The sequence below is a fragment of the Lathyrus oleraceus genome, chromosome 6 (assembly GCF_024323335.1).
Source record: "Lathyrus oleraceus cultivar Zhongwan6 chromosome 6, CAAS_Psat_ZW6_1.0, whole genome shotgun sequence".
Lineage (NCBI taxonomy): Eukaryota > Viridiplantae > Streptophyta > Magnoliopsida > Fabales > Fabaceae > Lathyrus > Lathyrus oleraceus.
The window spans coordinates 60252927-60325015 of record NC_066584.1 but is presented as its reverse complement, the minus strand read 5'-3'; the positions used below and the strand labels follow the sequence as shown (position 1 = coordinate 60325015).

The 72089-nt window shown below is 35.6% G+C and overlaps 1 protein-coding gene, 2 non-coding genes and 1 pseudogene across 3 annotated transcripts; 2 read left to right on the top strand and 2 right to left on the bottom strand.

The window, feature by feature from the left end:
• Positions 1-5455: 5455 nt before the first annotated feature.
• Positions 5456-5565, top strand: LOC127099454 (small nucleolar RNA R71). The gene has a single exon (XR_007793952.1). It is a non-coding gene; the product is annotated as a small nucleolar RNA R71 (small nucleolar RNA).
• A 10556-nt stretch (positions 5566-16121) lies between these two features.
• Positions 16122-24009, bottom strand: LOC127098422 (uncharacterized). Its single transcript, XM_051037015.1, has 8 exons — positions 22740-24009; positions 21723-22093; positions 19709-20809; positions 19445-19600; positions 18984-19338; positions 18475-18545; positions 18236-18358; positions 16122-16843 (listed from the first exon to the last, which is right to left on the bottom strand). The coding sequence occupies exons 1-8, from the start codon at positions 23776-23778 to the stop codon at positions 16499-16501; spliced, it is 3561 nt and encodes a 1186-aa protein (XP_050892972.1). The 5' UTR covers positions 23779-24009; the 3' UTR covers positions 16122-16498.
• Positions 24010-45113: 21104 nt separating this feature from the next.
• On the top strand, positions 45114-48676 carry LOC127094017 (uncharacterized; annotated as a pseudogene).
• Positions 48677-61469: 12793 nt separating this feature from the next.
• On the bottom strand, positions 61470-61576 carry LOC127099919 (small nucleolar RNA R71). The gene has a single exon (XR_007794381.1). It is a non-coding gene; the product is annotated as a small nucleolar RNA R71 (small nucleolar RNA).
• Positions 61577-72089: the final 10513 nt, after the last annotated feature.

Genomic DNA, 72089 nt, shown 5'->3' with positions numbered 1-72089 from the left:
CCAACTTCATGATTTTCATTACCATGCTTCTTGACCTCTAAATGGATTGAAATTTTGCATGAGCCTACTCTTGTATGTCTAGTTGACTTGTGAATTTTCTTGGATTTATTTGAACTATTTTCCTAATTGTTTGAGATTTTATCCCCTGCCTAGTCAATTGTTGACTTTGTGTGACACATGTTCCCACTTCATTTGTGAAATTCTCATACTTTATTAGATGGACATGAAATTTTGCATGAGATAACTAGACATCCTCATCTTTACCATGGTTTTGGTCCCATTCATTTATCATACACCATTCTTGACTTATGATTTTTCTAAGTTGATACATGTTTGGTTGACTTCTTTGAGTATGTTCAAAATTGCTTTGACTTTCTGATTTTCATTGACTGCCTTCCACTTGTCCAAATGGGATGAAATTTGACATGCTTACCATGCTATGTGTTAGGTTTGGTCATGATTTATTTGGTGATTTTTGGAAAATGTTTAGATTGGTTTTGAGTCAAGTCTTGCTGTTGACTTCTATGAGCTTCTGTTTGCCATGTTTTGACCTAATCTGTTCATGAAATGATGATAGTGATTGATATGGATGTGAACCCAATTGGTTGTGTTTACTAATTGTTTGAACATGATTTTGGATACTTACCCCCTGCTGTTTGGACTTTCTCATTCATTTTTGACCCTAGGCTTGCCCTAGTGGTCCTGTTACTCACCTTTGAGCTTGTGTTTTCAGGTTGACCATCAAATGACCAATGAGATCAATTTCTTTTGATTGAACTTGCTTTAATATCATTGTCTAACCTCTTGGTTTTGTAGGTGGCTTGACTCATATGATTTGAGTCTTGTGCCTTGCACCTCTGATTATCTGATTTGACTATTGATTCCTATTTCCTTTGTTTTAACTTGTAAACTGTGTACTGATCTGTTTGACCATTTCAGGTACCATTAGTTGCTTAAGTTCTTTGAACTTGCTTTGCTTTGCTATTTAGCAACTTGCTTGAGGTATAATTCCTTTTCTTCATGTAGTCTGGAAGACCTGGCCTGTTACTTGGCCAGGCAACTGTCTGAAGTCCTCCTTAAGAGGCAATGTTTGTGTATGTTTAAATTGTCCTTGTACAGAGTCAAAGACCTCCTAAGTGAAGAGGCAATTGGCAGAACCAAGGGATAAGCAACCTATCCCCTGCTATTCAGTGTGTCTTCTGTTTTGCTCACACCACTGTGTTGATGCATTGCAGATAAAAACCCAAGATCTTGTGCAATTGTACAGTTGAGTCAGTTTTAATGTGTAGAAGGGTTCCCACTTTCTGAACCCACACATTCTTGTCTTGAGCTCTCCCAAGCCAGGGATAAGAGCTGTGAGGTCCCATCCTCACTTCATCCTTTCATCTGCTTCACCTTAGCCCCTCAATGGCAAGGTTAAGAGCAACATTCACCCAGTTCCAGAGGTTTGTTTGTTGAGGTTGATATGACCCCTTGACTAAAACCTAACCCTTGTTTGAGCCACTTGTTTGTGTATAGCGTGTGCTATCTGTGCTTGTAGGATTGTTTGACTTGCTTCCTGTGCAAGATAGGATTGTTTGACTTGCTTCCTGTGCAAGTTAGGATTAGTTTAGACTTGCTTCCTGTGCAAGATAGGATTGTTTGACTTGCTTCCTGTGCAAGTTAGGATAGTTTGACTTGCTTCCTGTGCAAGTTAGGATTAGTTTAGACTTGCTTCCTGTGCAAGTTAAGTGTGCGTGGCTTGCTTCCTGTGTGAGCCATGCTTAGGATAGGTCGGCCCGCGTGCCATTTAGCTAGAAACCTTAACTTAGGGATGATTTTGCATGACAACATCTAGGCTCGAGTCGTAGTCTCCCTAGAGTTGTGTCTCCCTCTGTTATCTGGTTAGGCTAGTCCTTTATCCCTGCGTAGGGGAACTACATCGCCCTGATCTTCACACCAGATGAAGTATGTAGGCAGGAGATTGAGCTGATCTCTCCGGGCGCCCTCTTTCTTTTGTGTGTGTGTTGTTTGACCTTTGCTAGGCTCGAGTCCCCGTACTCCTTAGCATTTGCTGTCTGTCTGTTTGTTTTTGTTTGACAGTTATAGGCTGAGTCCCCGACTCCCTATCTATCTGTTGTGTTGTATAGGTTCGGATGCTGATGTAAGTCCAGTGATTGGCAGTCGGGCTCCACGTTTGCCTCTTTGCGTGTGTTTAGGTTCGGATGCTGACATAAGTCCAGTGATTGGCAGTCGGGCTCCACGTTTGCCTGTGTTTTGTTTTGTTTGCGTGCGTGTCAGCCGAGCTACGAATGCTCTGATTCTTCTCTCGTCCGAGAAGATACGTATGCATAGGATACGATATCCTAGCGAGCATGTTTCGTTTCCCCAGTCCGAACTACTTCGACTCTGATGTCTATGCCTGATAGACTAAGTAGGCCCAGGATGCGACATCCTGCCGAGTCAGTTTCAGTCAGTCTCTTTTGTCTCTTTCAGCCAGTGTGTGTGTGTATTTGAGCAGTGTTTTAGCAACCATTTTCCTTCCTTTTGTGCGTGGATCCCGTAGAGTACTACGGATGCGTAGGGGTGCTAATACCTTCCCTTCGCATAACCGACTCCCGAACCCATCCTCTTTGGTCGCGAGACCATGTTCTTTCCCAGGTTTACTCTGAGCGTTTCCTTTCCCTCTTTTGGGATAAATAACGCACGGTGGCGGCTCTGTTGTTCTTTCTTTTCCCGCCGGTTTTTCGCGCGATGCGACAATATGCCCGGAAATGGACTTAGGGTGGCGAATGGAGAAGGTTTAGTGAAGATGGTTTTGTGGTTATGGGCGATACAAGGCTAAAGGTGAGAGCTTTGTGGTGGAGATTAATGGAGTTTTTAGGGTGGTTTTGGAGAAAGGTATGAGAGAATAATGAATATGAATGAGAGATTTAGAAAGAGAAATAGTGGGGTAATAATGAATTAAAAATAAGTTTTGGGGAATTTAAAGGGAATTAAGTGGGTTATGATTGGTGCATTAAGAGGTGTGTGGGGTCCCAAGAATATTTGAAATTGGACAAGATTTGAGCATTCAAATGCCCATCTGCATGCCTGCTATGACACGTAACACGTGTTACGGCCGCCTGTAGCTGAGTGCTGGTTCCCAAGGTTTTTGTTGGTTGGATGTTGGATTTGATGGATGAGCCTTTTATGGAATTTTTGTGGTTTGTTGGCTCTTAGGGGTGTCTTACGGGTCCACAATTGATTTTTCTCAGCTTTTTCCAACAATTCGACACTTATTCGACTTTGTTCTTGCGAGCTTTTTATTCATTGAAAAAGAAACAGACAAAAAGAAACAAATTAGTGCAAAAAAGTGTGGGTTGCCTCCCACGAATCGCTTTGTTTAAGTTGGTTTAGCTCGACTGTATACACCCTTAACTCAAGAGGGTGCTTCCTTCAAATTGGAATCATTAATTCATCCCTTAGCCATTGAAGTTACCAAATTCACTATATATATCCATGCCATATAACCTTCTTCTTTTTTCTTCCTTCTATAAGGAGGCTCATACTTTTGGTCCAGTTTTTCACTGACCTTCTCTTTCACCTTCTTCTTCTCCTTAAAATAATTCTTAATTAGCCCTAGGTGGGCCTTGTTATCCTTGGACTTAGCACCTTCCTTAAAAGACATATATTTGCCTTGGTTAGTTGGGATAGATTTTTCCCTTAAGGCTTCTTCAACCCTTTTAGCTTGGGCAAACAACTTTCTCAACCTTAGTATTATCAAGTAAACTCCCCTCCAGCTTAGCGGTCAGAGGAGATTCTGATGGGTTCTCTTGCACATAATCGCTCAACAAATCAAGTAAACACAAAGAGTCTCAAGGAGGGGTTCTTCAATAATTTTGCTAAAATGAACTCAATCTTCTCATCACCTACTTCAAAGGTTGACTTCCCTTTGTTGACATCTATGATGGCCCCCGCCGTAGCTAGGAAGGATCTTCCTAAATTCATAGGGATTTGACAATCTTTATTGATGTCCATTATCACAAAGTCTATCGACATAAAATACTCACCCACTATTACTAAGAAATCTTCAAGAACACCTATAGGATACTTGGCCGATCTATCGGCAAGTTGCAAAGACACATTGGTAGGTTTCATATATCCCATATCTAACTTCGTACACACCGATAAAGGAATTAGGCTAACACTAGCTCCTAAATCTCATAGAGCTCTATCAAAGTCCATGGTACCTATATGACAATGGATGGAGAAGCTTCCCAAATCCTAGAGCTTAGGGATCACAATGTTTTGAATCATGACACTACTATCAAGGATCGTGTCCATGGTTTCATAGTTCTCTAGCTTTCTCTTATTGGAAAGGATCTCCTTTAAGAAGTTGGCATAGGAGGGAATTTGGGCTAGCACATCGGTGAAAGGCACATTAAGGTGGATCTTCTTGATAAGTTCCATAAACTTTTTAAATTGAGCCTCCACCTTGGCTTTCACAAGCCTTTGTAGGAGAGGAACAATGGGTTTATAGGGAGGAGGAGCGACATAGGATGCTTCCTTCTCAACCTCCTTTTTGGGTGGTGTTTCCATACTAACTTCAACTTCTATCTCTTTAGAACTAAAACTACCCACTTCTTTACCATTACGGGTTATCACAGTATTAAAATGTCCCTTGAGATTTTGTTTGGGCTGCCCCAAAAACGATCTGGAGGGAACGGAAGACGTGGCTTATTATTGCGCCACTTCGGAGATTTGAGTTTTCAACATCTTGGTGTGAGTGAAAATATTATCAATCTTAGTGGTCAGTTACCTAAGTGCCTCATTGGTGAAGAGGTTTTGATTTCTAAACTCATCATTTTGACGGGTTTAAGTCAAAACAAAAATTTTCATCATAAGTTCAAGTTTGGACTTCTTAAGCTCAAGTTGTGTAGACTTTTGGAAACCCGAAGGTCACATGGCGTGCTGGGAGTTGTTGTTCCTATAAGAGAATTTAGGGTGATCATGGCACCTTTGGTTGTAGGTGTTAGAGTAAGGTTTGTTCTTGTTGTTATTGTTCACAAAGTTGACATTCTCTTGGGTGGACCCTCCCGCGATGATCATTTTAAAATATCTATAGGTATGCCCATTAACTTCGTATATCTCATAATAGAGTGTGGAAGGGACTACTTAAGCAATAGGAGTTGGAGTAGTAGGTTTTGAAGGTGCAATTCTTAAGCAAACTATCTTTTGCTAAAGAGCATCCACCTTAGCATTCATGTGATCAAACGCATTAACCCCATACATACCATCGCTCTTAAGAGTAGACTTAGCGGCACTTTGTTGCATAATTCCCCATAAGTGGTGGTTTTTGGCCATATCTTCTATCAAATTTTAGGCTACATCTTGAGGATTATTCATTAGGACTCCGTCGGAAGCCCCATCAAGGTTCATCCTTGTGGATTAAAGGAGACTATTATAGAAAGTATGGATAATCATCTACTTCTCGAGCCCATGGAAAGGGAAAAGTCTTAGAAAATACTTATAACGCTCCCACGCATCAAACAAGTACTTTCCTTATTCTTGCCTAAAGTTATTGATCTCATTCCTAACTTGGTTCGTTTTACTTGGAGGAAATTATCACACTAGAAAGGCGGGTTTCAATTGGGTTCATGAAGTAATAGAATTGGCGGGAAAGGATTGGAGTCGAGCCCACGCACGGTCTCTTAGAGAAAAAGGAAATAGGTGAAGGTGGATGGAATTTTGATCGACACCATTTGCCTTAATGGTACCACAATTGTCAACAAAGTAGAAATATGACGGTTAGGATTTTCCGAAGGTAAACCAAAAAATTAGTTTTGTTGCATCATACTGATTAAGGAAGGTTTTAGTTCAAAATTATTAGCCGTGATCGGCGGGTGCACAATACTATAATTTGGTTCCTCTTCAGTGGGAATAGCATAATCCTTAAAAGGCTTAGTATCAATCGGTTTAGCCATAGCTTCTAATATAAGATTTCTCCGTCTCGAGTAAGATACGCTTGATTTTGTCAACAGGCTCAAATAAATGATCAACAGAATGAACTCTACACATACAAGAGTAGCGAGAACTATAGAAAACAAACACAATAAAAATTCAGAAAAATAAGCTATTGTATTACGATGATCAAACGGAAATTCTATATCAAGCGCAATTGGTCCCCCGCAACAACGCCAAAAACTTGACGCATTCGCAAGTGCACGGTTGTCGCGAAGAAACAAAACATATATCGAATCACATGGACCAATGTTTTAAGCATTAAATACTTATCCAATTGGTGTATATCTAGAGATATCAAAAACAGAGTTTTTAGTAAACAACTTGAATGAAAGAACAATTAAATAGAAACAGCAGAAAAATCACTCAAATACCATATTATGGCAAACAGAACTCGGGGTTACAATTCATATCTCTAACATTATCATATGATTCTTGTTACACCTATTGCGAGTCTTTTTCATAAATTATAGAAAATAGATAAAATTGGGCACTACCTTCTTTTGTCAGCATATTGCCCATATCATCGATGAATAATTTGTCGGCTTTTGATCATCTGGATTATTATTTGATGAGTCATTACTTTTTCCTAGCTTTAAGTTTTCTAAAATTTGTATGTCGTCTTTCGCATAGTCTGGATTAGGTTGTTTAAAAATCTATGCTCTGGTATCAACACATATCCTTTCAGACTACAATCGATGTCTGAGAACCACTTACTTTCGTAAAGAAATTGGAATGCATGCACTCAAATTATAAAATAAGTTTGATTAAAGTTCTCAAAATCAATAGTAACGGATCATACAATAGGTCGTGAAACAATCCTCATAACCATTAGTCCCTAAGAAACTACTCACTCATGGTGAGGATGAAAATAACAACGGAGGTGTTCATCTTCAAACTCATATCAATCACACAAAACAGATGAAAAATATAGAGAATGAAAATAAAACCTGGATTAAATTATAAACTTGTTCCACAAATTACTCCCTTGGAGGCTTGAGTTACAAAGAGAAAATAAAAACTGAAACTTTAGAAACTAAGAGAAAGAAAATAGAAAACTTGGATGCCCTAAAATCATAACAGGCTATGAGTTTTATATGGGAAAATAAAAATAATAAATATTCTTGGTTCAATGTAAAAACATCAGATTTGATTCATATCCAATCAAGCCTAAGATCCAGAACTAAGAGGAAATCTTCTCATTTAATGCACAAAACAACAAACTTGGCTTTTTCTCTCGCCTCCCTACTACGGCATGTAGCAACTACTACGGGAGGCCATAACAAGTCACTGCCTTGCTCTCTCAAAATTCTTCAAATGATGGGTCTTGGGTCCATGCTGCTACGGACAGAAGCAGCCTACAGGCCATAGCAACTGCTAGGGTGCCCGTAGCATACCTCTGACTTTGTCTTTGAGAATTTTCCAAAAGTGTCATTTTTGCTCCGTTTCTTTTGCCTTTGATCCCTTCTTTCTTGGATTCTCATTAGACCCTGAAATTCATAATAAAACACAAACCAAATCATAAAACGTGACAAATGAAAGGAAATCGAACAAAATGTGTTAAAATTCTAAATGAAAACTACTAGAAAGAACAATGCAAAGACCATTTATTACCTTACTTCAAGTTCACTTGATTTACCTTCTCCCTCAGGAAGTGAAATCTAGCCTCAATATGCTTACTCCTTCCATGCAGAACTGGATTCTTTGCAAGATTGATGGTTGACTAGTGGTCAATCTGCAGCACCAGAGGTTTCTTTACTTTGGCCTTCATCTCATCTAGCACAGACCTGATCCAGATTGTTTGACGAATATCATACAATCCTTCTATATACTCAACCCCACATGATGATAATTCCACCACATGTTGCCTTCTCGAGACCCATGAGATTAAGGCACCAAATACTCGAAAGAAATAACCAGTTGTGTTTCTTCGATCTTCCTTATCACAGATTCTTTGCTTTCAGAATCTCGTGGAAACGGAATTCCATATTTTATTGACACCTTTGGTTTATCCATGTTTCTGCTTACCAATATGACTGAAAAACCTATATCATGTCTACTATTGCACACATACCTCAGAGGTCCTACAATTTGTTTGAACAAAGTGACATCTACCTTGTCCTTCTCCCCATTTTCTCCAGTTTCAGATTAGGTTCAATGGGTGAGGATGCAGGATTCGAATCGTCCATCCTGAATCTATTGATTATTTCTTTGACATACTTCCTTTGAAATTCCATGCCTCAGAAATACAATAAGTTTCCCATATCCGACATTTTAATTCCCTCTCAACTAGCATTTTTAACTTTGACAAGTTCTCCATGTTATTTCCATTTACTAGAAAGTCATTGACATATAAGTAGATGATGGTTATATCTTATGCCATGACATGTACATAGATATCATACTCATACCTGCATTTGATGAATCCCAATTCGACTAAATATGATTCAATTTTCTTGTTCCATGCCCTAGGTGCCTATTAGAGACCATATAGGACTTTATGCAACTTCTACACTTTCCTTGCTTCCTCCTGTAACACAAACCCAGGAGGTTGTGTAACATACACATCTAGGGAACCATTCAAAAATATTGATTTCACATCTAAGTGAAATGTCAACCAGACTTGCTTGCATGTCAAGGCTACCACCAATCTAATATTATTCAATCTTGTTGTTGGTGCATATACTTTAGAGTAGTCGAGTCTTGATTTCTATATAAATCCTCGAGCTATTAATCTTGCTTTATGTCTTGCAATTGACCCATCAGGATTGTGCTTCAGCTTGAACACCCACTGTACTTTGATAGCTTTTGTGTGTTTTGAAAATTTGACTAGCTACCATGTATTGTTTCTTTCAATAGCTTGTAAATCTTCGACCATATCCGCCTTCCAGTGTTTATTCGTTAAGGCCTCACTATAGTTGATTGGTTCAGCACCTGCAAGTAAAGCAAAATGAACCAATTCTCTATCTGGTATGACTTCATCATCACCAACCACTTCAAACTCTTGAAGCCTTATTGGGAGAACTCTAGTTCTTTGAGGTCTTTGGCTTGTGCTAGCTACACCCTTTCTATTGTCTGCTTCGACTTCGACTATGACTTGGAATGTCATTAACTGGAATTTCTCTGTGCTCACTACTTTCTTCATCAAGGCCATAGCTCATCAGTGGCTTCTATTGCATCATCTGAATTCCAATCCCAAACAGAGTTCTCATCAATCACAATATCTTAAATCATCATAATCTTATCACTGATTTGATTAAATTGCGTGTATGTTCTAGTTTTATGATATCCTGCCGGAATCACGGGTTCACTTTTATCATCAAGTTCCCTTCTTCTTGCATCAGTAACATACTTGTAACAAATAGATCCAAACACCCTAAGATGACTCACTGATGGTTGTTTGCCACTTCATACTTATTCAGGAACCTTGTTCTTCAGTTTCTTTGTAGGGCATATGTTCAGAATATAAGCAGCAACAGTGGTTGCCTTACCCCATTAGGATTTTGGCAAGTTTTTTTTGCTTTAACATTCATCTAGCCATATCCAATATGGTAATGTTTCTTCTTTCTGTTATTCCATTATGTTTAAGCGTGTAAGGAGTTGTTACCTCATGAGGAATACCATGTTCTGCATAGAACTTTTCAAATATCTTGGATGTGTATTTGCCACCTCCATATGTTCGCGGGACCTTAATCTTCTTTTCACTCTCATTTTCGACAAGCATTTTGAATCTCTTAAAATTTTCAAATACTTTGTCTATGCACCTGATCATATAGATCCAAAGCTTTCAACTATACTCATCAACAAATGAGACAAAATACTCATTTCCATCAATGGTATGATCCTCGGACGGACCACATACATCTGAATGTACTACTTCTAGTATGCAGGAGGACCTCATTGGCATAGTCGAAACAAAAAACTTTATGGACTTCTTCCCTACTAAGCAACTTTCACAGAGTTTTTCGGGCATCACAAAACTTGGTATACCAGTTACCATTTCTTGAGTAAGCTGTTGATTGAGTGACCTAAATTCAAATGTCCAAACCTCATATTATAAAGCCAACTATGTTTGTGGTCGGAAACTGTTTTTAGGCATTGTACTTCAGTCGAACTGGTCATGGTCTTAAATGTCCTATTCTTTGACATAGGAGATTTTAAGACCAAATTATTCTGGATGTCGAACAATTCTAAGGCTCCATCTTTCATAACCACTGAGAAATCTTTTTTGACCAGTTGTCCAACACATAGCAGGTTGCATTTCATGTCGTGCATAGAGTACATCTTTGATCATAGATTTTTCTTCATTACTCCTTTGAATAACTATGTTGTCAGTATCATCTGCTTGCAACGAGCTATTATCTACAAGCCTGACCTTGTTCTTCTTAGACTCATCGAAACCTACCAACCTGACTCTTCAACTCGTCATGTGATTTGAGCAACCTGTGTCGAGGAACCACGTCTTGGATTCGACATGCTCATCTGCAACTACAACAATAAACACCATACCATCTGAATCATCTGAATCTTGATGTGCAAGGTTTTCTCCTTCATCATCCTTTCCTTTTATCGCTCCCTTATCTTTCTTGCACCAACAATTCTTGGTCAAGTGACCCCACTTTTCATAGTTATAGCATTACACACTTTTCTTCTCTTGTTTTTTTTTTCTGAGATGAGGTTCCTTCTACTTTTTTCGAGGATTCAGAAGCCATATCATCAACCTTATGCTTTTGAGGGTTTACCTAAGATTTCATGCTCTTAGTCCTGTCTCTTTTGTCCTTGAACTTATTGAAACCACCATTCTTCTTCCATGTCTGGGCTTGCAGTGCTTGTATCAAATCTTGAACTTTTTCCCTCTCGACAATCCTTATCTCTTATGCCTCCAACGAACCAACCAAATCTTCCAATTTTAAGGTTTCAAGATTGTTGGATTCTTGAATGGCTACAATAATGTGATCAAAATGGGAGGTCAACATACGCATTACCTTCTCAACTATCATCTTATTAATATGGATAAGATTATGCACCTTCGAGACATAGCCTACAATTTTTTCATCTTCTCTCATCTGAAGTAACTCATACTGCCTTCGCAGTGCCTGCAACTTGACATTTTTAACCTTCTCACCACCTTCGTAATACTTGACAAAAATATCACATGCCTCCTTTGCCGATTCTGCATGAGAAATCCGATCAAAATTCGCCGCATCTACTGAAGATTGAATACATAACACAACCTTGCAATCTTTCTTCTTGGCATCCTTGTGAACGATTCTCTGAGCATCGTTTGCATTGTAAGCAAGTTCAAGAGCGCCATTAGTCACCACTTCTAGGGTTTCATAAAAATCAAATAATTAGTGCATATGTTTTCTCCATCTGATTCATTCTTTGTCATGAAAAATTGGAAGAGAGTTGAAAATACCAATGTTACCATTCATCTTTGCAGCAAACACGATTCACGATCCCTGAAAACACGATCAACGACGTGTTCTTGAATTTTTTTATCAAGAAGAATGAACCAAAAGCTCTATACACCAATTTGTTAATGCTTATGCATTTGGGTGAGAAAGAAATTAGAGAGATAATAAAAAATAATTATATTTAATTGTTATATAACAATTATCTAAATATGTATTTATATACAATAAATTACTTGTAATTTAAATATATAGCACGACAAACTAAGTATCTTGTTAATCAAATAACTAACTTAGATTATATAAAAAAAAGGAGACTTGATTTATATTTCTATTTATGATATTTTATATCATATTCTGTGTACTTGTACTAGAATGTCTTTTTAATGATTTTGGTTTTTAAGACACGTGATGGTTTATACTAATTTGATGATTTATTAATGGTTTTGGTTATTAAGACAAGTCAGTGTTTATACAATTTGATTGAATTTGTAATTTGATCTAATATATAACATATGATTTAGATCGTTTGCTTACATTTCCACGCATGTCATAATCCATAATTAATTTTGAATATATTCATACTTTTCCTTAGTGGAAGGTAACAATAATAGTCACGTTGTTTTTAATCCCAAAATCCATACCTTCCAATGATGACGGTACAATCTCTTGTGCATCAAACACCATATCGATTTTGAATACATCAATAGTTTACACATAATTGCTCGCATAATTGAGGCATTTCCATATATATTTCACAAGACAACAAGCAATATTATAAACAAAATAAAAATACAAAACTTGTAAAAGTTTTTCAATATTATATTTGGTAATCTATTCTCAAATTTATTGGTCTTAATAAGAGAACCAAAAAATATTGTTTCGAGTTTACCGGTTTATAAATTTAAGTTTCAGTAATATAGGTTAAACTTCTTAGTAGATTTATAAAATTCTGAAAAACTTTTACATATTAAAAAATTTATTTGGGGTGGGATTGTGGTGAATCCCGAAAATGATAAAAGTGAATGTGAAATATAAAATGATAGAACGTTAAATAATTAAATGTGTAGAATTAAGATTTGTATGATAAATTTGAGTAATGTATTTTTAGTGACACTCACGCATAAAAAATATTTAAAAAATGTATATTAAGATGCACTTCTATATATAATATTCAAAAGTCGGTATACACCAATACGTAATAAATCATTATTATTTTATTATAAATTAGAATTGAAGTGTATTTCCGTAAAAATTATAGAAGTGTATCTCATAATGCGCTTAGAGTTATATTATCGCGTCAGACCTTTTCCGTTATTCGTTTTTATCAGAATTTATTCCGAATAAAAAAAACTCACGAGAAATCTCATTTTTATCATTTTGTAATCTTTCTCACAACTTTTATTGCATTACACCTAATCCAAGAGTTTTCTCAATCTCTACTCCACTCTATTGAATCCAAGAGCTTCTACTTCTCATATTTGATAAGTTTTTTCATTTCCTTCCTTTTTTGATTTGTGACGCACGGATTACTTAAATAGATTGTTTAAGGTACATTATGTTGTAGTCACACTCTTAATAGGTAGTTTATTGAGGTGTGCATTGACATTTTTTTATGTTTAAAGCATAGGGCATGTTGGATTTATGTGTTTTTTGTCATTTATGTGTTTCATGTTTTACAAAAGTACACTTTCATATTTTGTTTGAATTTGATTTTTCTAAGATACGGAAGTGTGCTTCCATATTTTGTCTGTATCTCCTTAGCTTGTTTGATTTTGCATGTCTGTCATTTGGGTTTGATTTTTCTTTGATTATGAAAAGATTTTTCTGGTTTAACTATAGGTAAAATGACTGACAACCAAGATAGATTGAGATACGATAGAGTGTCTTAGCATGCATTTGTTCGTAGGGAATGAGCTAGACCTCGCAACCACCAGTTGGTGCCATTTATTTCATGCAAAAGCGTCCACTTCCAGAATTCAAGTGTCTCTGGATTCGTCTACCCGAAGACACGTGTCACCTACTGCTACCCCCAAAAGCCTCTGAAGTCCATTTTTATCAGCCTGTTACTGATGTTGCAGTTCTTGATGTTGCTCTTGAGGTTTTTGGAGGAGGTCCCTATGACACTTCATTACTTCCTTTGTAAGTAAACTATGTTGCTAGGCACATGTAGGATGGAGAGGTAAAATAATTATGTATTTATTCTCTTGAACATATGTGTTAGATATTTGAACTTTCTAACGATTATGTATTTCTTTTTACAGTACCATGAGAATTTAAAATGCATCAACCATGGTAGAAAGATTGTGAAGTTGCAGCAGTCTGAAAAGCAATGGTTTCATGATGTCATGCAGTAATCAAGGTTGAAAGATTCATGCATGACTAGTTATAATGTTATTAACCATGGTATATTATCATCTTTTTATGCAGAGATGGAACTCAATGTCGTCATCTTTTCATATTCTAATTGTGAGGTTTCTATCATATTTGATGATGTGTCATCCCTGCTACATCTTCCGATCAGGGAAAGATTATTAAATCACTCCATAATCTCTAGACCTAATGCACTAGACATGATGGTGCAATACTTGGAAGTTGGATCGGGTGATGCCCAAAAGGAGATGGATGACACCAAAGAGTTTCATGCTAGATTTTCATTTCTAGAAGAGTTGTATAGATACCACATGGATGTGGATTGAGGTCATACGGCAAGTTCATATTTAAGGACAAAAGGGCTTATTATGTCGATGTCGTTTATCTTAGATACTTTATTGAATTTGAGCGGATTCATGAGTACAACTTGGGGCACTTATTTGGTTTACATGTACTCAATGTTAGGTGGTGCTTGACTTTGGAAGATTAGAAAGATGATAACAAACAACATGTTATTTACGGTAATATATTTGCACCTTGACTATTACTAATTTTTCATAACACTTGTGCTACACCGTTACTAATATTTTATCTAAACTATTTTCAGGCATGGATGTTCTCACTTTCCACGCATCTTCATCTGGTCATATGAGGATGAATACAATGAGGCTTGACCACATGCTTGCTCATTTGTCCTGCTAATCGGGAATTATGTGATTTAGCCATTCTAAGTGTTTCTTGACCGCATCAGAGCAAATGATATGCGCTACACACCGTAAGATGATCAAAGTCCGACAAGTCCCATGGATGACATAGCCTTCTACTTCAGATGGTTGACTTGTGGTCACACCTGATTTATCCACATCTACCTAAGCGATTCATGCGTCAATTCGGTTTTCAACAGGGTATTCCAAGAGACCCCAGCGTGTTTGTTCCTCATATTGTCGTCCTATTATTTGAAGACTATAAGTTGGCATGCACAAGGTAACTCGTGTGTTGTTCTAATGAATCAACTGTGTGCATCATTGTCATAACCAATGAATTTTACCCTTTGCAACGTGTTGTATACATTGTCTTGAAACGAAGTCGTGTAAACTGGATATAATGGAGTGTTATATCGACACTCGATGTTAACAATATTTTTTTTGAAATGATACTTTGATTGATCCTAGTTGCAACTTTAACATGGGGTTCACAGCTTCCCAATTTCTACATGAATCTCTTTGACTAATAGTTAACATATTTTTTAGTATCCAATGTGCAGAGTCAAACCTGAAAAACAGAAATAGAAAAAGAAGTTATAACTTGATCATTAGTATTGTACTATAATCAAAGTAACAATGATATACATGTTCATTGTCCTGTCACAAAGATCTTGCCTTGTACATTTGTGTAACGCTCATGAAATTTTCTAGATCTTTATCTTTCAAAGTAACAAATATGTATCTGGGAGCCATTTGTATTTTTTTCATGACAAATTGTGTTTCATCATGTTTTAAATGGTACATATGTCATGGCTATCTAAATTTGTAGCTAATTTATATTTGTGAAATCCACACTTAACCATCACTTTTCACCCGCCGTCACTTGCCACGGATCTCAGCATAAATGAACAGTTAACTTTTCACCCGCCGTCACTTGCCACGGATCTCAGCATAAATGAACAGTTAACTTTTATACAAGAAAAAACTCCAAAGGTATTCTTCTTTTTGTAGTTTCCTCCTCTCCCATAATCCATAATCAATTGATATTTCTTTCCTCTGATCCCATTTGCGGTATCAGAACGAACAATTACAACAATATTATAATGTTCTTGAATGGATTATGATCATCCATGTATTTTAAATAGATAGTAGATTCATTGATAAAATTGTCCCCATAACTATGATCATTCCACCCTCATGTTGATGTTGAGCCTCATACTAATGTTCTATTTCGTGCATCTCTAGCTCAGTAGTACCTTTGGGTTCTGTTAACCCATAAAATAACATTTGGATTCCGTAACCCATTGTCAGCGCCACGATCTCTGATGATGCAGGCAGTTTTTGTCGGTTTACACCAAGGGTTGCCGAATCCACATTTATTTTGAAATTGTTACTTGGGATGGTTTTTTATGATTTTTAATTTCCCTGACTTTAGTAGTTTTTGTGCAGTTTATCCCTTGCTGACTTTAGTAGTTTTTGTGCAGTTTATCCCTTGCTGGTCATGTTCCACTTTTAGTACTACAAGAGCTTTTCACTGCTTTTTCATTGGTGTGTTCCAAACAGATCAAGAGACTAGCCATTACGGGCCAAATTGAGCTCCAATAAATAATAGAATACGTGATCAAGTGACATGCCAAAAGCTAAGATGTTTCTGATACAACAAGAGACACATTTTAATCATTAACCAATAACAGCTGCCGATCATTGACTTATCCTTCGCAAAACCTACTACAGTTGGTATTTCCTAATCAAAGCCAATTCTACATTCTTTTTTTATCCCTAACTGAATCTTGTAAGCAATTACATTACAGATTCTACAAAATCTACACGGTTTGTTTCTTGCTTGAAAAGGATACACTGTATACTATTGGAACTATTTACACTCTACTAATACAACACTATATCACAAATAGTATCACAGTGCATCTCCAACGCTAGACAAGCTCACAGACAGAAAACTTTGTTGGATTTCAAGCCAAGTTGCATATTACTTCAAGAATAAACCCAATATTTAGCCACCTGAAATTAAGCACTTCCCGCCTCATCCGATGTACTTCCTGCTGGACATGTTCTGTCAACTTGAATTCCATCCTCACTAAACAAGCTCTCTTCACTAGTATTGGAGAATGGGCCTACGTCTTCGCCAGTAAGTGAGTCAGCTTTCTGTTTCCTTCTGACATCCTTTACTGCTTTTCCCTGAAGAGCCAGCCGCCTGCGTTTTCGAGCTTTGCGCTTACCTTTAGGAAACTCTTCTTTTTGCAATTCCAAGTTCTTCCCTTCGCCGTCTTTTGCAGTTTTTCCCTTGTCATATTCATTATCATCAGATTCTTCAGCATCCAGCTTACTACGCCTTTTCCTAGTAGTATTTGTCTGAAACATTGATTCATGTTTAGATTCAAAGCATTCTAGACGGTAAATACAGTAAGCCTGGCAATTTAACAGAAACTAGACAAATATAAAAGCAAGCTGCACTACAAAGGAATGAACAAATGAATAAAAGAAAGAGCTTCTACTTAATCATATTACAAATAAAGAAACTACGCTAGAGAATATTGTTGTATAATGATTTTGACTCCCGAAGCCCACAAACATCATCTCTTCCTCTGTATATTCCCCCACAATTATTTTTGCAGATAACAACTATTAATAGACCAAACCTACACCTGGTCAGTCTATGGGTCCTGAGGAACTTTAGGGCTACCTAGACTATAAGGTATCGACTATAAAAGTTTGGGCCTACAAGTTGATTTTGTAAGGTTGAGTTAGGCTCAACTCAATTTTTATGATGGTATTAGAGCCTAGTTCAAGATTCATGCCACCTTTTGTCCGGTTTCGCTATCAGACCACCCACCATGTATATTCATCCAGACACCAAGCCCAAAAATGTTGCGCTTGAGGGGGTGTGAAGAATCTCTCACATCGGACAATATAAGACTTGAACATATGTTTATAAGTGGGAGGGTAATCCTCACCTTACAAGCGGGTTTTGTAAGGTTGAGTTAGGCCCAACCACAATTCATAAGGGTAAATATTGACAAGATAACTGGAATTTCCTGTTCTCATAGGGGTCCAGATAATCTTCCTGCTTTACTTCATGTCTATTCATAAGGTTGAGTTAGGCCCAACCACAATTCATAAGGGTAAATGTTGACAAGATAACTGTAATTTCCTGTTCTCATAGGAGTCCAGATAATCTCCCTGCTTTACTTCCTGTCTATTCATAAGGGAGGAGTATGTATTTCATCTTTCTGTATCAATTTATACATCAAATTCTCTTTCCCAATCAAGTAAAGGCAATATTTTCAGAATATATTATCTACAATGAGTTTAAATCATTCAAAAGATAAAAGTTGATCTTCAAATTGGTTGGTCTAAGAAACATACAAGCAGGTTACACATGACAGACAAATACAGTTTAAGGCCGCATATCCGTTTAGTCCCCACTGGCCATTTTGTATAGTCAAAATTCTTGTCTATCTGAAGATAGACAACAAATAGGACACATTCTAAAAAAAATGGCCAATTTCTAATGGCCAGAGAGTGGTATAAATAACCAACAGAGCAAATTCCTGGCTAAAGCCAAAAGTGCTTTGTGGCAATCATAAAAAAACATGATTCTGCAGCTTGTAGGGATAATTTGGTTAGTCAGCAAAAATCAATTCAATCCCCTTTGAGTTGGTGGGGTTAATGAAAATGAAATCTTAATAATGATTCAATAACCCATAGACAGTTCATTGTGATTATCAAATTACATCTGCATACCTTTGGGCCGCGATCAACCAGCCTTGCCCATTCATGCCGGTTCCTCAAACAATCAAGAACAGCTTGGGAATGACTTGCATATGCATATCGCTCTCCGTTATGTTTCCTCAAGTTAGGCCAGTGCTGTGACAATTAAAAAGAAACAGGCATGACCATAGACAACTTATTTCAACCTGTGAAAATAAAATTATTAAAAAAAAAGTAGGAACCCCTAAAAGAACAATGATAAAGAACCATACCGGCAACACAGCACCACAGAGTTCCTCATATGTCATGCGCCTGCCCTTGCTCATTATATCATTGATTAAGCCTGCATTTGAATACATGTGTATATAATAAGAAACTATCCACAAAGTACCCAATATATAAGCACCAGTTCTTTTTCTTTTAATTTTGTAAGATAAAAGTTATAATAACACTCAGGTATTCGGTGTTTGTCTACCTACAAGTTACAAGAGCCGATCGTGCCCAAATTTAAATGCACATATGACACAACCTATTAACAATATAAAAGTAATTTTGTGTAATAAAATCTATGTAGCACTCAAGGTGTTTGAGACTAGACCCGAAGCTTAAGGTTATTGCATGAATTTTAAAAGCCATGAGATTAAGTTAAATAAATATTTGTTTAAGTCATTTTTATATTAACCAATAGCGGGTCAATCTTATGTATCTACTTAACATGGGAATATAGAATGGTTTAAAATTAAAAACAAACACAGCAGTTATCTCTCTGAAAGGAAGTTACCAGGTAAGGTGTGATGAACTGGCCTTCCAGGTGTTGCTGTATCATCATCAGATATATTCCTGGGTGAGTTCCTCATTGATGATAAATTACAATCCTCACCAGGGGAAAGTGGGTTGCTGTTTTCAGTGGCAGGGGTTGTGGAAACAACATTGCTTGTAATAGAGTTTGCAGTTGTCACGCATGCATGGCTTCCTTCTTCCTTTACAGAAGCATCTTCCATATATGCCATGTCATGTTTTCTCTGATCAGATGATGATTGAACTTTCTCCTTCTCTATCCTTTTAGTTTCATCTTCTGGTTCACGAGAACTACAAACCCCATCCCTAGTTGCATCCTTGTATTTTCTTTTACATACCTGTGCAAATTAATTACCATGTAATAATAAGTCACCATTATGGAGATAAATTGACCGTCATTATTGTGAAAACTTGAGAAATGGAGTTTATATGAAGTCATATTACCAAATAGTTATCCTTTCCTCCAACCGAAGCTCGCTTCATTAACATGTTTGTAGCACTGGTAGAAGTCAGCTGTGGCAAGCTACCTGTTTGGCGTGCACGGGGAACCCGGGGTACACGAGGTGAACTATTCAATTCTTGATGCAATAGCAAAGCTAGCTGCCAGTAAATATACACAAAGATAAATTAAGAGAACAGGAAACGAAGATATACTGTAGGAGACAAATTTTTGGAACTTAATTAAAAAACCAGAAGTCCAGCCCAGACCTCTTCATCACTCAGCATTGAAGAATTTAATGTTGGAGAAGGATTCAATGATGGTGTATTGTTCTGGTTCAACTTCGAGGAAGGATGGGCATTTGTTTGATTAAGCTTTTCTACTTTCTGTGGCGCTGAAGATGATATCTTATTCTGCACTTGTGGTCCTTTTTGATGGTGTATTGATGCATTACTCTCACTAGAGCCAAAAACATTTGGAGTCTGTTGACCTGAGGATGGTTTCGTTGATGAACAGTGAACAGAATCTCTCGCATCTGGATTTACTTGCTTCGAAACAGAATTTTGCATACTCCGGCTTGAATGCAGTCCTTTTGAATTATGATTCAACGAGGATTTTGGACGCTCTCTTACAGACTTCCTTGGAATTTCATCCATTGAAGCATCATTCATACAACTTTCACTCTTTATGTAATTGTTACGATCAGATTTAGCTCCATGCTTCGTAAAAGGATTAGCAATTTCGGTATCTTCAGATTTAAAGTCCTGACTAAATGATTTGGAGTTCATGGTAGATGAAGTTGGAGACAACTTTCCAACAGAAGCTAGCATTTTACTAGGGCATTCAAGTGTTTCAGATTTAGATGGATTCTTAGCAGAGCCCAGACCATCTTTGGTTTTTGAAAATCCCTTTTGTGTTTCCAATGAACCTTCAGACCCTTCCACTTCTTCTTTTCCACGACAAAAATCACCGGGCAATTCATTGAGTTTGTTGGTATGATTATCAAGGAGTACTTCTGATGATATGCCAACATTGCCTACCTTACCTTCACATGAAGGTAAACTGAGAACTGCAGCATCATTGACTTTATCAATAACAGATGTGGGATTGGATGGCTTTCCATTGTTTTTAAGACCGCTGATGGGAGAAGAATGAAAATTTGAAAGTTTAAACTTATCATCGTCATCTTCTTCTCTCTTCACCTTAACTTTGCATTGTCCAGAGCTTGGATTCTGGTTGCAATCAATATCTTGAGAAACTTGCTTTCCCATATGTTCTGGTGCAGAGCCACAATGATCTTCTGTCTGAGGACTCGCATGGCTTCTTACTAAAGTATCATCTACATGGTTAGCTTCCAAGCAATCTCCGCCCTTGTTTGTAGAAGCAAGAAATGTCATCACAATATAGTGCGAGACGAAGTCTAAAGTCATACATACAAGACAAGACAAAACATCCATAAAGCTATGCATGATACACCTAGTAAAAAATATGCAAAACACCTAGCAAATAACCTGAAAGCTCCCGAGCTGAAATTTATAGTATCACATATTTAGGTATGACTACAAGCTCCAAGTTTCAAAAAATGATGCATTGATGGAAGACCCTATTTTGGGGGGACCAGGTTAGAAAATAAAGGGTTGTCATTATAGCATATTATCCGATAAACAGCGTTTTAAATTTGATTCTCAAATTCGTTTACCGAGCTTTTTCACATATCTTCTCGCAATTTAAGTCTCAACTAATCTTGAACAACACCAAAAAGCAATGTATTTTAAAAAACTTGAATTGTTTTGTCAAACATTAGATCTAGATATAAGCACACCATTCACTTCTACAGTCTGCTCTGTTAAAATCCTGGCCACAATTATTTAAACTAAGGTTGAAGAAAAGGGTATTGGGATAAAAGAGGAAATTTATAACATGCATACTGCATCAACTACAGACTTAGCCTAACTCCCACTACCATTATAAAAGCTATGGCCCTTAGTTGATTATCAATTTACCATGAGATGCTAAGCAAAATTTATCATGCGCAGTCGTAGGCTCTTAGTTATAGATAGTAATTTTCTTTACAGACGATTATGAATTCAAGATGGAAGTGGTCAGACAGTAGGAATGATACAATAAGAGAGCGCGTACAGCTAATTTTCATGCTACGTAAATGGAGAATAAGGCGATAAGTGCAGGCATCATATTACTAAATGACAGATGCATAGACTAAATATATGATTTAATTTTCTGAATATCGATAAGTTTGACTGCAGAAATGTCAGTAAAACATACCTTCTTTTTAGCTGAGGCATTTTCAAGATAAGTATGCTTTAGAACTGATGTAACGGCATCATCAGTCTTAGAAGACATCTCAAGAACTTTATGGCCAGTCTTCCCTTCTACTAATACATCTCCAGCAGAATGACTTTGTCTTGTTTTGTTAGGATATAAGGCTTCTGAAGACTCCTCAGTAGTTGTCACGTTGTTGTTAATTGATGCCTCCATGATGATACCCCCGGCAAAAGAATCATTAGAGATATGATCTCGAGCCACCGAGTCTTTTACGTTTTTATTCTTTATGTTTCGAATGTCATCTTTGAAAACCTTCGGACCTCTGCCTCCATAAAATGGCAATTGTTTTGCATCACTGGTTGATGTAAACGCTAGTTATCAAAAATAAAGAGGAAAAATAGGAAAGTCAACAAGCGCGTGTCAGGAATGGCAAGATGAGAAATACAGGAATGGCAAGATGAGAAATACAGGAATGGTTGACGACATTCTCCCCCAGGCACAAGAAAACAAAATCAAATAACTGTTTTATTGCAACTAATAATAATTGTAACAAGAGGAAAACATCAAGAAAGATAATTACATTATACATACTACCTAGCAATAGACATATTGATTTAACCAACTATATATGGTAATTTTGTCGTTTTCATTAACTTAGTATGATAGCACTCTATGCCTAGTTTGGATTACTTCTACTAGCTTCTCAAGCAAAATGTGGCCGTTAACTTGAAGTTATTATGAGTTTATAGATCTTTATGGGGAAAATAAATGACAGTTTCTGAAAAATTGAATTGCAAAAGATAATTTAAACTTGTACGGGCATCTGTTATCTAAACTCCGATAACTATTGCATGATTATCTTACAATTTCTTAACCTACAAGTGTTTCCGAAAAAAACTTACCTATCTTTATTATCTAGGGCAACATTGAAATTTAAGCAGTTCTCCAAATTAAGAACAGCAAGTAAATAATAAAAGAACGGAAAAGGGAAAACATTAGTAAATCAAATCAAATAACCTGTTTTAGAAGAATGTGAAGTCCTCCGCTTGGGATCTACATCCTCTCTATCAGAAGTCCTCCTCTTGGGATCTACATCCTCCCTATCAGAAGTCTTCCTCCTGGGATCTACATCCTCTCTGTCAGAAGTCCTCCTCTCCTCTTTGTCAGAAGTTTTGACCCGCTTCTTCTTCCCAATCCGGTCCTTGGAGAACTCATCCTTCCTACGCTTACTCGAATGAACAACAAAAGGGCTAACCGAAGTCCTCTCCTTCTTGACCGCATTGTGGACGCGAGGCATATGATCCTTGCCAACCTTGCCCGTTCCATTTTCCTTGAAACCCTTCTTACCCTGGCTTGATTTCATATCAACCAAAGCGGCAACAGGGGATGTGGGTAACATGTTATTAGTCTCTTTAGAAAATGATAAAAGAACTCCAGCCCCATTATCCTTATCCTTAATATCAGTATCATTTTCTTGTGCACCCTTATCTGAATCATTCTCATTCTCATACCAAGAAGGAAACTCCCTATACTGAAAATTAAACTTCTTAGGAACATAACCAGTGCATTTCCACAGCTGCGGACCGAAAATCGAAGACACTGTCTTACCGGCAAAAAGAGAAGGATCACCACCAGGGATACCCTGAACATGAACCCTCTCCTCCATAGGTATATCAGTCCAAAGCTTAAAAGGACGGCGAGAACAAGACGCAACTCTGGAAGAAATAGAAGTGCTTTTGTTATTATTCCTTCTCTCAAGAGAGATCGTCTTTGTGGGAAGATCGATCAATAATTGAGCAACCTCAGTTTCCTCAGTGTTGTTGTCAGCTCCGGCACGGTTGTTTTTGGCCTTGCACTTGTCACAAGCGAACATGTCATCACCCTTAACGTATCGAGAACAGCGCGTATGAACCCACACATCGCACTCGTCGCACTTTACCATCTCTTCGCCGTCGTCAAAGGTAACGCCGCAGATGCAGTCCACCGTCCATGAACCGTCGACCCATTCGTCCGGCGGAGGGTCCATATTCTGAGGGCGATTTGACCGCCCTTTCATTTTGGTGCCGCGATCTGTTCTGGTAGCTATTGCTAAACCTAATTTTCGATACCTTAGTTTAATTCAGAAATTGAGGGTTGGAGAAATTCAAGAAATTGTACCTGAGATTCTGAGAGGATGTTGAATATTGTTATGACTGAGAATGAAGGATGGGAAATTTTTCGATTTCGTGTGTGTTTGTTTACATCATGCTCGGAGATGGTGAAGCTGAAAATTACTGCGTTTTTCGGGTTATATATGAAATGGATTATTGGATTGGACCGGGCCTCATTGAGTGTATATATGTACAATGTTGCTGGCTCTTCTTACCCCACCACTACTTGTTTGTCATTCCCTGAAAATGAAAATGGAGAAATGTATTTCATCTCATCTTTCTATTATATTTTGTATTTTTTTGATTTGGATGGAATGACAAAATTATTCTATTTCATTATAAAACATCTCAATGAAATCACATATTTTTCTCGGTCCACTCGATATTATTCTATTCTTCTCAGCTTCATGCGTCTGCGTAATTTGGTTTACATCATTCAAACATATCCTAAAAGTATAGAGTAAAAAGCATAGAGTATCTGAAAATTATGTATTTCTTTGTTAATCTTTATGGCATAACTTTGAAAGAGAATAATTAATCGACGATTCATAAAGTCTACGAAAAAGGATTGGTGAAGAAGAAGAAAAATCAATTTGATCGATTTGCATTTTAAGTCCTTTGAAATTTTTAATGGATTAATACCGGATTCGATGTGAATAAAATATTCATAAATTTGTGAAAATATTGGCAAATTCTGATCGATTTGTATTTGTAATTCATGCATGATGTTCATGTTGATATGTTACGCATTTAGTGTAATATTTTGGATATTTTGGCAAATTCTGATCGATTTGTATTTGTAATTCTGATCTTTATTCTGCCAAACAATCAATGATCATTGTCATGGTTGACTGATTGTGTGGGTAGAGGCACGATGGTAGTCGTAAGTTATATGGAAGGGAAAATAGATAAGTTATTTTTTTTAAAAAGAAACCATAAAAAATGTAGAAGAGTTAAAATGGTGTGGGATGACTGCAACCACATTTGTGAATGGTCAACTTTTTTATTTATTTATTTTGGTTTGTTAGGTGATTTAATTTATTATGTGACTAGTTTTTTTCTATTTAAAGTCTAGATAACTTTGAAAGGTATATATATATATATATATATATATATATATATATATATATATATATATATATATATATATATATATATATATATATATATATATATATATATATATATATATATATATATATATATATATATATATATATATATATATATATATATATATATATATATATATATATATATATAAAAGATTAATTACTATACACTGTCCATTTAAAAAAAATTACACCGTCGATTCATCACCATTATCCGTTTGTATTATTTTAATGATTTTTAAAATAAAAGTCAAACTTTTTTAATATTCGACGTCTATATTTGTGATTCAATCTAATTTTTTAAGTCCAAATAACTTTGGATATATGTAGTCTTAAAGAAAAAATTAAATACCTTACGAGGGATAGAACTATTTTTCCTACTATTTTTCCAATTTATGTCTTCCTTTACTCAACAATAGTAAATGATTTATATTTCATTTTAGTATTTTTCTTAACAAACAATTAACTTTTTAAACTATATTATATCAATGAGACATGTCTCATAACTCTTTGATCATTTTTATTCTCTATATCACAATATCTTTTTATTTTAAGAAAGAATCAATAATAATAAATATGTGCTTGAAAATGTTGATATTATTGAATGGTTTAAAGAAAAAAATGCATAAAAACATTAATGTAAATCAAAATAATAGTTAAGCATAAAGTGAAAGAAATAAATTGTTAAATTATATGGGCAAATTGATGTTGTTAGTGATGATATTTTAGGTTTTTTTAATTAGATACATGTATAGGCTTTAATTGTTGGCTGAGAGGATGCATTAGCTCTCCTTAATTTTTTAATTTTACATACGATATCTTATATTATTTATATTTTGAATCCCTTGAATTTTTAATTTTTAATCACCCTCAAAAGAATTTATAATATATCAAATGTCTCCCACGTCATAATATGATGTTGAAGTGGATCCAACTTTTTCAATTTTCACTCACTTTTTTACTTGTTTTTTCGGCTCATATCTCTTTAGTGCTTGCATTTTTTTTTCTATTTTCTTATATTAATTAATGTTTTCTTAAAGATAAATTCCTAAATATCTCATGATTCAATTTTAATCTCTCTAAATTCCTTCGAATAATGATTCTCCTAAAAAATTTCATCCACAATCTTGGTCTTTGTCGTCAACATAAGTTGGTATGGCGTGGCGCGTGGAAGATTTTTGGTGACTGTACATACACGTATCAGTGTCAATGTGGCAAAGATGATGGTGTGGCTTGCCACATGGCTAAGATCAACATCATACTTGAACCCATAAAAATTCATATGTAATCTGTAGCTAAAATCGTAACTAATCTCTAGCAAATTCAATCTATAAGAATTCAAACACGCAATTCTTGTCCATTTGAACTCTTTGTTCCAAAATGTTCTCTATCTATTGTTCCAACCAAAACATACACTCCAACACCAATTGTTGAACTAACACCTAGTCATTATCATAAAAAAAACACATCAAATTCAATTTCCAAAACATAGTTAGTATAATAAAACAAATCATGTGCATGCGAAGTAATAAGAAAAAGGCGGGAAAATTTTGAGCACAACATTTCATTTTCATTATTCAACATTTGTGTTACAATTGTGTTGAGGTTATGAATGCAAGGATCATACATAGCATTATGTTGATATTATAACTCAAAATCTAGACAAAACATATAAAAAGAAAGAGTGAAAGTGTATCATGCACAAACTCAACTACATCACTCCAAACACTCAATGAGTGACTACCTCTAGTGGTTGAAGTCTTTCCGCTAACATTTTTATGAGCAACTCATTTTAGGATGATGGTGTCAATCCCATTACAATATGGGGAACTATGTCCTCTGTAGCACTAATTAAAACTTAAACAAGGAATACAATTAATAGTGAAAATTTACAACCAAATAATAACAAATTATTTCGTTAGCTATGATTCATGTGTGTTTTTTTTGTTAATATACAACAAGTTTCATTAATATGAAAATGAAACAGAGCACAAGCACGAGCATAAGGTGTGCGAAAGAGGACAAAAATGCATACCTACTTATATCCAAAACATATATATGTAGGAAATTATAACAAATTATGATTTGGTTTATTAAACTAATTGTGATTAAATCATGGCAAGTAACGAAGATCAAGTTTATTATACAAACTATAATAAAACCTTCACTAAAAAGGCAATAGTTATTCAACACAACCTTTCATTTCAAAGGGAGTAAACTTGACGCCAGTTTGATGATTTTATCCAAAGATATTGGAACCAAAACATGAGATATTATAGTAACATATTACTAAATCAGAGACTAGGAAATGTTTTTGATGGGTCATCATGAGGGGAAAGCATACACATTGGGTCAAACACTCAGTTAAAGGTCAAATACTCACCCAAACAAGTGAGAGAGACACCATATATTCACCCAAAACCTTAAGGTGATATGTGTATGAGTGTGGCGGTAAATTCATGATCATCAAGTTATGGATAAGCTAGATATCAAATAACAAGAGTCGTCACCGCGCTTTTATTGTTTCCAAGGGAAAAGGGAAAAAGTACGAAGAAAACCCAAAAGTAAGAAGTTTTCAAATCAAAACTAATAAAATATCAGAGATTACAGGTAAGGGGGTTGGTTACACAGGGGGAAGGTGTTAGTACCCAAAGTGTCCTAGGTACTCCTAGGGAGCCCTTTTTGTGTGCATATGGATTTGGTACAAAAATGATGTTTACAAACAAATGGAATGTGGGGATGAGAAAAGAATTCAATTAATTATATTTTTGTGTTTGACAAGACCTTCGGACTTGTGCCTACGTACCAACATAAAAATGAGGGATCAAAATCTCGTAGTTCGTGATACAAATTTCAAAGTGGATGTATTGTTTTTAACAAAAATTAAGTTTGAAAGGCACAAAGGCCCGAAAATGGTTTCAATGAGTTAGTTCTTTTTTTGTTTTTGTTTTTGTTTTTTAAGTTTAAGTCAAGTATAATTAAGTTTATTTACAAATTTGATTTAAGAAAAGAAGTTTGAAAATGCAATGGCATAAGGGCAAAGTTTCTAGTTTGCAAAGTGGTCCAAGTTTAGAATAAAATAAGTTCAATCAAAGAAGATTTTTAAAAAAAGAGGGAGAGATTTTGAAATTTAAGAAATGGGGAGAAGATGAAGAGACTAATCCTATGTACAAAATTAAAAGTTAAGAGTTGAAAAGATCTGATCGATGGGTAGCAATCTAATAGGCAAGAATGCCATATAGAAACCCCAAATTCCCTTGGACATTTAGAATTAAGCAACACACAAATGCACAATTATATTATCTTGAAGAGTAAGTAATCAAATAAAGATAGCCACATCCAAGCTTTAGCCACTCCATGATCTTCTTAAAATTAGCCCATGTAACAGATGAATTTCACAAGTCACAGGTTCAAAATAACAGCTTCACAATGATCATGTTACAGATGAACTCAGAGGGATCTTTAATGATATATCAGATGAAGTTTCAAATTGCTAGCACTTGGTTTCACAAAAATTGGCATTGGCCAAGTCCTTTAGCATAGGAATGTTGCCTAAGTTCTAAGTCCATTTGTCCAAGATCAAGCCAATAGTTCACACAAAAGTTTTTTAGGGTTTTTGTTGTTATTATGTACATTAATGGTCAAAAACCACACAAACAAGCAAAGTATACACAAACAAGATATATCACACAATATGGTCCAAGTGGACAGAGTGAAAATTGCATTAACATAAACAATTAGAATAGTATGAATAATGACAAATGAATAAGGACTAAAATTAAATGACATTAAAGTAAATGGCTTGAAATTAAAAGTTAGTTGTTAATGAGTTAGAATTTAGTATTGTTTTGCTTTTGCTTTTCATTTTTTAAGTCATTCTTTGGAGAACACTCAACCCACTTATCACAAGCATGAATCCTTAAGCCAAGATATCTTCCAAAGGAAGGAAAAAAGGCCAAGTTTCCACATAATACCATGAAAGAGGGGAGACTTACAATCTCACTAACTAGAATGTTATGCCTTTTGTGTCACAAATTTAGCGCTATGTTAAGCAATCGTAATTGGACTTATGTAGAAGTCACAACTATTTGAGGTCAGGTAATAGAATTTTGGTGTTAATGCATGTTTGAGACATAGTATAATGGAATATGCTCATGAAACATACCACACACAAAAAGAATATGCAAAAGAGGTGGTCTAATCTCATACATACTTATGTTGATTTTTCAATCAACTAGCCTTAGGACTTTGAGATATCCATAGGCCAAACGATATGAATGCATAAACAAGGGGAATGAGATGAAGAGGGAGGGGAATGAATCAAAACTCAAATTGGTCAAAGGAGGACTTTTACCAAATTAATATCATCCATTCATTTTGGGAGATGGAATGTACATTCCATCAATCCCCTTAATCCAATAATATTAACTTGACAAAATCAAATCAACTTTGACAAAGGCCCAACAACAAGAGTCAAACTCAAACAAGTCATCACAATTGGTCAACACAATTATTTGGCATTTATTCAAATTAAAAATACTAAAATAATGCATTTAAATTAAATATGGTTTGTCAAATTCCTAAAACCTCATCAAAACACCAAAGAAATGGCCATGAGATTTATCATAGGTCAAACAAGGTCAAAGGACCTTGGAGAAAAAAATTCAGAATTTTTAAAGACTCAAAAGTATTTTTAAACAATTAAAAATAATCACAAAATCAATTAAATCATGAAAAATATTAATAATGATCCAAAAAATAATTTTAATTCAGAATATGAAAGAAGAAATTATTTGAAAAATTTTGGTGAAACTCTCATATTTTTTGGATTAATATTAAAATTAATATGAATTAATGAAAATAAAAGGATTAAACTAAAAATCAGAAAATAGCAAAAAATGTGAGCCACTTGATCTCCGTCATTACTTGAGGTGGCAGATCAAGTGGACTACAACACGCGTTCTATGATGGAACCTAGTCAGCGCGTCACACGCATGGTAATCAAAACCAACGCCTCAGATTAAAACAAAATGGCAAGATCATGTGGTTGGGAGACGTGCCAACGCACGGCCAGAGCTGTAGCTCCGGTCTTCTTCTCCGTTGGACCTATCGGCCTGGTCCACCCTCAACCATCACTAAAATAAAAAAGGAGGACATGATCTGAAAGAAAAAATGGCATAGAGCACGAATCTGACATCAATTTCAACTAACTCCAAATATATAAAAAGATATGAGGAGTTGAATTTTGAGGTGTGTCAACTGAGTTGATTCGATTTGACCTCTAAGCAACTCAATCTTCTTGCCTACATTGGTAGGACTTCAGACAACCAAAGATCCAAGAGAATTGAGTAGAATTGAGTGAGAATCGAAGAGATTTTAATGAATTCTTGATCCAAATGATAAATGAAGAACATGGAGATCCATATATGATGTATAAAACCATTGTGAACCATATCTTGATTGATCTCCTTGCATTGAGGGTCTCAAACCCTAGTTGTGAGCTTGATGAGGCATTGGTGGATGCACACACTACCTATAAAAGAAACAAAGTTATACATAGACATATTTTTGGTATGTTGGTTAGTAAACAAATAAAATTAAAGTATCATACAATCAAATGTGCTTGGTGATCTCTCCTAATGCAAACCCAATGAATGAGAGGTAAGGAGGATGCCAAGGTGTGATCCCAAAGCCAATGCAAATAATGAGATAGCATGAGGGATCTTAGAGTCAAAATTGGGGTCTTACAACTGCCCCTATTTAAGGACATTCTAGATGAGGATGTGAAGGTTAAAATATTAGTATTAACTCAATAGAATGGACTTAAATAACAACATAATGAAACGAATTTTGGCCCCTAAGAGACCTCATGATGCATACGATATGAATGTTAAAATAATCTTTGTAGGGAATATATTGCCACAAAGGAAAAGAATCTGGAGAGACTGAAAAGTACAAAGGAGCGTAATGCATTTCGTAAGGAAAAATCACTGAGGAAACAAAAACTCTATCCACTTTCATGTTGCATATGTCTTATGCTTCTTCAATATCTTTGACCTTCATGTCAAACTTCCTAGGAAAAGACCTGGGGATATGTCTAACGAGCTTCTCCTATGACATCTTCTCTCCCAAGGCACTAGATGAATTGGCAATATCAAGAATATTTTATGAAAATTATGAATACACTCACCATCTTTCATCCTGAGATTCTCAAATTTGGTGGTGAGAAGTTGAAGTCTTGACATTTTTACTTTTGATGTGCCTTCATAAGTGGTTATGAGGATTTCCCACGCATCTTTGGCCATATTACGAGTATTTATTAACCTGAATTTTTTTGTCAACTCCATTGAACAAGGCATTCAAGGCGTTGGAGTTTCCAAGAGCAAGTTCATCTTCTTCCCTAGACCAGTCCTCTTCAAGCTTCAAATTAGTTATGTTTTTTCCATCTTTGTTATGCACCACAAGATGTTCCCAACATTTGATAACTCCTTTCCAAGTTTTGTTATCCATAGATTTTAGAAAAGCCATCATACGCGCCTTCCAGTAATCATAGTTGGTGCCATATAGAATATGTGATTTGTTGACAAATCCTCCTTCCTTGTCCATAGTACCAGAAAATATATCCATGGAACTCACCCAAAACAGAACAGGGTGCCTGCTCTGATACCAATTGAAATTCTGGTATGCAGATAACATATGTTGTATACGATGTCATGACACTAGGATTAGGACATTGTCATAACCCAAAGAATGTGTTAAAGTAAATAGCAAGAAGTAAATAACACAGGTCAATTATTAACCCAGGTCGATGCAGCGTCACTTACATCTGGGGACATCCAAGCCAGGAAGGAAATCCAATATTATAGTATTAGTTTAAAGTTCTAAACAACCTCTGGCTTTACAAACTTCCCGCCTAATAACTACATGTGGAATTTCTATCTAAGACTCTCCTAGATATGAGACCCCTTTCACTTCCCTTCAATCACACAACAATGATAACAACTTCTAACATTAAACAGAAGACACATTTCCAATGAAACAGAATCCACTCTTGCTTAAAAGCTCATGAGTGATTCACAATTACAACCCAATCTAATTATAGTATCTAAGTGATATGAGAATTCAACTTCAGACATAATCTTCTTCATACCTTTGAGATTCAGATGTCCAAGCTTCTGGTGCCACAACTTGACTTCATCTTCCTTGGACATTAAGAATGTGGAAGAATAGGTAGTTTCTTGTGGTATCCATAAATAACAATTGTATTTAGACCTAACGTATCTTTTCAAAATATAATTCTTTGTCTTGAGCAACAATTGTCAAAGTACTAGTCTTCTCTAGATGAAGCTCTAAGAGAAGTACGAGCTATAAGATTAGAGACAATAACCTTAGGTTTCCGCTCCTTTCTAGTTTTAATCATCATGTGATTAGCCATATGATATGTTGGATGTTTTGGATAACCATACAGTCTGTAACATAAAGGCTTTATATGTCCATATTTACCATAATAATGACATTTCTAAAGAAAAAACTTGACTTTAGTTTGAGTTTCCTGATGTTTGGCAGGATGTTGTAACATTTGGTCGGACATCATGGGCTCATACTTCCTTTATAGAGGAATAAGTTTTGTCACACGGGTTTTTCCTTACAGAGATTGGTAATCAAAACATGTACCTTTTAAGTTTCCAACTTGAAGAATTTCATCTAACATATCAGACCCATTATTCAACGTTCTTACTGATTTTGTCATGTTTTCAAGTTTAGAATTCAATAGGGTTACCTCATCTTAAATATCAGAGATAGTAGATAAAAGATTATCTTTTCAGCCTGCAGTTGAGTTATGATTCTCTTCTGATTTTCTCCTATCTCACACACCTCTTCACTTATGACATAGAGCTCTCTGTAAGAAATATCCAATTCTTCATAAGAAACATCCTCATCACAAGAATCTTCATCAGGTTCACATCTTCCAGTGAGGGTTGTAATGTGCTTATCATTTTCATCATCAAGTTCACCTTCAGAATCATCATCAGACCAAGAAACAAATAAGACTTTTTTTTGTTTCTTGAGATATATGGGACATTATAATCTATTGTGACTGAAACCCTCATATCTATGACACTGAATACCTTTTCCTTGATTAGACTTCTCCTCTGCTCTTGCTTTTCTCTAGAAGTCACTGTTCTTACTGATATTGAATGACATATTATTGATATTAGGTTTTGGATTCCTATCCATTCTCTTCAACACCTTATTAAATTGCCTCCTAAGAAGCACAATATCATTATAAATTCCTTCATCAGTCTTCATGTCACATTGAGCTTCTTCATCATAGGTGTTAGAGATAAAATTTATGCTTTTGTTCTTATTTTCAGATTTATCACTGATAGCCAATTCAAAAGTTTGAAGCGATCCAATAAGCTCTTCCACTTTCATGTTGCAGATGTCTTGTGCTTCTTCAATAGCTTTGACATTTATGTCAAACTTCCTAGGAAAAGACCTGAGGATTTTTCTAACGAGTTTCTCCTATGACATCTTCTCTCCCAAGGCACTAGATGAATTGGCAATATCAAGAATATTCATGTGAAAATCATGAATACACTTATCATCTTTCATCCTGAGACTCTCAAATTTGGTGGTGTGAAGTTGAAGTCTTGACATTTTTACTTTTGATGTGCCTGCATGAGTGGTTCTGAGGATTTCCCACACATTTTTGGCCACAGTACAAGTATTTATAAACCTGAATATGTTTTTGTCAACTCCATCGAACAAGGCATTCAAGGCTTCGGAGTTTCCAATAGCAAGTTCATCTTCTTCCTTAGACCAATCCTCTTTAGGATTTAAATTAGTTATGTCATTCCTATCTTTGCTCTGCACTACAGGATGTTCCCAACCTTTGATAATTGCTTTCTAGGTTTTGTTATCGATAGATTTTAGAAAAGTCGCCATACACACCTTCCAGTAATCATAGTTGGTAGCATCCAAAATAAGTAATCTATTGACAAATCATCCTTCCTTGTCCATAGTACCATAAAATATCTCCCTGGAGCTCACCCAAAACATAATAGTGTGCCTGCTCTAATACCAATTAAAATTTTGGTACCCATATAACAGATGTCGTATACGATGTCACGACACCAGGATCAAAACATTGTCACAACACAAACAATTAAAGTGTTAAAGTAAATAGCAGGAAGTAAATAACACACGCAAATGTTAACCTAGTTCGGTGCAACGTCACCTACATCTGGGGGCATCCAAGTCAGGAAGGAAATCCACTATAATAGTATTAGTTTGAAGTTCTAAACAACCTCTGGTTTTACAAACTTCTCACCTAATCACTACCCGTGGAATTTCTATCTAAGACTCTCCTAGATATGAGATCCTTTTCATTTCCCTTCAATCATACTACAATGATAACAACTTCTAACATTAAACAGAAGACGCACTTCCAATGAAATATAATCCATTATTTCTTAAAAGCTCATGAGTGATTCACAATTACAACTCAAAAAACTCAATCCAATTCAAGCATCTAAGTGATATGAGAATCACTCATAAATAATAATGAATAAACTAAACCGTAACAGAGACTATCACATATGCAGCTTAGTTATTTTCTTAGGTTTAGAATCGTCCTTTAAAATAGCCCAGAATAACATGGGCTTCGGGCTAAATAAACAACATATCTAAATCAAACAGCTGCACAATCTTTTGCACAATCAAATCAAATTAAATCTAAGTTTCCTTAAATGTTTTGACATTCATTCTTAGGAAACATTGTACAGTTGGAACCGATCTTTAAGATTCTAAAATATGCACTTTGAACCGCATAATGCGTGAAACAAATCATCAAAGAATCTTCACTAATCTCACGCTGAAAAACAAATCTTCCAAGAATGTAAAACCACAGCACACCACGATGTCGTACAAGTATGTCAAGACATCTTGTCCAATTTCTTGTTAGAATGCTTGTTTTCACAAAATGTGGACAATCACTACACACCCAACCTAACAAATTATAATAAGAATTATAATGTATATTGTAGATTCACAAATATTTATCAGTTATAACTAAAGAATATGATCAACATTTAACATGCATGATATAAATGTTTAATTTATAACTTTGTAATTAAAATTAAATGAATTTAAAATGGATATCGACATTAAAACTATTTATAAAATAAATGATTCTTAAAACTATTTCTTGCTATTTCAAAACGAACATTGGGCGTGAGGAATACAAGTAATATTCAGGTACATGGTTTGTCACAATTTATATAGATTGGGGATTGGGGTTTCAATCTCTCATAAAAGTTGATTTCATTGATGAGGCTGAAAAAAAAGGTTGATGATAGTTGTGACATAATTTAGAAGTCCTAAAGTAATACAAATAGTATTAGTGTGATGTCTAACTACATTTATAAATACGTAAAATGTTACACGATTAATAAGTATCTACCAAAAAATTAAAATAATTTGACACGATTAGTAAGTAAAATTTTATAATTGTTATCGACTAAAAATATAATGAATAATGGAATCAATTTTTTTTTGAATATATTTAAAAGATAAAAAATGAAATTGATATGAAATATTTGTTCAAGCTCAAAAATGTATCTGAAAAAATAGGAATCAGATTTGAGTTTATTGAATTTATAAAAAATAATAGGGAATAATTTGTTTTTCAGGGAAACCAAATTTGAGATAGATTTAATTTATAAAATCAATTATCAAATTACTTGCATATCTTGATCCAGATAGACAAAAACATTACTATCATCTTATAATTGATATAAATTTAAAATATATAAATCTCATTTAATAGGATTATATAAAAAATTACAAATAAATAATAATTAGTAATAATTATAAAAGCATACTTTTTCATTACTTAACATTGTCATGTTCATTTACTTAACATTGTCATGTTCATTTACTTATATAATTCCTATTTATATCTATCAGCTTTGTACATATTAATTAGACTAGTAGCAAAACTAAAGCAATGGTTATTCTTTTCATTTAGTAGTTTAATATATAGATCAATTTAAGACATATATGTAACAAAACAGAAAACCATATAATTGACCATTATTTAGCAGACAAAGATGTAACAATGTGTAAAAGGTATAATATTTCGTAATACATGTTAGATGATGGTATACCTTATTGAATTCGTAAAATTGATCAGCCAAATCATAATTATGTTGTTCATATATCAGTCTATTCCCCAACTGTTCAACCATATATCCATTTGGAAAAGACATTTATGGATAGTCACCTAAACTTTTACGAATCTTTTGAAGAAGTTTTTCAATTGTTTGTTGAGCATAAGTATACCGTCTGATAATAAACACCATGTTTTACTCCAAACATATGCTGGCATATTCATGCTACTCGATAACAACATATGGATAAAGAGTACTCTAAAAAAGTGACAAGAAACCCAATGATTTACTTTTGTAATAGTTGTTATAAATTCCTTATCATCTCGTATAAACCCCATAACAAAACATGCATCACGAAATATATCATATTTGATGTTGTTAATAGTATTGATACCGTAGCTTAGTGGACCTCTAACATGGGTTAACACCATTCTAAGATAGTACAATTCACCGGTGACTGGAGGAACCCACATTAACCTACCAATTGTGTAACCTTTTTGTCGGGGTCTCCATTATCTTTTTTTCTTGACGTAAACAGACTTTGAAACAAATTTGTTGTATGTTAACTCTTTAGCTTAAGAATATTTCTTATTTGTTTCAAACCATGATATAAGACATCGATTCCATGACACTTCAGAATTGTATTAATACGATCAAAGTTTGTGTAATATACAAAATTTTCACCGTCACAATGAAAAAATAATCTTTCAAGAATTGGTTTCCTACCACCTATAGGAAATGAAAAATTATCCAAGATGTTTCACTTGGAGATACATATCTACAATCAATGTATTGTTTGATCTCATCAACATGTTGTTGTTCAATGGAGTTTGCATCTTCACTCGGAACAATGGCAATAGTGATTATATCGTATCATTTGTTAATGTATTTGAATAAATACTTTGATTGCACCACTCTATATTTATATGAGCTTGAAACTCCATTAACAATTTAGGATTGTATGGAACAACATGTTGGTTATCCAGACAAATGTCATTCTTAATAACCATGTTTCCATTGTTTCTTCTTTTGTAAATCGAAAAACCATCTTGATCAACAATTGTATTTTCCTGAAAATCCTTCGGAAAGTATTTCAAACATTTTTCAATCTTTTATACACGGTGCATATCAGTTTCCACATCCGCATGGACCATGTATCATATTGGACTTAACCAAGTTATACAACTCCATATCATAATCTTGATTGGGAATCTCGACTAAAATGATCCAACCAATATTGGTTGGATGGGATACTTGTTTGATGGGTGGAGGAAAATTAAAATATGGGCATGAGGTAAACCTCTTTTTTGAAACTCAATTGTATACATATTTGTAATAAAAAAATAACAATATGTCAATATAGTAAGTTAGACAGATAAATAATGTATTAAAACGACGCCAAATTATTACATGATTCGTGGTTTTAAAATATAGACTTACATGCAAGGAACTTTCCCATGACCCATTTCTTTGCCAAATCAGACAACAACTCATCAAACTTTATTTTAAAAACTCTTGAAATAATCTCCAGACATTCATGCAGTTTTAAATGAAATGGTCCAAGAAAATGTTGAATCTCAGGCCAATTTGGGTTACATGTGAATGTAATCAAAAGATCCGAAAATCCCACATAACTGCATATTACCATTTCTTTGAAATATAGTCGATCCATATATCTACGACTTCCAACATAAGACGAAGGCAACACAACCCTCTTTCCTAAGTTTGCATCTTGTGTATCACAATTGGAATTTGATTGGCTCAAATTGAGATACTTTTCAACTCTGAGTGTCAATTGATTTTTTATAAGCCACCTAATACTTTCTGACTCCATCATTGTAAATCCATCGACCAAAAATTGTTGGTACAACCTTCTTGATCTCAATATTGTATATGGCTCATTTGGTCTAGATTATATTCTAAATGCGAACCACTCTCTGATTACAAGTTGGTTTCTCTTTGTTGCTTGTTCCCATGGAATATCTTCATTATGCATTTCTGAATTTTAAGGTTATGGATCAATATGAATGTTAGAACCTTTATCTCAGTGTTTCACATTAGGTCTATAACCATCTTCACCATATGAGAAAACTAATGGATATTGATATCCTAAATAGATGGTATGATACTCATCTATTCTTTGAAGTCGACCATATTATTTTGGCATTATAATATCTTTTTTTTTTGCGGTATCAACATCTCCAACAATCAAAATAGTCACTTCAGAAGCTGTTGGTTGATTATATATCCTTCAATCAATAATTCACTCAGAAATTAAATGAAGTTTCAAATCAGAAACATTCCCTTCTTTCAAAATATCATTGACCATTCAGAATGATTAAGCATGAACTTTGTTTTCATATAACATTTCAGACAATTTACTGACAATCTCATGTCGACCCCACTTTTTGACCTACACTTCAATAATACATGGACAAAGAGTATGTATTATATATACATATTGGGTGCAACAAAATGTAATATATGGAACACGATTCATAAAAGGTTATGCTAACACGTGGACATGTCTTTTTAGTTTTCATATGAGAACTTACTATTGTTTAATATAAACATATTCCCGTCAAATAGATAACATAAGGGTGATACGTATACATGCAATTATATAAAACTTTAATCAATAAAATGGACAGACATCTAAAGATTAAACATATATAACACAAGGTATCAAAAATACTCATATCATGGCTATATAAATCAATTGTAAATATATATGTTATATTGTATGATTGGGAAAGTATGTGAATGAGAATAGCGATCCAGAACGCAACGGAATTTAAAATTTTCTCCTTTAGTGATCCTTACGAATGGGCATGATCAGTGATAGAATCGTCACCTCTTGTGACGATTGAAACCTTTGATGCAGATCTACGGAGCGATCACGAACGTTGAACGATGACAACGCCTCTACTCAGTCCACACGAACGGATTCCTTCAATCTCAGTGCTAGCTGCTACGAATGAAGGCTTTGAGTGAGAGAGAGAGAGAAACGAAATTGCAACTGCACTAAATGCTTCTGCACAAGGGTTCTATTTATAGAACCATTTGTGTGGAATGCAAGCCAAAAAGCCCACTTAAGTGTATGTGGCCCATATTTTATAATATGCCAAAATCACTTAAGCGCGTGGTACCTTACCATATTTCGTATTCTACTAAAGTACATCGTACCTTACGATGTTCTACAATTCAGTTAAGTGTACCGTACCTTACGGTGTTCCTTAGTTACTCTATCTCTCATCAATCCATCCTTTTGTGTGTGAGCCTGTAGGTTTTTGCGGCATTGGCAATTATATTAAATCACGCATTTAACATAATAAACAGTGAGCGGTATCTAGAAACACATCACTGCTACCTAAGACACGAAAATGTCATGTGATCTGACAAATCCTTCTGTGATAATACTTATGTGTATAATTATCCTTTTACCCTTATGTATATATTGAACACAAGGCATAGACCGTGTCATCCTTGTCCAGTTCAATATTGGGCCCATAGACATTTATCATGTTATGCAAGATGGGTAAATTCCATCTAGGTCACTCATGTCCCTTAGCATGCTTCGTGGAGTACCCATCAATTGTCTTTATGGTCATCTAGTTACGGACAATGTTTGATCAGCAACAAGGCACTCGACTCTACATCTAGGGTCCATAGTGGTTTCAGGTCGAAGAGTGGTATACACCATTATCACCATGAGAATAACTTATGACACTTTGCATAACATTCTATATAGTATTCTCATAACGGGTCAATCCAGTATAAACATTACTCTTAATATTCATACCGATGTTTAAGACTTGATAACTCCTTATCCATGATCCATGAGATGTGATCATCAGTCTATATACATAATAGTCTTAATGCTTTAATCTTATCACACTTCACAATAAAGCTCGACTACAGATACTTTAAGAATAATGTCCTTATGTTTAATGTAATCTCATGATTAAGTCATTCTTGATACATTAAACGGACTAGCTATCCTAGGGATTTTATTAAACAAACATAATAAAGAAAAAAAACCTTTTATTACTAATAAATAATTCGATACAGGTACCAAAAGCATTGGCCTCTAGGGCTTACACCAACAATCTCCCACTAGCACTAGAGCCAATCAGGCATACCCCTAATGCCCATAAATCTAGTATGGCCATCATGCTTCTGCTACGCAAAAAGCTTTATCAGTGGGTCAACAATATTGTCAAGTGTAGGTACTCTGCATATTTTCACATCTCCTCTATCTATTATCTCTCGAATGAGGTGATAACGCCTAAGTATGTGTTTGGATCGTTGGTGAGATCTAGGTTCCTTAGCTTGTACGATAGCACCATTGTTATCACAATAGAGACCAATCGGATCCACAATGCTAGGAAACATGCCAAGTTCACTAATGAACTTTTTGATCCAAACAACTTCCTTTGCTGCACTTGAGGCAACAATATACTCGGCCTCGGTTGTAGAATCAGCAACTATATCGTGCTTTGAACTTTTCCAGCTCACAACGCCACCGTTTAAGCAAAACACATAACCAGATTGTGATCTAAAGTCATCCTTATCTGTCTGGAAGCTAGCATCAGTGTATCCAATTACAACCAGCTCTTCCTGACCTCCATATATCAAGAATGAGTCCTTAGTCCTTCTCAAATACTTAAGGATATTCTTGACAGCTACCCAATGAGCATCACTAGGATCAAATTGGTACCTACTCGTTGCACTCAAAGCATACGAGACACCTGGTCGAGTACATAACATGGCATACATGATAGATCCTATTGTAGATGCATATGGAATCTTATTCATGTGATCCCTTTCTTCCTTAGTTGAAGAGGATTGTGTTTTTGATAGACACAGGCCGTGTTGCATAGGCATGAATCCTTTCTTGGAATCATCCATATTAAAGCGTCTCAGCACTTTATCTATATATGTACTCTGACTTAGGCCAATCAGGTTTTGTGATCTATCTCTAATATATAGGCTGCTTCACCTAGGTCCTTCATAGAAAAGCATTTCGCCAACCAAGACTTTACTTGTTGTAGGGTAGGGACATCGTTTCCAATGAGTAATATGTCATCTACATATAATACCAGGAAAACGGTCATGCTCCCACTAACCTTCTTGTAGACACAAGGCTCATCTTCGTTCTTGATGAATCCATATTGTTTTACTGTTTCATCAAAACGAAATTCCAGCTTCTGGAAGCTTACTTCAATCCATAGATTGATCTTTGTAACTTACATATCTTTAGGGCTTCATCAGGTATGTCAAATCCTTCAGGTTGTGTCATGTACACATCCTCAAGAAGATTCCCATTAAGGAAAGCAGTTTTGACATCCATCTGCCATATTTCATAATCATGATATGCAACGATAGCAAGTAAAATCCGAACAGATTTAAGCATTACAACTGGTGAAAAGGTTTCATCATAGTCAACCCCATGAATTTGTTTATATCCTTTTGCAACTAGTCTTGCCTTATAGGTATGTACATTACCATTCATGTCAGTCTTCTTTTTGAAGACCCACTTGCATCATATAGGGTTAACTCCTACAGGAGGCTCTACCAAGGTCCAAACCTGGTTTGTGTACATAGAATCCATTTCAGATTTCATGGCTTCTAGCCACTTCTCAGACTCGGGACCAGTTATGGCCTCTTGGTAGGTCACAAGCTCATCTTGATTCATGAGTAATACATCACCTTGATCAGTTATGAGATATCCATATCTCTCAGGTAGGTGACGTATCCTACCTGACCTACGCTGGTCTTGTTCTACTTGAGCAGGTTGCTCTTCCACAACTACTTGTGTTTCCTGCTCTAATTCCTCCATAGGTGTATCAATGCTTTGTGATTCTTGAATTTCTTCAAGCTTTACTTTCCTCCCACTGATTCCTTTGGAAATAAAATCTTTTTATAGGAAAACTCCTGTTCGAGCGACAAACATTTTGCCCTCAGAAGGATTGTAGAAGTAATACCCTCTTGTTTCTTTAGGATACCCCACAAATAAGGATTTGTCAGATTTGGGCTCAAGCTTAATTGAAATTTGTCGTTTCACATAAACTTCGCAACCCCAAATCTTCATGTAAGACATATGTGGTTTCTTACCACTCCATATCTCATATGGTGTCTTCTCAATCTTTTTGAATGGAACACGGTTAAGTGCGTAAGCTGCTGTCAGTAGTGCATGTCGGCGTGACTCATCATGGATCGGACCATGTAACATCCTAATTTTCCATACCTTAAATAATATATATGATTATAATTGAGATTTTAACATCGCTAATTATTACAAACTAAATATTGAAACTAGCAACTATAATAATTAATTTATCAACTAATTACTCTTTATTTTATTATTAATATTATTATTCAATTTGAATATCATCGTTTTATTTTACAAACTAAACTTTGAAATTAGTCATTTAAATACTTAATTTTAAGTTAATTAATTATCCATATTATTTATATTATTATTACTTTTGTTGTTTTGTTATTATATTATTTGATGTTATTTGATTTGAATATCACTATTTTACTCTACAAACTAATCTTCAAAAAAAATATAGTAAATAAAATAACCTTAAGTTAATAAGTATATTAAATAATTATCCTTGTTGTTATTGGTATTATTATTATTATTAAACTTATCATTTCATTTTATAAAATAAATATATTTTATTTTTCTATTAATATTCTACATGATCATATGTCATGAAATAGTAGAAAATCAAACTTCCATACATTTCTCACCAACTATTTTCACAAAGTCATATTAGAACATCTATAAAACTATTCATGTAAGACTTGTAAATATTTGATAAAGACATATTTACTAGCAAGAGTTGAAAAGTTAGAAAGCATGGGCAAAAGGAGATAAATTTACATTATTTTAATATCTTACAACTAGTATAAATAGGGGTCTTTCTCACCCCATTTTCATTCATTCACAAATCATCTTTCTTACCTCTTTATTTCCTTCTTTCTCTAGTTTCTTCATATAGAAATATTAGTTTTAGTTATCGAAGTTTTCACGGTGTCGGTTTGTAGTTTTTAGAGTTATTTTGGGGTCAAAGTTTTTCTAAAGTTTTAAAGGAGTTGATACGTCAAAGTTCTGCTCAAATCATTTTCATAAGTAACCGGTAAGCCGTTATAATGTAATTATTTTAATTATATTATTTATATAAAGGTTATTTTAAGATTTCGATTTAAATTTCCGTTCAGACGTCGAGATATTGAACTTATAAAGTCCAAGATAAATTTTACCATTTTAAGTTGTTATAATGCCGAAGTATTTTTATAAAATTAAAATATTATTAGGAATACACTCTTGATAATTTTCTAAAACAAACAAATCCAAACGGGAGTATAGTCAAATTTATACTTGAATTTAATAACGATTTAAATATAGTGGAGGTTATTATTAAATATTTTAAATGAATAAATATTTTAATTTGTAACGGGATTATGTTTATTTAACCGTAAATTATATTCTAATTATTTTATAAATTTCGTAGAATTCAACGGTTATCGTAAAGTAGGTTATGGGCAAACGTCAGAGAAAACGCTGGTGGACTTTCAACAACGATCAACAACAAAAGGTGGAGGCAATATATATACATATATATATATATATATATATATATATATATATATATATATATATATATATATATATACATATATATATATATATATATATATATATATATATATATATATATATATATATATATATATATATATATATATATATATATATATATATATATATATATATATATATATATATATATGTAGTGGTGACCCAAGCCCTACTAGCGATAAATAAGTAAGGAGAACCTATTCTCGAATAATGATTTTCCCAAGCGAGGTTATGCCGACCTTAATTATTTATCATAATAATGATCTATGACAATTTGAGGTTGTATTGTGGTTACATTGTTTGATTAATTGTCTAATTGTTTATTTTATTTATACTTGAATGATTGTGATTGATAGACTAAGAAAATGATCTATTAAAGAGAGAAACAACAACAGTGATTAGATATTAAGTGTTAGATCCCCAATGGAATAAGGAAAGTTGGATACATTGAGTAGTTGTATTCGGTTGGGTTCTGACTAAGGAAAAGACTTGGTCGACCATGTCCTTTACGGTCCACCTCTCTTACCTGGGAAGTCGACCATACATTATTCACTGTATAAACTGAACTAGTTATATAGAGATAAGGATCATGCCAAGGAGAAATAGACAAGATATTTAATGGATTTGGCACTCAACCGAAGTAATTAGATAATAACTATGACCTGAAAGGTTGATACAATATTTCCCAAATATTAACTAAATACTTATGGTTGAAGTGTTGCTACAAGATGGTTGAGTGATCATATAGACCTGCATTGAGGAATGTGTAAGTCCACTGTCGTGCGGTATGGGACGTACGAGGTTGATCAGTCGCCTACAATCCCGACGGGGATTATTATTTATGCATGCTAGGCAAGACGAGGGTCTTGGCCTGAATCCTCAGGGACGATCGACTTATAACACCTGGACTCCATGTGAAGTTAGGTGGCGTAGCTCTTGGTAATTGGGAGTACGTTGGTGGCATGTGGTCTTGTGATATATGATCTTGGTAAATGGGATAGGTATCCTTGACCGCGTTTAGTGGTCTGAGTCAGCATATAGTTCAGGGATGCATTAGAATAAACACTTATAGAGTATAGGTAAATATGGGATAAAGATACGCTTGTTCGAATATTTGTGGTTGTCATATATGTGTATATATATATATATATATATATATATATATATATATATATATATATATATATATATATATATATATATATATATATATTGTCTTGCATCTTTCGATTGATCTATGACGATCAGGCGACGAGCTAGACCATTTAGGAGGGAAGGCTATGGAGTGACAGATTACGATAATGTCAAGGTTGAAGGTTGCTAGCGTTTGGTCAAACGCTTATCACATTGTTACTACTACGTAATATTATATACAGTCAGTATAAGTGTCAGTCCTGTTGGACTTAGGAGGTCCTTCTGTTAAGCTTTCTTTCGATTTTCTTCATGTACTTTTATTTTAAGTTTTATCTATGTGGCAATGCCACTAGTCTTAACGGTGTCAAACTTTATGTAAAACATATTTGAAGCATATATATGTGAAGTAGTATATTTTAATTAATTCAGTCTTGTTAGTTAAAATTTTTAAATTTTCTGTATTTTATTTTAGAATTTCACTAATGGGACATAGGCTGTCTCATTTAATGGTATCAGAGCTGGTCGATTCAGCTCAGACCGTAAGTGTTTAGAGTTATACTGACTGTATCAAGTTGGATTCCAAACCGGATGATAACTTTTCTGTTGTGTGTTGAGTCTTCCTCTTGATAGCCTTCTAATATACTGATCTAGGAAGCGTCTTTAACACACTTAACTTATTCTTCTTTCTTTTTCCCCCAACGGTCACAAACCCAACGGTAACGTAACGGACACTTCACAAAATTCAGTATATAAATACTTCACACCTATTCATTATTTTCATATCAATTTCAAAGTACTTATCCATACCTTACAAATGGCTAAATGTTTTCTTTTATTCATCACTCTTCTTGTTATTATCTTGTTTCTTATTGGTATTATCAAGCATGAAGAATTAGGTAAAGATTTCTTAGCAATAATGATAATTATAGTTTTACCATTACTAGTCTTAGCTTGGTTTATTAATAAAGGTTTTTAAATGAAACATGGTCATGGTTTTTGTAATCGTTGTTATTGAATAAATCGATATGCTTTTGTTTATACACTAAATATTGCTTATCTTTTCCAAAACTCTAGATATAATCATAACTAACGTTAAGCATTAATTCAACATATTAAACATAACATTGCATGTGAGAGAATTGACAAAATCCTTATCGATGAATCATTCATTGGGATATAAATATACATATTTATTATGTTCTTTATGTCTTGTGGATGATTGAACCTAATAACTTATCCTTTTCAGGAAGTTATGGTTCAGAACGCCAGAAACGTGAGGCGTGGTAGGAGTGCTGGTAGAGGCGCTAGTAGAGGTGTAGGTAGGAATGTGAGTGGTGAAGCTACTCCCGAAGGGGTAGCTAACATCCCCATGGGACGAGAAGATCATTCCCAAACTGGAACGAACTCTCAAGCTGACCCTCGAGATGTTCGTGAACTTGTTGCGGCTGTGTTAGTTCAAACACAACAAAATGCTCAAATCCTGCAAATCACTCGTGATCATCAACTTTTTCAGCAACAACAAAGAGAAACTGTGCATGAAGATACGAGATTGAACTCGTTTCTGAAAGGTAAACCACCACAGTTTGGTGGTAACTTTAATCCGGAGGGTGCTGAAAAATGGTTGCAAAAGATAGAGAAGATATTTTCTTTCACTCACTGTAGAGAGAATAGAAGAGTCGGTTATGCAACATTCATGCTAACAGGCGACGTTGAAGCCTGGTGGAGAGGAAAACATAGATTATTGGAAGAGGAAGGAAGAGAGATCAACTGGATCTTGTTCAAAGAAGAATTTTTGGGGAAGTATTTTCCAAAGCTATGTAGGAAAGAGAAGGAGAGAGAATTCCAGAACCCGCGTCAAGGTATGATGACGGTGGGAGAGTATACTAGGAAGTTTGAATCCTTGCTAAAGTATTCTGAATTTTACCGCTTGCATCCAAGGGAAGAATGGATGTGTGAAAAGTATCAAGATGGATTGAAATATGATATCCAGAGGGCAGTTCTACCTTTGCATATTATGCGCTTTGGTGAGCTAATAGAAAGATGTTTGAAGTTGGAAGGAATTGACAATAGGAAGAATCAATATGGATCAGGAGTACCAACCCGAAACAACAATCACAAGGGCCATTTTAACCGAGGCCATGGAGGAAGGACCCAACAAGGGGGTAGGCCATATCAAAGGCCTACACCATATCATAACCAGGATTCTAGGAGGTTAATGTTCAAGTGTTACAGCTGTGGAGGGGCACATCTTAACAAAGATTGTCCAAATAGAAATATTGGAGCTTGTTTTCGTTGTGGTCAGAATGGCCATTTTCTCAAAGATTATCCCCAAGGACAAAATCAACCAACAAGCCAGAAGAGCGTCCTAATAAACAATAACAATGTAGGGAGAGCAAGGAACGGAGGCCCAAATGTTGGTCAAGGACTTCAGAATCAGAACAAGCCAACCACAAGAAGAGTATTTGCAATTAGAGGAGCTGAGATCTCAAAGTCAGATGGGTTAATCCAAGGTATGTGTTTAATTGGAGATAAGTTGGTATCAGTATTATGCGATTCAGGAGCTACACATTCATTTATATCTACATCTTGTGCAGAAACTCTGGGATTTGAAATTGTTGATCTCAACTATAAGTTGACCATTACAACTCCCTCGGGAGAAAGAATGGTAACTTGTTCAGTATGTGCAGACTGCCCTGTAATTTTAGAAAATAGAAGATTCTTAATAGATCTTGTAGTACTCCCGCTAAAAGACCTAGATGTCATCTTAGGAATGGATTGGTTATCAGCCAATGATGTAAACTTGGGGTGTAAGAAGAAAATTTTAACGTTTGGAGAAGATAGTGGAGAAGTCATAAAGGTGGAAACTCTCACCCAAAAATTTATGATGTTATTCTCTATGTTAGAAGGAGAAACCCCTAGTGTTGAAAATCTTCTAATGGTCTGTGAATTCCCGGAAGCTTTTCCAAAAGAGGTTCCAGGTTTACCACCGGTTAGGGAAGTGGAGTTTTCTATAGACTTGGTTCCAGGAACTGGACCAATTTCTATATCTCCTTATCGAATGTCACCCTCAGAGATGGCTGAGTTAAAGAAACAGTTAGACGAGATGTTAGAGAAGGAATTTATTAGACCAAGTGTATCGCCATGGGGAGCTCCAGTCTTGTTTGTTAAGAAGAAGGATGGTTCTTCTAGACTTTGTGTAGATTACAGACAACTTAATAAAGCTACTGTAAAAAACAAGTATCCTTTGCCTAGAATCGATGACTTGATGGACTAGTTAAAAGGAGCATCGGTATTCTCGAAGATTGACTTGAAGTCTGGATATCATCAAATCAGAGTGAGGGAGGATGATATTCCAAAAACAGCTTTCAGATCCCGTTATGGACACTATGAGTACTTAGTAATGCCATTTGGTTTGACTAATGCTCCAGCAGTATTCATGGATTACATGAATAGGATCTTTAGGTCGTACTTAGATCAATTTGTTGTAGTTTTCATCGATGACATTTTGATTTATTCCAAGAATGAGTTAGAGCATGAAGAACATTTGAGAATTGTGCTACATATATTAAGGGACCGCCAATTGTACGCGAAATTCTCGAAATGTGAATTTTGGTTGAAGGAGGTACAATTTCTTGGTCATGTTATCAGTAAAGAAGGTATTGCAGTAGACCTGAGTAAAGTCAAAGCAGTAACAAAGTGGGAAAGTCCAAAGAATGTTGGTGAGATTTGAATTTTTCTTGGACTAGCTGGATATTATCGGAGGTTCATCGAAGGATTCTCAAAGATCGCTTTGCCTATGACTCAGTTAACGAGGAAGGGTAAGAACTTTGAATGGACAAAAGAGTGTGAAGAAAGTTTTCAGAAGTTGAATGAGAGATTGACTTCATCACCAATACTCATCTTACCAGACCCGTTAGGACGATTCGATGTGTATTGTGATGCGTCATACCAAGGTCTTGGTTGTATGTTGATGCAAGAAAGGAAAGTGATAGCTTATGCATCAAGACAGTTGAAGGTGCACGAGAGAAACTACCCAACTCACGACTTAGAGTTAGCAGCAATTGTGTTTGCCTTAAAAATTTGGAGGCATTATCTTTATGGATCAAAGTTCACTGTGTTAAGTGATCACAAAAGCCTAAAGTATTTATTTGATCAGAAAGATCTAAACATGAGACAAAGGCGCTGGATGGAATTTTTAAAGGACTATGATTTTGAGTTACAATATCATCCAGGAAAGGCCAATGTTGTAGCCGACGCCTTGAGTCGAAAGACACTTCATGTATCTGCAATGATGTTGAAGGAAGAAGAGTTGATTAACCAATTCGTGGATTTAAACTTAGGAGTACATCACAGTGAAGGAAGTATGTTCATAGGCACTATTGTCGTGTCTAATGAATATCTAAAACGGATCAAAGATGAACAACAACTTGATGACCAATTAATGAATATAAAGGAAACTATCAAAGATGGTCAAAATGGGGATTTTAACATAAGGAGTGATGGAATCCTAAGTATTGGAGAAAGGTTGTGTATACCTCAAAACCAGGATATTCGAAAGTTGATCTTGGAAGAAGGCCACAAAAGTAAGATGAGTTTTCATCCAGGAGCCACAAAGATGTATCAAGATTTGAAGAAAATGTTTTGGTGGTTTGGAATGAAGAAGGATATAACAGAGTATGTTCAAAGTTGTTTGATATGTCAGAAGGCAAAGATTGAACATCAAAGGCCAGCTGGATTGTTACAACCTTTAGACATTCCGGAGTGGAAGTGGGATGGAATAGCTATGGATTTTGTAACTGCTTTGCCCAAAACTCAGAAGAAGCATGATGCAATTTGGGTAATCATTGATAGTTGACAAAGAGTGCACATTTCATTCCCATCAATCAAATGTTTAGCTTAGAGAGACTAGCTCAGATATATGTAAAGGAAATTGTTAGATTACATGGGATACCTATAAGTATAGTCAGTGATAGAGATCCCAGATTCACATCAAAGTTTTGGCGTCAGTTGCATTTAGAGCTAGGAACCAAACTATGGTTAAGTTCAACTTATCATCCCCAAACAGATGGCCAATCAGAAAGGACAATTCAGTCGTTAGAAGATCTGCTAAGAGCTTGTACTCTTGAAAATAAAGGAAGTTGGGATGAGTTCTTACCATTGATTGAGTTTACTTACAACAATAGTTTTCACTCAAGTATTGGCATGGCTCCATATGAAGCATTGTATGGACGAAGGTGTCGAACGCCTTTATGTTGGTATGAAGTTGGAGAAAATAAAATATTGGGTTCAGAATTTGTACAACAAACAACAGACCAGGTTAAGCTTATTAGAGAAAAGATGAAAGCTGCACAGGATCGTCAAAAGAGTTATAGTGATAAAAGGAGAAGACCTTTGGAATTTGAGGCAGGAGATCACATGTTCATTAGGGTAACTCCTAGAGCGGGAATTGCACGAGCAATCAAAACTAGGAAGTTAACACCAAGGTTTATCGGGCCTTTTCAAATTCTACGACGGATTGGACCTGTAGCATACCACATTGCTTTGCCGCCAAACCTGTCTAATCTTCATGACGTATTCCATGTATCACAACTAAGGAAGTATTATCCTGACCCTTCACATGTCATTGAGCCTGAAAGTGTGGAACTTAGAGATAACCTAGAATATGAGGCTTTACCTGTCAAAATTTTAGATCATCGAATTAAGGAACTTCGTGGAAAGCAGATACCATTGGTTAGAGTTATGTGGGATGATGTAACTGGTGATTCTACCTGGGAAAGAGAAGAGGACATGCGTCAAAAGTATCCACATATGTTTTAGGTACGTTAAATTTCAAGGACGAAAATTCTTTTAAGGGGGGTGGTAATGTAACATCCTAATTTTCCATACCTTAAATAATAGATATGATTATAATTGAGATTTTAACATCGCTAATTATTACAAACTAAACATTGAAACTAGCAGCTATAATAATTAATTTATCAACTAATTACTCTTTATTTTATTATTAATATTATTATTCAATTTGAATATCATCATTTTATTTTACAAACTAAACTTTGAAATTAGTCATTTAAATACTTAATTTTAAGTTAATTAATTATCCATATTATTTATGTTATTATTACTTTTGTTATTTTGTTATCATATTATTTGATGTTATTTGATTTGAATATCACTATTTTACTCTACAAACTAATCTTCAAAAAAAAATAGTAAATAAAATAACCTTAAGTTAATAAATATATTAAATAATTATCCTTGTTGTTATTAGTATTATTATTATTAGTATTAAACTTATCATTTCATTTTATAAAAGAAATATATTTTATTTTTCTATTAATATTCTACATGATCATATGTCATGAAATAGTAGAAAATCAAACTTCCATACATTTCTCACCAACTATTTTCACAAAGTCATATTAGAACATCTATAAAACTATTCATGTAAGACTTGTAAATATTTGATAAAGACATATTTACTAGCAAGAGTTGAAAAGTGAGAAAGCATGGGCAAAAGGAGATAAATTTACATTATTTTAATATCTTACAACTAGTATAAATAGGGGTCTTTCTCACCCCATTTTCATTCATTCATTCACAAATCATCTTTCTTACCTCTTTATTTCCTTTTTTCTCTAGTTTCTTCATATAGAAATATTAGTTTTAGTTATCGAAGTTTTCACGGTGTCGGTTTGTAGTTTTTAGAGTTATTTTGGGGTCAAAGTTCTTCTAAAGTTTTAAAGGAGTTGATACGTCAAAGTTCTGCTCAAATCATTTTTATAAGTAACCGGTAAGCCGTTATACTTTAATTATTTTAATTATGTTATTTATATAAAGGTTATTTTAAGATTTCGATTTAAATTTCCGTTCAGACGTCGAGATATTGAACTTATAAATGCCAAGATAAATTTTACCATTTTAAGTTGTTATAATGCCCAAGTATTATTATAAAATTAAAATGTTATTAGGAATACACTCTTGATAATTTTCTATAACAAACAAATCCAAACGGGAGTATAGTCAAATTTATACTTGAATTTAATAACGATTTAAATATAGTGGAGGTTATTATTAAATATTTTAAATAAATAAATATTTTAATTTGTAACAGGATTATGTTTATTTAACCGTAAATTATATTCTAATTATTTTATAAATTTCGTAGAATTCAACGGTTATCGTAAATTAGGTTCTGGGCAAACGTCAGAGAAAACGCCCGTGGACTTTCAACAACGATCAACAACAAAAGGTGGGGGCAAGGTCTCGTATAAGTTGGGACGGTTAGCGTAAAATAGCTTAATATATATATGTGTGTAGTGGTGACCCAAGCCCTACTAGCGATAAATAAGTAAGGAGAGCCTATCCTCAAATAATGATTTTCCCAAGCGAGGTTATGCCGACCTTAATTATTTATCATAAGAATGATCTATGACAATTTAAAGTTGTATTGTGCTTACATTGTTTGATTAATTGTCTAATTGTTTATTTTATTTATACTTGAATGATTGTGATTGATAGACTAAGAAAATGATCTATTAAGGAGAGAAACAACAACAGTGATTAGATATTAAGTGTTAGATCCCCAATGGAATAAGGGAAGTTGGATACATTGAGTAGTTGTATTCGGTTGGGTTCTGGCTAAGTAAAAGACTTGGTCGACCATGTCCTTTACGGTCCACCTCTCTTACCTGGGAAGTCAACCATACATTATTCACTGTATAAACTGAACTAGTTATATAGAGATAAGGATCATGCCAAGGAGAAATAGACAAGATATTTAATGGATTTGGCACTCAACCGAAGTAATTAGATAATAACTATGACCTGAAAGGTTGATACGATATTTCCCAAATATTAACTAAATACTTATGGTTGAAGAGTTGTTACAAGATGGTTGAGTGATCATATAGACCTGCATCGAGGAATGTGTAAGTCCACTACCATGCGGTATGGGACGTACGAGGTTGATCAGTCGCCTACAATCCCGACGGGGATTATTATTTATGCATGCTAGGCAAGACGAGGGTCTTGGCCTGAATCCTCAGGGACGATCGACTTATAACACCTGGACTCCATGTGAAGTTAGGTGGCGTAGCTCTTGGTAATTGGGAGTACGTTGGTGGCATGTGGTCTTGTGATATATGATCTTGGTAAATGGGATAGGTATCCTTGACAGCGTTTAGTGGCCCGAGTCAGCATATAGTTCAGGGATGCATTAGAATAAACACTTATAGAGTATAGGTAAATATGAGATAAAGATACTATTTTACATCCTATTTCCACTTTTAAACTTGTACGTAAATCTTAGTCTTGTATTCTTTTTGTCATGCATCTTTGGATTGATCTATGACGATCAGGCGACGAGCTAGATCATTTAGGAGGGAAGGCTATGGAGTGACAGATTACGATAATGTCAAGGCTAAAGGTTGCTAGCGTTTTGTCAAACGCTTATCACATCGTTACTAGTACGTAATATTATATACAGTCCGTATAAGTGTCAGTCCTGTTGGACTTAGGAGGTCCTTCTGTTAAGCTTTCTTTTGATTTTCTTCATGTACTTTTATTTTAAGTTTTATCTATGTGGCAATGCCACTAGTCTTAACGGTGTCAAACTTTATGTAAAACATATTTGAAGCATATATATGTGAAGTAGTATATTTTAATTAATTCAGTCTTGTTAGTTAAATTTTTTAAATTTTTTGTATTTTATTTTAGAATTTTACTAATGGGACATAGGTTGTCTCATACCATGTCTAATAGGGTTCGATTTCTTCTCTCAGATACACCATTCCATTGGGGTGTTCCAGGAGGAGTAAGTTGGGATAGGATCCCATACTATTTCAGATGGTCATCAAACTCTATGCTTAAATACTCACCACCTCGATCTGATCGAAGAGTTTTAATATTCTTACCTAGTTGGTTTTGTACTTCATTCTTGAATTCCTTGAACTTTTCAAAGGACTCTGATTTGTGTTTCACTAAATACACATAACCATATCTACTGAAATCATCAGTAAATGTGATGAAGTACTGAAAACCTCCTTTAGCTGGTATGTTTAATGGTCCACATACATCAGTATGTATGATGGCCAAAAGATCATTAGCTCTTTCACCTTTTCCTGTGAATGGAGACTTAGTCATCTTTCCAATTAAACAAGATCTGCATGTCTCATATGATTCATAATCAAAAGAGTCCAAGAGTCCATCTTTATGGAGTTTGGAAATGCGTTTCTCATTTATGTGGCCTAATCGACAATGCCAAAGGTAAGTTGGATTTAACTCATTAGGTTTCATTCTTTTAGTATTAATGTTATAAATAGGCATTTCACGATCAAGGACATATAATCCATTGTTCATTTATGCAGTAGCATAGAATATATCATTCAAATAAATTGAGCAACAATTGTTCTTTATTATAAATGAAAAACCAAACTTGTCCAAACAAGAAACGGAAATAATATTCTTGCTAATTGCAGGTACATAATAACAGTTCTCTAACTGAATTATTAAACCACTAGGAAAAGTCAATACATAAGTTTCTACGGCTAAAGCAACAACCTTTGCTCCATTGCTAACTCGTAGGTCAACTTCACCTTTTGCTAAATCTCTACTCCTTTTTAGCCCCTGCACATTGGTACAAATGTGAGAACCGTATCCAGTATCTAATACCCATGATGCAGAAGTAGATAAATTAATTTCAATAACAAAAATACCTGAATTTGAAGTCTCTACTCCATTCTTCTTATCTTCCAGATACTTTGGGCAGTTTCTCTTCCAGTGTCCGGTCTTACCGCAATGGAAGCAGGTGTCTTCCCTTGGTATGCCTCCACTAGGCTTCAAAGCAGCAGCAGCGGGTTTGGGTTTGGAAACTTCCTTGCCTTTCCCTTTATCACCCTGCTTGGTGGATCTTTTGTTCTGTCTCTTTCCATTTCCGATCATCAGAATGGACTTCCCTTTTGACTTCAGATTCTGCTCAGCAGCTCTTAACATGGCTAGCAGTTCAGGAAGAGATTTGTCCATATCATTCATATTGAAATTAAGGACAAATTGACTGAATCTATCTAGAAACGATTGCAAGATCAAATCAGTCGCAAGTTCCTTTCCGAGGGGAAAACCCAATCTCTCATGGTTCTCTACATACCCAATCATCTTGAGCACATGTGGACCTATAGGGGCTCCCTCAGCTAAGTTGCCTTGAAAAATAGCTTTTGAAACTTCAAACCTTTCATGTCTCGCTTGCTCTTGATAGAGCATTTTCAGATGTTCGATCATATCGAACGTTGTCATGTTCTCATGTTGCTTTTGCAACTCTGAGTTCATGGTAGCTAGCATGAGACAAGCAGTTTCGTTGGCATCATCGACATGCTTCTTATAAGCATCTCTTTCTGCCTTAGGTGCAGAACTAGGAGGTTCCTCTTCAGGAACAGGTTTCTCCAAGACATACAACTTTCTATCATGTTTGAGGATAATCCTCAGATTTCGGTGCCAATCCAGAAAATTTGTCCCAGACAAATTTTCCTTGTCAAGGATTGATCGCAAAATGTTGTTAGAGGTGTTTGTTATCATGGTAATCTGCATGAAATTAATGAAAATATAAGTATCAATAACATACTCAATTAGGCCTTTAATTAAATATGCTCCCACTATTTTATTCAAAACAAATTACCCTCACCATTTGATTCGGAGAATCCCGTTGGAAGATTTTCTAGTGGGTCGAGATCCACATTTCACTTTGTTTTAAGTCCGCGTAGGCGGATTACACAAAACTAGGTTATTTAGGTAGGAACTCTTTCCAATTGTATCTAATACAATTCTCGAATATTTTAGTTGGGTGAATAACTCCTTATTCCAATCCATCACATGGATCATTTCCAACTCTTACTTCTAAACACATATAATCTTATTATAATTTGTTTAGTTAAGTTTGACCCATTGTTTTAGCAAATGGATATTACAATTATCCCATCGCACCTTACTAATATAGAACATGCACCTCGCGTAGGCGAAACCTACCTTATCCGATACTAGTCTTGATGAGTGCTAAAACTTGGAAAGCATAAACTTAATATTTAATTTGAGGGAATCGCAATTATTCTGATCTCACCAGCTTATTTATCAAATAAATTGTGTCTCACATGCATCAACATACATTCATAATGAAACAGTTATGGCCCCTAGCGCAATTGTTCTCTCAAGCCAATGAGAGAACCTAAGCTAACCTAATAACGATCTAAGCTTCTCAAAGCAAGATCTTCAAGGTTGTCCTCCTTTGATATTGAATTCTTCTCTTTCTTCATAACATTACATTACATTAAAGAAACTCGTTTTGCATACGAGGGAGTGAGATGAGAAAAGAAGTTACATTAAGAGATTAAAAGAGAGGCACGACACGCAGGTCGTATTTTAAAATCCCAAAACAAAATAAAGGAAAACTAAGGCCATAATCGATCACAAGACAATAATAATAAACACATTATTATTATTAATTTTAATTCCTTTAATTAATTAAAACCAAATTAAATTTCGGCGGCCGATCACACTATACAGAGTTAGCCGGGGTCCGCTGCCCGGTCATAAAACAGAAACGCCGAGAATTCTGACTCTGTGAATGTGACGACCGTCATAAAGCATGTTACGACCGTCACATCCAGCTTGTTATGACCGTCACAGGCACATGACGAACGTCACGTGGCCAAAATCAGCGTTTTGAAACAGTCAACAGACGTGATCCAACAAGCCCTCAATTCACAACTCTTTGACAGCACAACCCTTGTGCCGTCACTAACCATAATGCACCAATTTCAGACCATCGAACACACCTCGATTGTTGATTCAGTATGATTGATCAATAGGTCATTGCTTCACCATACTAATGTCGGATTCCAAAGCAAATGACCATTGATCGCTCAAAGGAAAACAACCATTAAGCGTTTGAATGAACGAAACAGAAACAGTACATCATATATACCGTATTTTGCATTAGGATTACTTATATCATATATATAACTTGATCGATCTCAATTGCGTAACATATGGACGATCGATGTATCGCTGCTTCACCATACTAATGTCGGATTCCGAAGCATAGTCAACATCAATCATCCAAATCGTACACACGTGATACCAAATTTAATTACTCGTTTATTCTTTGATTCATTCTGTCTTTTAATTATATTAATACCGAAAATAAACAACTATCAGATGCATGGTTTCGTAAGTGGCTCTGATACCACTGAAGGAGAATAGCGATCCAGAATGCAGCGGAATTTAAAATTTTCTCCTTTAGTGATCCTTACGAATGGGCATGATCAGTGATAGAATCGTTACCTCTTGTGACGATTGAAACCTTTGATGCAGATCTACGGAGCGATCACGAACGTTGAACGATGACAACGCCTCTACTCAGTCCACACGAACGGATTCCTTCAATCTCAGTGCTAGCTGCTACGAATGAAGGCTTTGAGTGAGAGAGAGAGAAACGAAATTGCAACTGCACTAAATGCTTCTGCACAAGGGTTCTATTTATAGAACCATTTGTGTGGGCTGCAAGCTAAAAAGCCCACTTAAGTGTATGTGGCCCATATTTTATAATATGCCAAAATCACTTAAGCGCGTGGTACCTTACCATATTTCGTATTCTACTTAAGTACATTGTACCTTACGATGTTCTACAATTCACTTAAGTGCACCGTACCTTACGGTGTTCCTTAGTTACTCTATCTCTCATCAATCTGTCCTTTTGTGTGTGACCCTGTAGGTTTTCGCGGCATTGACAATTATATTAAATCACTCATTTAACATAATAAACAGTGAGCAGTATCTAGCAACACATCACTGCTACCCAAGACACGAAAATGTCATGTGGTCTGACAAATCCTTTTGTGATAATACTTATGTGTATAATTACCCTTTTGCCCTTATGTCTATATTGAACACAAGGCATAAACCGTTTCATCCTTGTCTAGTTCAATATTGGGCCCATAGACATTTATCCTGTTACGCAGGATGGGAAAATTCCATCTAGGTCACTCATGTCCCTTAGCATGCTTCGTGGAGTACCCATCAACTGTCTTTATGGTCATCCAGTTACGGACAACGTTTGATCAACAACAAGGCACTCGACTCTACATCTAGGGTCCATAGTGGTTTCAGGTCGAAGGGTGGTATACACCATTATCACCATGAGAATAACTTATGACACTTTGCATAACATTCTATATAATATTCTCATAGTGGGTCAATCCAGTATAAATATTACTCTTAATATTCATACCTATGTTTAAGACTTGATAACTCCTTATCCATGACCCATGAGGTGTGATCATCAGTCTATATACATAATAGTCTTAATGCTTTAATGTTATCCCACTTCACAATAAAGCTCGACTACGGATACTTTAAGAATAGTGTCCTTATGTTTAATATGATCTCATGATTAAGTCATACTTGATACATTAAACGGACTAGCTATCCCAGAGACTTTATTAAACAAACATAATAAAGAAAAAATAGCATTTTATTATTAATAAATAATTCGATACAAGTACCAAAAGTATTGGCCTCTAGGGCTTACACCAACAATATGTTGCTTTATCCAAAATAGTGGTGACAAATTAATGATTAAATTTATAAGACATACATGATACACTGAATTCTATTTTGAATTTCACTCTCTGTAACATATATATACACTTGCGCAAACTTTGGACTTTGACATAGAATTGGTAACATGCTACCTATCATATGACATGATTTACCTTGAATGCAAAAATTAGGAGGACCTTTACCATTGTTAATACGATTATCCATTTTTGTACCAGGCGATGTAAATGCAAACATCATGTTGTACATTCGGATTTGTTGTTGGAAATTTTTTGACTCAATTTTTTCATTGTCAAACAAAAGATCTTGCAAAACTTTGGATGGCATTTTTAACAAAGGAAGTTGAACCTTACCATTGCCACAACATATATAAAATTTAGGATTTGTTGCATTGCGATACTTATTTTTTCGTTCCTGATACCACATATTTGCTCCACATTCTTGACATTGTATTATTGGATCTCCTATATTATAATAACCTCATGGCAATAATGTATAACAAAAAACATTAATATTCATTAAATTATTGTACTGCTAATATAATAGTACGCTCTTTTATGATACATGAATCTAAGAAGAATTATGTGCAAATTCTAACATCCAATAATGTATTTGAGTCTGAACGATAGCATATTCCAACCAAATCCAATAATATTATATACATTATAATAGGAATTACAAATAACAAATACTATACGATATAAGATACTAGTACCTTCAGACTCATCCTCAGAAGAATCAACAAATGAGTCATTAAGCTCAAGACATGTAATATGAGCGATGATTGACATAATTGGTTGTTTATTAACTAATGTGTCATCAAACCTTTTTCCAAATTGACTCCATGTTTGTTAACTTTAATGGATGGATTTTTTTATCTAATAATAACCATTGTATTTGATTGAGGTCTGGAAGAAGAAAAGTCTTGAGTATGTTGAATAAAACTTGTTGAAACAGGGTTGGTACATTGAAATTTAGTGTTCATGTTTGCATGAGTTAAAATATTAGTATCAATGTTTGCCAATGATGTCCTTATACTTGAAGATGCTCTGTCAATATAGATATTCAAAAATATAGTATTTTCCTCCTATGCGCTCGCCACTCATCATGAAACTAGGGTTGTGGCAACCGCCACAACCTAGTCTTCCTATTTTTCCTCCACCTTTTTAGTCATGGCTTCCATTACTTTTGCTATAAATGAGGAATATGGAAAGGATATATAAAAGACCTCTCAGACTCGCACGAGAGATCTCTCTTCTTCCAGTTTTCAAGTGTACGATTAATTTTTGTTCTGCTTTATTTTTCTTTTAGTTTCTAGGCAGTTTCTTACCAGTGGAAAAGTGATAGTTTCTCCACATCGGGGACTATTACGGTTTATTATTTTTACGCATTTGGGATTCAATTGTAAGGGTATTCATTGCCAAAGTCTGCCGGAATTATTTAATCGAAGATTCAAGATTCAATTTCAGTTCTTAAATTGCAATCCAGGTTTATTATTGTTTACCGTTTTATTTATTTATTTATGCCTTATTGTATGTTTAATTCCCTAATTGCCATGTCTGTCACCGGATCTATGTCCGGCTAAACCTTAGGTATCGGTATGTAAAGATTGTCGAAACGACGGGATTCAATAAATAATTGGTGTTAGTTTTTATTAAAACTTAATTTTTCAGCTTTAGTTTCTTATTTTAATCAAACTGTTTTTCGTACGAGAGTACAAAACAAACTAAGGTTGCGGTCAACAAGAACGAGAGTTTGAGATTTTAACCAGATAGCTGAAACTAGGCATTGATCCTAAACACAACGAGAGCACTTTAGGATTAATTAGACTTTATCTGTATTCAAAAAATACTTTTAAATTCAAAATGAGACTGCGAGAGCCTAGTATTCTGGTTTAGGAGTATGGTCGGAGTCAATAAAAATGAGAGTATGAGACTAAGTCCTTTCTATAAATAATTTCTACTGCAGAATATTTTAACAATTAAGATTACACCAATTATCTATCGAATCTCCGAAGTTTCATGTATTACATACCGATATCCCATATATCTTATATCTTTATCTTTATTCTATTTTGTAGTTATTTCTCTTCATCCCTCCAATCTTAGAACAATCATTCGCCTTAGATTTACATAGTAACATTAGACCATGATACGTTCGATTATTAGTCCTTGTGGGTTCGATAATCTTTAAAACTACGCGATAGGACTGTGCACTTGCAGTCACGATTCACATAGACTTACCAAAGTCACGATCAAGTTTTTGGCACCGTTGTCGGGGACTTAATTTAGTCGATATCGTAACTTTAGCGTTACCTAGTATAGACTAAGGCAAACAATTCTTTTTCCCTTTCTACATATGTCGAGTGTATGCCAAGTACCCACTCTCAAGGCGAGAAATTAAAGTTATAATTCGACGAACCTGAGCGTTATCTTATATTAGAATGTTGGATACGAGACTCGATACGGAACATCGTATCAAGCTAAATCTTCCTGACCTTAACATTCCTACTTTTGAATCAGTTGTTCAACCAGAGATGGCCGAACAAGTGCAAAACCGTCCTCTTAAGTATTATGCAATCCCTTCACAGGATAAACCTCATAACAGCATCGCTGCCCCTGCGATCGAAGCCAACAATTTTGAGCTAAAACCTTCACTGTTGTCAGCCGTACAGCAAAACCAGTTTTCAGGTAGTCCCACAGAGGACCTGAACCTACACTTGTCAGTATTTTTGCAATACACAGACATGGTGAAAGCGAATGGTGTCAACCCAAAAGTTATAAGACTCTGTCTTTCCCATTTTCATTAAGAGATAGAGCTAGAGCTTGGCTCCAGTCTCTACCATCCAACTTTGTCACTACGTGGAGCGAGTTGAAGAAAGTCTTCTTAGCCCAACATTTCCCACCTAGCAAACGGCTATGCTAAGAGCCCAAATAAACGGGTTTAAACAAAAGGATAACGAATCACTTTTTGAAGCTTGGGAGAGATACAAAGACATGATGAGGTTATGCCCACATCACGGTATAGAAGAATGGCTGATAATCCACACCTTTTATAATGGTCTCTTGTACAATACAAGATTGACAATAGACGCCGGCGCAGGTGGCGCATTGATGGATAAACCATACAACAAGGCCTATCAACTCATTGAAAGTATGGCCCAAAATCATTACCAATGGGGAAGCGAAAGAACCTTTGTAGAGAAACCTCAACCGGAGGGCGACATGTACGAAATAAGCAGTCTTGCCCATGTCAACGCCAAGGTAGATGCCCTGACTCAAAAGATAGACAGATTGACCATAACACCAGCAGCCACCGTGGCTGCCGTAGCACCAAACTGCGAGATATGTGGAGTTCAAGGAAATACTGCCCCAGAATGTCAACTCTTGACATGAACCTCCATAGACCAGGTGAGCTATGCTAAAGGAAACCCTTACTCAAATACCTATAACCCAGGTTGGAAGAACCATCCCAACTTCTCATACAAAAATAATAATGCATTGTATGCACCTAGCCAAGCACCTGCTGTACCACCAGGATATCAAAAAGCTATCACAAATACTCAAAATGCTCATAGGAAATCAAACTTAGAAATAATGATGGAAAACTTTATAGCTACCCAAGCCCAAACAAATAAAGATTTCTTAAATCAAAACATACACACTAGTGAGCAAATCAAGTAGTTAGCAAACAAGGTAGACGCATTAGCCACTCACAAAAAAATGTTGGAAACACAAATCTCACAAGTGGCTCAATGACAAGAACCTACTGCTGCTCCTACAGGCACATTTCCTGGATAACCACAACCAAACCCGAAAGGTCATGCAAATGCTATTATACTACGAAGTGGGACAGAACTAGATGGACCGACCGACCCTAGAACTCAAAACCCATCCATGCATCAAGACCCAGGTAAGGTAACTGAGAAGGAAGACGAACAAGAGGAAGATAAAAACAAAGAGGCCGTAGAGAAAGAAGAACCTTATGTGCCTCCATCACCATATAAACCACATATCCCTTATTCTCAAAGACTTGTTAAATCTAAAAGTGTGGGGCAATTTAAAAAATTCGTAGAGCTTCTAAAATAACTGAATATCACAATACCCTTTATAGAATCCATAACTCAGATGCCCTCATATGCTAAGTTTCTCAAAGAAATCTTATATAACAAAAAGAAGATAGAGGATAACGAAACTGTTACACTTACTGCTGAGTGTAGCGCCATAATACAAAACAATATGCCTCATAAGCTGAAAGACCCAGGTAGTTTCTCCATACCCTGCATAATCGGAAAATTTGTCATCGACAAAGCACTATGCGACTTAGGAGCCAATATTAGTTTAATGCCATTGTCCATATGTGAAGGGCTAAAAATGGGAGAACTATGACCTACGAGGATGTCCGTACAACTTGCAGATTGTTCTGTTAAATTTCCTGTAGGTATGCTAGAAAACATTCTGGTGTGCATAGGACAATTCTATATTCCTACTGATTTTATAATCATGGATATAAAAGAGGATTCCAACATCTCTATCATATTAGGAAGACCATTCCTAGCCATAACCGGAGCTATCATAGATGTTAAGAAAGGCAAGCTAACATTCGAAGTTGGTGAAGAAAAAGTGGAATTCATTTTGACGCAATTCCTAAAGGCACCAGCTATAGACGACACTTGTTGTCTACTAGATGTCATCGACTAATGCATAAGAGAAATGGAGAATGAACAAGCATCATACTCCGAAATACTGAAAATTCCAAGGCCTCCTACTTTTGAAGATGAAAATTTAAGTAAGGAATACCAAGATGACAGCCTAAGCGAATGCCTAGCACTAACGCCCGATCATATGCCTTGCCCAAAGAAACAAACCCTAAAACTTAAGACGTTACCCAAAAATCTAAGGTACAAATTCCTAGACATTGAACTTGAGAGACCTGTAATCGTAAATGCAAACTTAGGCCAGATAGAAATCGAAAAGCTTTTACACGTTTTGAGAAAATACCCAACTGCTTTATGCTACAATATCTCAAATCTAAAAGGAATAAGCCCTTCCATATGTGAAATTTTGGTAACAGATATGAGATGCCAAAGGTAATGTCACGACACTAATATCTGAACAATACAAACAGGATAAAAGATAAAGAGCAGTAATGCGAGAGACACAAGCAATTGTTAACCCAGTTCGGTGCAAACTCACCTACGTTTGGGGGCTACCAAGCCAGGAAGGAAATCCACTAAACAAAATCAGTTCAAAGACTCTCAGTAAACAACTTCAAGTTACAGTCTTATCACCTAATCTCTACCCGTGTGACTTCTACCTAAGAACTCTTAGATATGAGATCCTACTCACTCCCCCTCAATCACAACAGTGATATAAAACAAATATTATAATGAAAAGAAGACACTCTTCAAAGACACATACTTGATCTTGCTTAAAAGCTTCAATCAAGTAAACACACACTCATGCTTCAAAGCTTAGAGTGGACAAATTACAACTCAAAAATCAGTCAAATTCAATCATCTATGGATGAATGAATGGCTTACAATTCACACGACCACACAAGACTCAAACCCTTATTCTCTCTCAATATTTCGTTCGTTATTTCTTGTGTATAAAACCAGGTTTTCCATGTCCTTTATATAGAAGCATTTGGCTGGGCTTGGATATCATAAAACCCTAAAACTATTTTCCATTCATATCTTCTCATGACAGTTGATTATATCTCTTTGGAAAATAAGTCAATCTAGTTTTAATTATTGATTGATAGCGTGTTCAATCATCTCATCAACCATACATAGATTAGCATTAAAAACGCAATCACATAATACATAACATTCAGACTGAATGTTCTGTATACAAATGTCATGACATCGGGTCTGACATCTCAGTAAAATCCTGCATATTCACATTTTAAACATCCTGTAGGTACATGTTATCTTATGTCAAGATAACACTTGTGACATCTTGTGAACACTCTAAGTTTTACCAAAATTGCTGCCAACACTTAGAACCAACAAACTCCCCCTTTGGCAAATTTTGGCTAAAACATACATCAGTCTATTTGTTCACAAGAGTACAATAAAACATATCAGCAGTTTAGCAGCAGAAGTAATAAACCACACATTTACTAGCTATAATAGCAACTAGTAAACACACACAACAAATGTGTTTCTTCTCCCCCTAAGTCTGTTCAACACAGACATCTCCTTCAACAACACCTGTAACATCAATCACCCCATCTGACATCTCCTTCAACATCACCTATACTCCACCTGTAACATCCTTTTCAACAACATTTGTCATCTGTTTATAACATAGCTATTTCATAGCACATATTAATCGCAACTCTCCTTTAGCTACTTCTCCCCCTTTTTAGTCAAAAGAGACCAATGAGACAAAATAAATGTCTATTAGTCCAACAGAGAATGTCACATAGAATGTTAAAACATATAGAATGTTAAAACATATTGTCAGGTGTTACAGAACCACAAATATACACAACTATATAAGATGCGATAAAAAGAAATCCAGAGAAATCACAAAGAGAACCCAAAAATTACATCAAGGCATCAAAACAAGACTGCCAAAAAAAACATCAAACATCAAGGCTTCCAGAATAGCACATCATCATAACAGGGGAACAATCTTCACCAATACTCAGTCAGAGGAGCTAGCATCTTCATCAACTTTAGACCCAGAACTGCCACTTGATTTATCTTGAGATTCAAACCTCTCACTTGAGGTGCGGGCATCTGTTTCCTTGGCTTGACCAACATTATCCATATCTCCTTGCTCCAAGCTATTAATCATAACGTCCAGAGCTTCTTTCCTAGCTTTATCCATCCTCATCCTAGTCTCCAATTCCTTACAGGTCTCTTTCAGTTTAGCAATCAGGCCACCTTGAGAGGTTGGCTTCTTCATAGCAGATGTCATGACAATGTCATTGACATGACTGCCTTCAAATAATTTGTAATGAACTGACAATGGAGGTTTTCTTCTACTAGGGATATCACTTGTGCTCAAAATTCCTGGTTGCTGGCTTAGGATTATCCCATAAATTATTGAGGGAAAAGCTATGGGCAGCTTCACTGCATTTGTGGAAGCATGTTTGACAATTTGTTCAAACATGAATCTTCCATAATCAAAATTAAGCTTGGTTCCAATAGCAAATATGAGCCTTCCAAGAGCATTTGAGATTGTAGAGATGTGATTTGTTGGTACCCAGTTTGTTGACCCTATCTTATGCAAGATAGCATATTTCACAGTTAATTTTCCAGCAGAGAGATGCTTCTTGCTTGGCCACTCCTTGACCTGTCCAGCAGTTATTTTCCTACAGACCTTATTGTCTATGGCTTCTAGTTCACCAGCACCTTCTGTTCCTCTTCCTAGGAACTTATTGATCACAGTTGGAGAAAACTTCACACACTTTCCTCTAACAAACACCTTACAAAACTCTTTGTTGTTCTTGTCAGCAATGTCCTCAGGGATGTTCACCACAAACTCTTTAACAAGACCTTCAAAACATTGAGATAACCCACTAACTATTTTCATTAAACTAGCAGACTTAATCAGGTCCATGACCTCCTTAACTTCCACAACATCCTTTCCCAGTTCTCTTTCCACAGCCACTCTCCTTTGGATTACAAATTTCCACTTGGCTGCACCATCTTCAAGATGGAAAGAAATGTTATTCAGGTGTACAGCAGCAACCTTTGCAGGAGATTTTCTAACATTTGACCTTTTGATAGGAGAGATGTCAGGGACATCGTCTTCAACATCTTCCTTTGAATCAGAACTTTCTCTTACCTTTCTCTTCTTTACCTCCACTTTACTCCAAGACTTTGAAGGCCCTACAACAGTAGCCTTCTTACCAGTTTTGGTTGTCATCATCTCAGCCACAGACCTACACTTCCTGGTCTTCATTCTCTTAGCAACACTTGGCTTCAAGTGATGAAGCAAGCTATCATCTTCATCATCTGAGCTCTCATCTTCCAAGTCGATCACCTTCTTAGCAGAGTCATGCTTCGTAGATTGAGAATCATCTACAGATTTCTTACAAGGCAAGGTTTGCCCTAAAGAACACAGTCCTTCTGCAGCAATATCTTTCTCAGACTTAGATGAATCATCATCTTTCTCATTGTGAGGTCCAACCTCAGGAGAAGGGTCTCTTCTAGATAGGGGAGTAGAAACTCGCTTTACAGAGTGTCCTTCATTTAGGATCCTCGTGACAAGATTTCTAATAACACGATCAGTATGATGCATGTCATCTTTAGAGGTAGGGTTATTAGAATTGTTACCTTGAGTATGTTCTGCAGTTGAGGATGGACCAGGAGCGTCGCCTAGGATGACTGATAGGGGAATCACTTCCAAAATATCTTCATTAAGAAAATCCATGGAGGGTGTTCTAGCTTTGTGCGCAGGTTTGGTGTTTTTTGAACAAGAAGATGAAGGATGTTGTGACATCTTATTGAGATTGTGAAAGGATTTATGTTGCCCTAGCAGAGAAGTTCGATGAAGTTTGAGGAAGATGGAAATGGTTGAGCTGAGGTTGCGTGTGAAAATTCTATAGATGGTAGTTCTAATACTAGGTAATGATTTACCATAAATGGGGCACTTTCTTTTAAGTGGGCAGACAATATTTTTATTACCTTTTCCACTCCAAATTAATTGCTATAAATTCTCATGGATACAAATCCCTAATTTCCCTCTTAAACATTAAAATTGATTAGCATCCAAAGCCTTTGTAAATATGTCAGCTAATTTCATTTCAGTAGTAACATGCTCCAGGGCTATGATTTTCTCTTCCACTAGTTCTCTAATAAAGTGATGACGAATATCAATGTGTTTTATCCTGTTGTGCTGAATAGGATTCTTAGAAATATTTATAGCACTCAGGTTGTCACAGTACAGTGTCATGACATCTTGCGTGACATTGTATTCAGTCAACATTTGTTTCATCCAAACCAGTTGAGAACAACTACTTCCAATTGCTATGTATTCAGCTTCAGCAGTGGAAAGGGACACACAATTTTGTTTCTTACTAAACCATGATATTAAGTTATTCCCCAAGAAGAAACATCCTCCTGATGTGCTTTTCCTATCATCAGTACTTCCAGCCCAGCCAACATCACAGTATCCAGTCAGCATAGATCCAGATCCATGAGTATACAACATCCCATAGTCACTGGTGCCATTGACATATTTTAGTATCCTTTTCACTTGGTTTATGTGAATGACTTTTGGTTCAGCTTGATATCTAGTACAAACACCTACGGAAAAAGCAATGTCAGGTCTGTTTGTTGTGAGATATAGCAGACTTCCTATCATGCTTTTGTAGAGACTTTGATCTACACTAACACCATTTTCATCTTTGGAGACTTTTAGATGTGTAGGAGCAAGTGTCCTTTTATGACTTGAATTCTTCATGCCAAACTTATTAACAATGTTTTTGGCATATTTTCTTTGAGATAGAAAGATAGAATCTTCCATCTGCTTGACTTGTAGCCCAAGAAAATAGGTCAACTCTCCAACAAGGCTCATTTCAAATTTAGACTGCATTTGTTTAACAAAATGTTCGACCATCTGATCTGACATCCGACCAAACACAATATCATCCACATATATTTGAGCCACCATGAGTTTTCCTCCTTCATTCTTAACAAATAGGGTCTTGTCATTACCTCCCTTCCTGTATCCATTGTTAGTGAGGAACACTGTGAGTCTATCATGCCAAGCCCTATGAGCTTGTTTCAAACCATAGAGGGTTTTCCTCAACTTGTACACATGCTTTGGAAGATTTGGATCTGTGAATCCTTTAGGTTGTTCAACATATACTTCCTCATAAGTAGCCATTCAAGAAGGCACTTTTTACATCCATTTGGAACAGTTTGAACTTCAGAATACATGCCACTCCAAGCAATAGTATAATGGACTCAAGGCGAGCTACAGGGGAAAATGTTTCATCAAAGTCAACTCCTTCAACTTGAGTGTATCCCTGTGATACTAATCTTGCTTTATTTTTAGTAACCACCCCTTGTTCATCATATTTATTCTTGTACACCCACTTTGTTCCAATGACATTTATTCCTTCAGGTCTTGGAACCAGTTCCCATACTTCATTCCTCTTGAATTGGCCTAACTCTTCCTGCACGACATTGATCCAAAACTCATCAGTCAAGGCTTCCTTGACATTTCTAGGCTCAATCTTGGACATAAAACATCCATGTGATATCACTTCCCTTGATCTAGTTGTGACCCCTTTATTTGGGTCTCCTATAATGAGATCTTTAGGATGATCCTTCTGAATTCTGATAGAGGGTCCTTTATTAATTTTGTCAGTTTCAGGTTCAGCTTGAGTGAGTTCACTCTCATTACTTTTATTTGGGAAATCAGTTGGGGAATCATTTAGGGATGTCTCAACATCGTCTGTGACATCAGTCTGCTGATCATCAACCAAAACATTGATAGATTCCATTATCACTTTTGTTATGGAATTAAAGACTCTAAAAGCTCTGATATTTGTTGAGTAACCCATAAATATTCCTTCATCACTCTTGGGATCCATCTTCCTTCTTTGTTCACGATCAGTCAAGATATAACATTTACTACCACACACATGGAAGTATTTGACTGTAGGTCTTCTCCCTTTCTAGACTTCATATAAAGTAGTAGGAGTCCCTTTTTTCAAGGTTACTCTATTGTGAACATAGTAGGTTGTGTTTATAGCTTCAACCCAGAAGTGGTAGGGCAATTTCTTGGCATGAATCATAGCTCTGGCTTATTCTTGGAGAGTTCTATTTTTCCTTTCTACCACACCATTTTGCTGGGGAGTAATGGGAGATGAGAATGCATGACTAATTCCTCCTGATGCATAAAATCCAGCAAATTTATTGTTCTCAAATTCCTTCCCATGATCACTTCTGATTTTGATAACTTGACTTTCTTTTTCTCTTTGAAGTCTTAGACAAAGATCTTTGAAGACTTCAAATACATCAGATTTTTCTCTTATAAAATTGACCCTGGTGTATCTGGAGAAGTCATCCACCACTACATAAGCATACTTCTTCCCACCAAGACTTTCCACCTGCATGGGTCCCATCAAATCCATATGGAGAAGTTCCAGCACTCTGGAAGTGGTGTCATATCTGAGCTTTTGATGTGACATCTTTGTCTGTTTTCCAATCTGACATTCCCCACAAACTCTTCCTTCATCAATCTTCAAGTTGGGAATTCCTCTAACAACTTCAACATATATAATCCTATTCATTCCTGTAAGATGCAGATGGCCCAATCTTTGATGCCATATCTTCACTTCTTCTTCTTTGGCTAGAGTACACATTGATGAATAACCAGTTTCTTGAGAACTCCACATGTAGCAGTTGTCCTTAGACCTGACTCCTTTCATGATCACTTCATTTTCTTTATTAGTAATCAGACATTCAGTTTTTGTGAAGTTTACAGTTAGACCTTGGTCACACAGTTGACTGATGCTTGTTAGGTTTGTAGTCAGTCCCTTAACAAGTAGGACATTGTCAAGGTTAGAGACTCCAGGGCAGTTAAGCTTACCAATCCCCTTGATTTCACCCTTTGCTCCATCACCAAAGGTTACATAGCTAGTGGCATGAGGATGAAGGCCAGTTAACAGGTTTTTGTTTCCAGTCATGTGTCTGGAGCACCCACTATCAAAATACCAGTCTTCTTTAGCTGAAACTCTAAAGGAAGTGTGAGCTATCAGGTTTGTAACACCAGTCCTAGGAACCCATTGTTTTCTTTTGACAAGTATGTGATGTTTGGGTCTAGGTTGATGATGAGAAGGACTATGATAGCCATATAACTTATAGCAGAATGGTTTTATGTGGCCAAATTTTCCATATTAATGACATCTCCATCTTTGATGTTTCCCTTTCTGCTGTCTTCCTTTATGATATTGTGACATATGATGTGACATCTTTGGTTTGCTACCAGTGTGACTGCACTCAAGTTTGGATTTTGGTTTGCTACCAGTGTGACTGCACTCAGGTTTGGATTCATTGAACCCAATGCCAGACTTGTCTCCTGTCATTTGTCCAGTCTGGAGAATTTTGTCTAAGGTGTCAGATCCATTGTTTAGCATTCTGACATACTTTGTCATCTCATCCAGTTTAGAATTCAAGAACACTGCTTCAGTCTTTCACTTAGAGATGGTTTCCAAGTGTTCCACCTTCTCATTCTCTAGTTATCTTATCACTTTCTTCTGACTTTCAACTTGTTGACACACTTCTTCACTTCTGTGACACAACTTTTTGTAGGTAGTGGCTAACTCATCAAACGTTACTTCATCATCACTTGAGTCTTCATCACAACCCCATCCTCCAGTCAATGTAGTCACAAGATTTGCAAACTCTTCTATTTCACTTTCATCAGACCAAGTAGCAGCAAGACTCTTCTTCTGTTTCTTGAGGTAGGTTCCACATTCAGCTTTAATGTGTCCGTACCCATCACATTCATGGCACTGAACTCCTTTTCCTTCTTTGGTATTTTCATTAGCTCTTGTTCTTCTTCCAGCATTATTGGACTTACTGATGTCAGATGAGATGTTCTTGACATTAGACTTAGACCTTACATCCATCTTTTTCAGAAGTCTGTTGAACTGTCTTCCCAGTAATGCTACATCATTTGCCAGATCTTCATCAGTATCTTGACCACTTTCTTCCTCTTTCTCTTTAGTGTTTGACATGAAGGCTATGCTTTTGACTTTATTTTCAAATCCATCACACGTTCCCATCTCAAATGTTTGGAGGGATCCAATTAGCTCATCAACTCTCATATTGGAAATGTCTTGAGACTCTTTTGTGGCTGTCACTTTCATGGCAAATCTCTTAGGAAGTGACCTGAGTATTTTCCTCACTAGTTTTTCATCTGACATCTTCTCACCCAGGGCTCCTAAGGCATTAGCAATTTCAAGGATATTCATATGAAATTCATGAATATTTTCATCTTTTTTCATCCTTAAATTTTCAAACTTGGTAGTGAGCAGCTGCAGTCTAGACATCTTCACTCTAGAGGTGCCTTCATGAGTGGTTTTGAGAATGTTTCAAGCATCTTTAGCCACCTCACAATTATATACCAATCTGGAGATATTCTTATCTACTCCATTGAATATAACATTCAATGCTTTAGAGTTACCAAGGGCTAGATCCTCCTCCTCCTTGGTCCATTGATCCTCAACCTTCTTATCGGTTGTAGCTTCTCCATCCTTAGTAATAACTGGATGTTCCCAGCCTGTTAAAACAACCTTCCAAGCCTTATTATCCAAAGATTTTAGGAAGGCTACCATTCGAGGTTTCTAGTAGTCATAGTTGGATCCATCCAGAATTGGTGGTCTGTGAACAGATCCTCCGTCTCTATCTATAGTACCAGAAAGTAACGTCCCTAGATCTCACCCAGAACCAGAGCAGGATGCCTGCTCTGATACCAATTGAAATTCTGGTAACAGATATGAGATGTCGATGGTAATGTCACGACACTAATATATGAACAATACAAACAGGATAAAAGATA

Excerpts from the sequence above, each read along its gene's own strand:
- LOC127098422 (XM_051037015.1), bottom strand. The coding sequence starts at position 23,778 with ATGAAAGGGCGGTCAAATCGCCCTCAGAATATGGACCCTCCGCCGGAC. Across the intron at positions 22,094-22,739 it reads TTCACATTCTTCTAAAACAG|CGTTTACATCAACCAGTGAT; the intron begins GTTATTTGATTT and ends TTTGATAACTAG. Across the intron at positions 18,359-18,474 it reads TCTGTGGTGCTGTGTTGCCG|CACTGGCCTAACTTGAGGAA; the intron begins GTATGGTTCTTT and ends TAATTGTCACAG.